The 72,089-nt window shown below is 44.9% G+C and overlaps 2 protein-coding genes and 2 pseudogenes across 2 annotated transcripts; 2 read left to right on the top strand and 2 right to left on the bottom strand.

The window, feature by feature from the left end:
- The first annotated feature begins 22,856 nt into the window (after window positions 1-22,856).
- Window positions 22,857-26,793, top strand: LOC147977505 (uncharacterized; annotated as a pseudogene).
- On the top strand, window positions 23,420-23,558 carry LOC125549711 (small nucleolar RNA Z247; annotated as a pseudogene).
- A 1,449-nt stretch (window positions 26,794-28,242) lies between the features above and the next one.
- On the bottom strand, window positions 28,243-28,824 carry LOC147977506 (uncharacterized). The gene has a single exon (XM_087545777.1). It carries the CDS (start codon window positions 28,822-28,824, stop codon window positions 28,243-28,245), a length of 582 nt encoding a protein of 193 aa, XP_087401903.1.
- A 20,538-nt stretch (window positions 28,825-49,362) lies between these two features.
- LOC125547437 (daphnetin O-methyltransferase 1-like) lies at window positions 49,363-50,966 on the bottom strand. The gene is made up of 2 exons (XM_048711301.2): window positions 50,015-50,966; window positions 49,363-49,841 (listed from the first exon to the last, which is right to left on the bottom strand). The coding sequence occupies exons 1-2, from the start codon at window positions 50,705-50,707 to the stop codon at window positions 49,542-49,544; spliced, it is 993 nt and encodes a 330-aa protein (XP_048567258.2). The 5' UTR covers window positions 50,708-50,966; the 3' UTR covers window positions 49,363-49,541.
- Window positions 50,967-72,089: the final 21,123 nt, after the last annotated feature.

Raw genomic sequence — 72,089 nt, forward strand, 5'->3', positions numbered from 1 at the left:
TGATAACATCAATATACATTGATTTAACTGTAAATACTCCATACCTAATAAGCTTCCAGCGTAATTCATCGAGTTGTTGAGAAAGCTGAACCTCCATCAGTCTACATACTAGACGGAGCCATTCTTCCCAACGATTGCCCACTAGCGCCCTTCTGAACTGAATATTAAGGGGGATAGATTGACATACCGTTGCAACGAACACCTCGCGTCGTTGAAAATACGATACAAGGACGGGTATTGAATGGCTAAGGGTGTCTCTCCGAGCCAAGTATCCTCCCAGAATCGCGTACTAGCACCGTTACCAATAATAAACTTTGTCATATTAAACAGGGATTGTTTGACTTTCATAAGTCCTTTCCAGAAAGGCGAGTCAGTCGGCCTTACTGTCACCTGAGACAAAGTTTTGGTCTGAAGATACTTGCTACGGAGGATTTGCGCCCAAGTGGTATCAGTCTCACTCGATAACTTCCACAGCCACTTACTGAGAAGGCATCTGTTCTTAACTTCAAGATTCTCAATACCAAGAACCCCTTGGTCTTTCGGTCTACAGATGATATCCCATTTAGCTAGACGGTATTTTCTTTTTAGTTCATCACCCTGCCAAAAGAATCGCGATCGATAAAAGTCCAGTCTTTTCCTGACTCCAACTGGGACTTCAAAGAACGACAAAAGAAACATAGGCATGCTCGTGAGAACCGAATTTATCAGGATTAAACGGCCTCCGTATGACATGAGCTTGCCCTTCCAGCAACTCAGTTTCTTTTCAAATAGGTCCTCGATGCATTTCCATTCTCTGTTTGTCAGCTTACGATGGTGGACTGGTATACCTAAGTAAGTGAAAGGTAAAGCCCCCAAATCGCACTGAAACAATTGCCTATATGCCTCTTGTTCGTCATTGGCTCTACCAAAGCAGAACAACCCGCTTTTGTGAAAGTTAATCTTTAACCCGGTCAATTGTTCAAAAAGGCATAATACCAGCTTCATATTTCTCGTTTTGGCCAAGTCATGCTCCATAAAGATGATTGTATCATCAGCGTACTGAAGGATGGACACACCTCCATCAACAAGATGAGGTACCAAGCCACCTACTTGACCAGCCTCCTTAGCCCTTCCTATCATAATTGCTAACATATCAACCACAATGTTAAACAGGATAGGGGACATCGGATCCCCTTGTCTCAGGCCTTTATGTGTCTGGAAGTAATGACCTATATCGTCATTCACTTTAATTCCAACACTCCCTTTTTGCGTAAACGATTCAACCTGGCGGCGCCAGGCTTCATCAAAACCTTTCATACGCAATGCCTATTGGAGGAATGGCCATTTGACTTTATCGTACGCTTTCTCGAAATCCACCTTAAAAACAACTCCATCTAATTTTTTTGAGTGGATTTCATGGAGCGTTTCATGAAGGACGACCACCCCTTCTAGGATGTTTCTGTCCGGCATGAAAGCAGTTTGGGAATGCTGCACCACATAATGCGCAATTTGTGTGAGCCGATTAGCCCCAACCTTGGTGAAGATTTTGAAACTAACATTGAAAAGGCAGATCGGCCTGAACTGCACTATTCTCACAGCATCCGTTTTCTTAGGAAGCAGTGTTATTGTTCCAAAATTTAAGAGAAATAATTGAAGATGTCCAGAGAAAAGATCATGAAACATTGGTAGCAAATCCCCCTTAATAATATGCCAACACTTTTTGTAAAACTCTACCAGGAATCCATCAGGCCCGGGAGCCTTATTGTTTTTCATCTGTGCTATAGCATCAAACACCTTCTTCTCCGAGAACGGGGCAACCAAAATATCATTATTAGTGGAAGTTAGTTGAGGCACATCCTCAGTCCTGGACTCATCGAGGGACACACAACTATCCTCCAGAGGTCCAAATAACTGCTTATAATACTCGGTTATGTAAAGTTTTAGGTTGTCCTATCCTAAAATAGTTCCTTCATCTTGTTCAAGCTGAAAGATTCTCTTCTTTCTGTGCTTACCATTAGCAATCAAGTGAAAGAATTGAGTGTTCGCGTCCCCCTGGACAACTTTGCGGACCTTAGCCCGCAATGCCCACTTCAATTCTTCTTCGCGGAGAAGTTCTTTCAACCTCATCTCCGCATCTAGTTTAACCTGAAACTCTGCGGCTTGCAAAATCAAGGATTCAGCCTTTAAGTCTAGGGTCTGAATAAGAGAAAGGAGCCTTTCCTTTTCAACCTTATAAATTCCACTAAGGTGCTTAGCCCAACCCCGTAGGAAACTTCTCAAATGCCTAATCTTATTCTGCCAACGCTCAACAGAAGTCCTACCTCCTGCATCCTTAGCCCATTCCCTGGCAATCAGATCCAAGAATCCTTCTCGTTCAAACCATGCCAGCTCAAAAGAAAAGGTGTTTTTGTTTCCCACGTGGTTTGGCTCACCTGAGTCCACGAATAAAGGTGTGTGATCTGAGATTTCGCGCGAGAGAGCCTGAACCGTTACGAGAGGGAACTTATGTTCCCACTAAACGCTCGCGAGAACTCGATCAAGCTTCTCATATGTCGGGTTTGGCAAAGCATTAGCCCAAGTAAACTTTCTACCGGAAAGCTCTATCTCTCTCAGATCCAAGCTTTCAATAATGGTATTGAACATAAAAGACCATCTGCCATCAAAATTATCATTATTATTTTCCTCTCTCCTCCTCATGATATTGAAATCACCACCAACTAAAATTGGGAGCTGCTCGGATCCACAAATTTGAACAAGGTTCGCCAAAAACTCCAGTTTAAGCTCAGGCTGTGCGGCACCATACACCGCCACCAGAGCCCAGTTAAAACCATCAGCTTTAGACCTGACTCAAAACTTAACCGCGAAGTCACCCATCACTACACTTCAGACATCCAGAGAATCGCATCTCACTCCAAGCAAGATCCCACCCGATCTTCCTCGTGGAGGAAGGCAATGCCCATCAAAATCAACACCGCCCAAAAGAGTGCTGAGAAACTGGGGTGCAAAATTATCTCTACCAGTTTCCGAGAGAGCAATAAAATCTAATCTATGCTCCAGAGACGCCTCAACAAGAAACCTTCTTTTAGCCAAGTCTTTCAGACCTCTGCTATTTCAAAATATTCCTTTCATAATTCATCATGAAATTTTTTGGTAGTCCGAATCCTAGCACTCCTACGAACCGCAGAAACGGGATACATCTTCCGCTTCCACTTGCGTTTGGGTTTACTATGATCTTCCATCCGGTCCTCATAACCGGGCTCAGCGGGTCTAACTACGGCATTCTCTAGAGTTACATCCTCTTCCTCAGACTCAGGATTGGATGGTGCAAGATCCGCACACAGATTATCGAGCACTCTGACCCCCAACGCATCAATCTCATCATCATTCATGGTTTTACCACTGCTAGATTTCGAATAGTTTCTAAAGCACGCTCCGCTTCCAAATCTAAGAGATCATTAACCGAGTCGGAAATTTCACTATCATTAGTCCCGAGCGAAACTCCTAATTGGTTTGCATTATTTATAATCTCCTCATTAGAAAAATGCAATATAGAATTAGATATGTTGACGGACATACCAGTAGTGACCTCAGCGTCACGAAGCTTGGCCGCCCTCATAGCGCACCTCTGCTGCATGTCATAAACCTCCGGGTGCTCCTGGATGCGAGCACTCATCCGTCTCCCCGCAGAGATCGGGTCAGGGATCCCACCAAAAGCAATGACCTCCTCCCGAGTAAAACCTCGCGCTGAATCCCATAAAGGGCAACCAAAGTTACCGGAGGAGGTGGCAGTAGGCTCCCAAGCCCCACGGACAAGTGTCCCAAACCAAAGCCCTGGGCCAAAGGTAAGTCAGGAGAGAGAAGTGCGGGGGCCGCCTGCCCGAGCCCTCCTCCCGCCCCAACCCTCTGACCAGAGGGTAGCACCGGTGACGTAGGAGATGCGGCCATCCTGACCACCGAAGAAGAAGGGGGGATCGAGACCACCTGCCCCAGACCCCCCCCCCCCCAGCGCAACTGGAGTAGTGGCCGGCCTAGCCGCCGCCGGAGAAGAGGGGGCCGAGGCCACCTGCCTCGGACCACCTCCCCCACAGCCAGCGGACGTCATCGTCGTCGGCGTCGCCGGCGCGAGGATAGGAGGGGAAGAGGTCGAGGTCACCTGCCCCGGACTCCCTCCCCCAAACACAACCACTGAATCAATCGTCATCTCCGTGAACTCGACCGCTGGGAGCAGGGGAAAGAGAAGCCACCACAGGCTCCACCTCCCCTCCCCCAACCAAGGTCATCGCCGAGGGCGTCCTCACCAAGCCTCCGATCATGGGCCTGTCAGCAGCATCAAACTCCAACATAGGAAGTGTGCACTCAAACACATCATCAGAATCAACCCGGTCACTCCAGAGCCTGGGAGGAGCAGAAGCTGGCTCAAAAGACCCAAATCGCAGAGAAGTCATAGGCACCGAGGGAGATGGTGCCGGCTCAACCCCGGCCCCATCCCCGGGCAACTGAGCAACAGAGCCTGATCCATTAGACCCCTCTCGTCTAGCCTCATAAGTCGGTGCCCCCTTAGCACCCGCGATGTCGTCATCCTCGTGCATATCCACATCAGTCCCATTAATCGCCTCAGCAAAAAGATCTGCATCCTCAAACTCGATCTCGAGAGGAAAAACCTCTCCCCTATAAGTCCAGTTTACCACATCAGGGACGAACTCAATGTCCAGAACGCTCACTAAAAGTCGGGCCACCCCATGAGCACGGGTACAGGCCATATCCACTTTCTCAGTTTTCCCAACCATGATGCCCATACTAGCCACAACTCGAACATCCTATAAAGGCTTAGAGGGAGCCCTGGAAAATCGCAACCAAACCTGAGTAAGGGGCTTGCCCTGTGGCTCCACCTTCTTCCACTCGTGAAATTATAGAATGCATTTAGTGTCAGGGACTCTGCATAAGCCAAAGCTCAGCAATCTCTGCAAATCATCCACAGTTGGGAATTCAACCTTAAAAACATTGGCCTCAATACTGACAAGCTCCCACTGGAAGTCACCTGGAGCCAGTTCCTGAAGCCTCCGCACAATCTGAGCCTCAGACACCTCTCCCTGGGTAGCTTTCACAATCCCAGTGGTCAAACTCTGCGTCTCCTCCGGAATCTCTCTCGCAGCCGGGGACTCAAAGAATATCAACTCAGCACAATATACTCCATACATTGTAAGAGCCGGAACCTGATCACGCAGAAACGGGCAATCCCCCGTGGAATGTGCTGGCTTACCACACGAATCGCATAGCTCCGCCACGCACTCAGCAATGAAGTGACCCTTCTCACCACATCAATAGCATAACATCTTTTCCTTCTTACGCGCCCACTTGGACGCTCTCTCTGAATCAGTCCCGTCGCCTGCCTCAGCAGTAGCCCTAGTCGCAGGAACCTCCACGTTGGCCAGTGCCGTCACAACATCCATCGCCTGGCTAGGAAGGTCAGTCGACTGAACGGGATCGGTCACCACGGCAGATGCCGCATGGTCAACAACTGCCGGTGGCGGAGGCTGTCTGCGGTACCTCTCACGACCACCACCCCGACCACCACGGTGACCATGGTAGCCACCTCTTTGCCGGTGATCTGGGCCGGAGGCTCCCTCGACAAATCCACCCGGAGGCCCGAGAAAAGGTCTCTCAGCAGACCCATCACTCTGCCAGGCATAACCACGACCGCCTCCCGTGGATGAGGAGCCACGATGTTGTTCATCTCCATAAGCATCATAACCATCGTCCCCCACTGACCTCGGGGCGGATCAAAGGATTCTCTAGCGGCCGAGTTCTACCTCGTCTGCATTGGGCCCGAGCGATTTTGCGCCGGCCTCGCGGCGTAGTGAGGCGGAGGCGCGGCATGAGGCTGACCGCCGGCAGGGGTCTGGTTGACCACAGCCGGCCTCGGGCCATTGGCTCCGCCCCGACCTGTAGCAGCAGTCGCGGAGGGCGTCGGCCCCGTCGGCCGGGGTCCAGCAAGCCCACCTCTGCCCGCTAGAACCACGGGCGGCCTAGCCGCCACGGGCACAGGGGGCCGAGCCCAACGATGCCGCCACCCCGCCCCGTAGCAGCAATAGGAGCGGCGGCGCCCCGCCCAGCGCCGACAGCACCATGGCCAGCGCCGGCAGCACCACGGCCTGCGCCCGCTGGCGGCGGCGGCTCATCCCCAGTCCGGTCCCTTGCGACGACCGCCTGGGGTTTCTTCGCAGGAGGCAAACCCGACCCTCGGACCGCCATGGCACCAAGGGGGAGAATCCGACGCGCACGACCAAGACCGACTTTGTACGTAAGGCAAGAATCGATCTCGTCCCTGCATGTATCGACAGACGCAAAACTAGTGGGATTCGGTATAGCCTGGGCCTCATACCCGGCTATCTCCGGCCCAACCAGTTGCGACTTAGAGACCGACAAAGTCGGCCCAATTCGGCCAAGAAGCAAATTCAAACGACCGTCTCGAGCCGCCCGGATCCCGATCGAAGAGATCGACGACACGGTCGCCGCAGCCGCCGTTGGCAGCGGGCCGGCCACATTCCGGCGCTCCTGCCTCTTCCTCTTAACCATTGTCCATGAATCTGGACGAATTAAATTGAAAAGTGTATGGTTCGGAAGACGTACCTTAGGTAGGGGGCCCTTCCAAGGCGTGATCGCCGTTGCCGCCGTTCTCGGTGAACAACGCGTCTAACCATCTCCTTCCTCCCGTCCGCGTGAAGCCAAACCCTCGCCGGATCATCCACCGGCAAGACCTTGTCGACTGTCGTGGCCACCTCGTCTTCGTCATAACCAGAGTTGAAGAACTCACAGATCAGATCCGATGGAGTCGGCGACGGTGGTGAGGCCCCGGGATCCTCTTCGTCCCCGTCCGCATCATCTTCATCTGATCCGACCAGTGCCCAAAAACGGCCGCCAACGCACGGGCGAGCCGCCGCAGCGGAAGGCCGCGCCCCGGCGGTCACCTCCTCGGTAGCCCGTGGAGTCGCCCGTGTGTGGACTTGACCTGCTCAATTTTTCCAGCGCTCCCGTGCGCGCAGAGCAAGTTGCTGAAATGAACAAGATCTAACAATTCTCACTATATTTGAATCTATGCCAAAAGTTTCTCCTGTTGCAATGCATGGGCATCTGTGCTAGTTTAGATAAAACAAAGAGATGAAGAAGGGCGGAGGAAATCACCATTTCCTGGCCAGCCGGGCCGCCTTGGGCTTGACCCATCCCTCCGCCGTTGCCTCTTGCTCTGACAGCTTGATGGAGAGCTGGAATGCTTGCCGCTTTTGCGGCGGAGTCTCTGGATCCACTGGCGTGCGGCCAACACCTCTCTCGTTGCCTCCCTCGTTGTCGCTCGTGGCATGCGGGCCACGCTTTGGATTCGTGCGTCCTCGTCCGCGGCGGCGCCGACAAAGGCACGAGTACCTACCGGTGGCCGGGGACGCCCTCCGGAGCTGGTAGAGCATGCGGAGAGGGCCCGCATACCAGCAGGGGCGTGAAACGGCCGGAGTTGGGTGCCGAAGCGAGGGGGCGAAGATGTCGCGCGCACTGCGTTGCGAGTCGACGGGGGCCGATATGGAACCAGGGCTTCCGCTGCTGCTGCCAAGCTCTGCGGTATGTGATGCGGAGGGCGATCTCCTCTACGTTGCCAAGCTCTGCATTGTTTTGTCCGGATGTAGGATATATGTGGCGGATCTACAACTGGAGACGGTGCTACTGCCGTCGCTCGCCATAGATCGGTATGAGATGGGACAAGGAGAGGAAGAGAGGGAGAGAGAGAGTGGAGTGTAGTGTGTTGACCTCAGTCTAGGGTCTGTTCAAATGTGCAATATATGTGTGATCCGGATGGGCCAGAATGGGCAGGTCCAACTTGGAGGACACAACCAGGTGAAGGAAATATGCCCTAGAGGCAATAATAAAGTTATTATTTTATTTCCTTATATCATGATAAATGTTTATTATTCATGCTAGAATTGTATTAACCGGAAACATAATACTTGTGTGAATACATAGACAAACTAAACGTCACTAGTATGCCTCTACTTGACTAGCTCGTTAATCGAAGATGGTTATGTTTCCTAACCATAGACATGTGTTGTCATTTGATTAACGGGATCACATCATTAGGAGAATGATGTGATTGACATGACCCATTCCATTAGCTTAGCACCCGATCGTTTAGTATGTTGCTATTGCTTTCTTCATGACTTATACATGTTCCTGTGACTATGAGATTATGCAACTCCCATTTACCGGAGGAACACTTTGTGTGCTACCAAACATCACAACGCAACTGGGTGATTATAAAGGTGCTCTACAGGTGTCTCCAAAGGTACATGTTGGGTTGGCGTATTTCGAGATTAGGATTTGTCACTCCGATTGTCCGAGAGGTATCTCTGGGCCCTCTCGGTAATGCACATCACATAAGCCTTGCAAGCATTGCAACTAATGAGTTGGTTGCGAGATGATGTATTACAGAACGAGTAAAGAGACTTGCCGGTAACGAGATTGAACTAGGTATTGAGATACCGACGATCGAATCTCGGGCAAGTAACATACCGATGACAAAGGGAACAACGTATGTTGTTATGCGGTCTAACCGATAAAGATCTTCGTAGAATATGTAGGAGCCATTATGAACATCCAGGTTCCTCTATTGGTTATTGACCGGAGACATGTCTCGGTCATGTCTACATTGCTCTCGAACCGTAGGGTCCGCACGCTTAACGTTACGATGACAGTTTCATTATGAGTTTATATATTTTGATGTACCGAAGTTTGTTCGGAGTCCCGGATGTGATCACGGACATGACGAGGAGTCTCGAAATGGTCGAGACATAAAGATTGATATATTGGACGACTATATTCGGACACCGGAAGTGTTCCGGAGAAGTTTCGAATAAAACCGGACTACCGGGGAGTTAACGGAACCCCCGAGGGTTAATGGGCCTTATGGGCCTAAAGTGGAGAAGAGGAGGGGCGGCCAGGGCAGGCCGCGCGCCCCCTCCCCCTCTAGTCCGAATTGGACAAGGAGGGGGGGGGGCGCCCCCCTTTCCTTCCTCTCCTCTCTCCCTTCCTTCCCCCTCTCCTACTTGGACAAGGAAAAGGAGGGAGTCCTACTCCCGGTAGGAGTAGGACTCCTCCCTGGCGCGCCCCTCCTGGCCGGCCGCCCCTCCCCCTTGCTCCTTTATATACGGGGGCAGGGGGGCACCTCTAGACACACAAGTTGATCTTCGTGATCGTTCTCTTAGCCGTGTGCGGTGCCCCCCTCCACCATACTCCTCGATAATATTGTAGCGGTGCTTAGGCGAAGCCCTGCGATAGTAGAACATCAAGATCGTCACCATGCCGTCGTGCTGACGGAACTCTTCCCCGACACTTTGCTGGATCAGAGTCCGGGGATCGTCATCGAGCTGAACGTGTGCTAAGAACTCGGAGGTGCCGTAGTTTCGGTGCTTGGATCGGTCGGATCGTGAAGACGTATGACTACATCAACCGCGTTGATATAACGCTTCCGTTTTCGGTCTATGAGGGTACATGGACAACACTCTCCCCTCTCGTTGGTATGCATCACCATGATCTTGCGTGTGCGTAGGAATATTTTTGAAATTACTACGTTCCCCAACAGTGGCATCCGAGCCAAGGTTTTATGTGTTGATGTTATTTGCACGAGTAGAACACAAGTGAGTTGTGGGCGATATAAGTCATACTGCTTACCAGCATGTCATACTTTGGTTCGGCGGTATTGTTGGATGAAGTGGCCCGGACCGACATTACGCGTACGCTTACGCGAGACTGGTTCTACTGATGTGCTTTGCACACAGGTGGCTGGCGGGTGTCAGTTTCTCCAACTTTAGTTGAACCGAGTGTGGCTACGCCCGGTCCTTGCGAAGGTTAAAACAGCACCAACTTGACAAACTATCGTTGTGGTTTTGATGCGTAGGTAACATTGGTTCTTGCTTAAGCCCGTAGCAGCTACGTAAAACTTGCAACAAACAAAGTAGAGGATGTCTAACTTGTTTTTGCAGGGGCATGTTGTGATGTGATATGGTCAAGACATGATGCTAAATTTTATTGTATGAGATGATCATGTTTTGTAACCGAGTTATCGGCAACTGGCAGGAGCCATATGGTTGTCGCTTTATTGTATGCAATGGAATCACCCTGTAATGCTTTACTTTATCACTAAGCGGTAGCGATAGTCGTAGAAGCATAAGATTGGCGAGACGACAATGATGCTACGATGGAGATCAAGGTGTCGCGCCAGTGACGATGGTGATCATGACGATGCTTCGGAGATGGAGATCACAAGCACAAGATGATGATGGCCATATCATATCACTTATATTGATTGCATGTGATGTTTATCTTTTATGCATCTTATCTTGCTTTGTTTGACGGTAGCATTATAAGATGATCTCTCACTAAATTTCAAGATAAAAGTGTTCTCCCTGAGTATGCACCATTGCCAAAGTTCGTCGTGCCCAGACACCACGTGATGATCGGGTGTGATAAGCTCTACGTCCATCTACAACGGGTGCAAGCCAGTTTTGCACACGCAGAATACTCAGGTTAAACTTGACGAGCCTAGCATATGCAGATATGGCCTCGGAACACTGAGACCGAAAGGTCGAGCGTGAATCATATAGTAGATATGATCAACATAGCGATGTTCACCATTGAAAACTACTCCATTTCACGTGATGATCGGTTATGGTTTAGTTGATTTGGATCATGTGATCACTTAGAAGATTAGAGGGATGTCTTTCTAAGTGGGAGTTCTTAAGTAATATGATTAATTAAACTTAAATTTATCATGAACTTAGTACCTGATAGTATCTTGCTTGTTTATGTTTGATTGTAGATAGATGGCCCGTGCTGTTGTTCCGTTGAATTTTAATGCGTTCCTTGAGAAAGCAAAGTTGAAAGATGATGGTAGCAATTACACGGACTGGGTCCGTAACTTGAGGATTATCCTCATTGCTGCACAGAAGAGTTACGTCCTGAAAGCACCACTAGGTGCCAGGCCTGCTGCTGATGAAACTGACGACGTTAAGAACGTCTGGCAGAGCAAAGCTGATGACTACTCGATAGTTCAATGTGCCATGCTTTACGGCTTAGAATCGGGACTTCAACGACGTTTTGAACGTCATGTAGCATATGAGATGTTCCAGGAGTTGAAGTTAATATTTCAAGCAAATGCCCGGATTGAGAGATATGAAGTCTCCAATAAATTCTATAGCTGCAAGATGGAGGAGAACAGTTCTGTCAGTGAGCATATACTCAAAATGTCTGGGTATAATAATCACTTGATTCAACTGGGAGTTAATCTTTCGGATGATTGCGTCATTGATAGAATTCTCCAATCACTTCCACCTAGCTACAAGAGCTTCGTGATGAACTATAATATGCAAGGGATGGACAAGACAATTCCCGAGCTCTTCGCAATGCTAAAAGCTGCGGAGGTAGAAATCAAGAAGGAGCATCAAGTGTTGATGGTCAACAAGACCACTGGTTTCAAGAAAAGGGGCAAAGGGAAGAAGAAAGGGAACTTCAAGAAGAACAGCAAGCAAGTTGCTTCTCAGGAGAAGAAACCCAAATCTGGACCTAAGCCTGAAACTGAGTGCTTCTACTGCAAGCAGACTGGTCACTGGAAGCGGAACTGCCCGAAGTATTTGGCGGATAAGAAGGATGGCAATGTGAACAAAGGTATATGTGATATACATGTTATTGATGTGTACCTTACTAGAGCTCGCAGTAGCACCTAGGTATTTGATACTGGTTCTGTTGCTAATATTTGCAACTCGAAACAGGGACTACGGATTAAGCGAACACTGCCGAAGGACGAGGTGATGATGCGCGTGGGAAATGGTTCCAAAGTCGATGTGATCGCGGTCGGCACGCTACCTCTACATCTACCATCGGGATTAGTATTAGACCTAAGTAATTGTTATTTGGTGCCAGCGTTGAGCATGAACATTATATCTGGATCTTGTTTGATGCGAGATGGTTATTCATTTAAATCAGAGAATAATGGTTGTTCTATTTATATGAGTAATATCTTTTATGGTCATGCACCCTTGAAGAGTGGTCTATTTTTGATGAATCTCGATAGTAGTGATACACATATTCATAATGTTGAAGCCAAAAGATGCAGAGTTGATAATGATAGTGCAACTTATTTGTGGCACTGCCGTTTAGGTCATATCGGTGTAAAACGCATGAAGAAACTCCATACTGATGGACTTTTGGAACCACTTGATTATGAATCACTTGGTACTTGCGAACCGTGCCTCATGGGCAAGATGACTAAAACGCCATTCTCCGGTACTATGGAGAGAGCAACAGATTTGTTGGAAATCATACATACAGATGTATGTGGTCCGATGAATGTTGAGGCTCGTGGCAGATATCGTTATTTTCTCACCTTCACAGATGATTTAAGCAGATATGGGTATATCTACTTAACGAAACATAAATCTGAAACATTTGAAAAGTTCAAAGAATTTCAGAGTGAAGTTGAAAATCATCGTAACAAGAAAATAAAGTTTCTACGATCTGATCGTGGAGGAGAATATTTGAGTTATGAGTTTGGTCTACATTTGAAACAATGCGGAATAGTTTCGCAACTCACGCCACCCGGGACACCACAACGTAATGGTGTGTCCGAACGTCGTAATCATACTTTACTTGATATGGTGCGATCTATGATGTCTCTTACAGATTTACCGCTATCGTTTTGGGGTTATGCTTTAGAGACGGCCGCATTCACGTTAAATAGGGCACCATCAAAATCCGTTGAGACGACGCCTTATGAACTGTGGTTTGGCAAGAAACCAAAGTTGTCGTTTCTGAAAGTTTGGGGCTGCGATGCTTATGTGAAAAAACTTCAACCTGATAAAGCTCGAACCCAAATCATAGAAATGTGTCTTCATAGGATACCCAGGGAGACTATTGGGTACACCTTCTATCAATGATCCGAAGGCAAGACAGTTGTCGCTAAGAATGGATCCTTTCTAGAGAAGGAGTTTCTCTCAAAAGAAGTGAGTGGGAGGAAAGTAGAACATGATGAGGTAACTGTACCTGCTCCCTTATTGGAAAGTAGTACATCGCAGAAACCGGTTTCTGTGACACCTACACCGATTAGTGAGGAAGCTAATGATAATGATCATGAAGTTTCAGAACAAGTTACTACTGAACCTCGTAGATCAACCAGAGTAAGATCCGCACCAGAGTGGTACGGTAATCCTGTTCTGGAAGTCATGCTACTAGATCATGATGAACCTACGAACTATGAAGAAGCGATGGTGAGCCCAGATTCCGCAAAATGGTTTGAAGCCATGAAATCTGAGATGGGATCCATGTATGAGAACAAAGTGTGGACTTTGGTTGACTTGCCCAATGATCGACAAGCAATTGAGAATAAATGGATCTTTAAAAAGAAGACTGACACTGACGGTAATATTACTGTCTACAAAGCTCGACTTGTTGCAAAAGGTTTTCGACAAGTTCAAGGGATTGACTACGATGAGACTTTCTCACCCGTAGCGATGCTTAAGTCTGTCCGAATCATGTTAGCGATTGCCGCATTTTATGATTATGAAATTTGGCAGATGGATGTCAAAACTGCATTCCTGAATGGATTTCTGGAAGAAGAGTTGTATATGATGCAGCCAGAAGGTTTTGTTGATCCAAAGGGAGCTAACAAAGTGTGCAAGCTCCAGCGATCCATTTATGGACTGGTGAAAGCCTCTCGGAGTTGGAATAAACGCTTTGATAGTGTGATCAAAGCATTTGGGTTTGTACAGACTTTTGGAGAAGTCTGTATTTACAAGAAAGTGAGTGGGAGCTCTGTAGCATTTCTGATATTATATGTGGATGACATATTACTAATCAGAAATGATATAGAATTTCTGGATAGCATAAAGGGATTCTTGAATAAGAGTTTTTCAATGAAAGACCTCGGTGAAGCTGCTTACATATTGGGCATTAAGATCTATAGAGATAGATCAAGACGCTTAATTGGACTTTCACAAAGCACATACCTTGACAAAGTTTTGAAGAAGTTCAAAATGGATCAGGCTAAGAAAGGATTCTTGCCTGTGTTACAAGGTGTGAAGTTGAGTAAGATTCAATGCCCGACCACTACAGAAGATAGAGAGAAAATGAAAGATGTTCCCTATGCTTCAGCCATAGGCTCTATCATGTATGCAATGCTGTGTACCAGACCTGATGTGTGTCTTGCTATAAGTCTAGCAGGGAGGTACCAAAGTAATCCAGGAGTGGATCACTGGACAGCGGTCAAGAACATCCTGAAATACCTGAATTGGACTAAGGATATGTTTCTCGTATATGGAGGTGACAAAGAGCTCATCGTAAATGGTTACGTTGATGCAAGCTTTGACACTGATCCGGACGATTCTAAATCGCAAACTGGATACGTGTTTACATTGAACGGTGGAGCTGTCAGTTGGTGCAGTTCTAAACAAAGCGTTGTGGCGGGATCTACATGTGAAGCGGAGTACATAGCTGCTTCAGAAGCAGCAAACGAAGGAGTTTGGATGAAGGAGTTCATATCCGATCTAGGTGTCATACCTAGTGCATCGGGTCCAATGAAAATCTTTTGTGACAATACTAGTGCAATTGCCTTGGCAAAGGAATCCAGATTTCACAAGAGAACCAAGCACATCAAGAGACGCTTCAATTCCATCCGGGATCTAGTCCAGGTGGGAGACATAGAAATTTGCAAGATACATACGGATCTGAATGTTGCAGACCCATTGACTAAGCCTCTTCCACGAGCAAAACATGATCAGCACCAAAGCTCCATGGGTGTCAGAATCATTACTGTGTAATCTAGATTATTGACTCTAGTGCAAGTGGGAGACTGAAGGAAACATTCCCTAGAGGCAATAATAAAGTTATTATTTTATTTCCTTATATCATGATAAATGTTTATTATTCATGCTAGAATTGTATTAACCGGAAACATAATACTTGTGTGAATACATAGACAAACTAAACATCACTAGTATGCCTCTACTTGACTAGCTCGCTAATCGAAGATGGTTATGTTTCCTAACCATAGACTTGTGTTGTCATTTGATTAACGGGATCACATCATTAGGAGAATGATGTGATTGACATGACCCATTCCATTAGCTTAGCACCCGATCGTTTAGTATGTTGCTATTGCTTTCTTCATGACTTATACATGTTCCTGTGATTATGAGATTATGCAACTCCCGTTTACCGGAGGAACACTTTGTGTGCTACCAAACGTCACAACGCAACTGGGTGATTATAAAGGTGCTCTATAGGTGTCTCCAAAGGTACATGTTGGGTTGGCGTATTTCGAGATTAGGATTTGTCACTCTGATTGTCCGAGAGGTATCTCTGGGCCCTCTCGGTAATGCACATCACATAAGCCTTGCAAGCATTGCAACTAATGAGTTGGTTGCGAGATGATGTATTACAGAACAAGTAAAGAGACTTGCCGGTAACGAGATTGAACTAGGTATTGAGATACCGACGATCGAATCTCGGGCAAGTAACATACCGATGACAAAGGGAACAACGTATGTTGTTATGCGGTCTGACCGATAAAGATCTTCGTAGAATATGTAGGAGCCAATATGAGCATCCAGGTTCCGCTATTGGTTATTGACCGGAGACATGTCTCGGTCATGTCTACATTGTTCTCGAACCGTAGGGTCCGCACGCTTAACGTTACGATGATAGTTTCATTATGAGTTTATATATTTTGATGTACCGAAGTTTGTTCGGAGTCCCGGATGTGATCACGGACATGACGAGGAGTCTCGAAATGGTCAAGACATAAAGATTGATATATTGGACGACTATATTCGGACACCGGAAGTGTTCCGGAGAAGTTTCGAATAAAACCGGAGTACCGGGGGGTTACCGGAACCCCCCTGGGGTTAATGGGCCTTATGGGCCTAAAGTGGAGAAGAGGAGGGGCGGCCAGGGCAGGCCGCGCGCCCCCTCCCCCCTAGTCCGAATTGGACAAGGAGGGGGGGGGGCGGCGCCCCCCTTTCCTTCCTTTCCTCTCTCCCTTCCTTCCCCCTCTCCTACTTGGACAAGGAAAAGGAGGGAGTCCTACTCCCGGTAGGAGTAGGACTCCTCCCTGGCGCGCCACTCCTGGCCGGCCGCCCCTCCCCCTTGCTCCTTTATATACGGGGGCAGGGGGCACCTCTAGACACACAAGTTGATCTTCGTGATCGTTCTCCTAGCCGTGTGCGGTGCCCCCCTCCACCATACTCCTCGATAATATTGTAGCGGTGCTTAGGCGAAGCCCTGCGACGGTAGAACATCAAGATCGTCACCACGCCGTCATGCCGACAGAAGTCTTCCCCGACACTTTGCTGGATCGGAGTCCGGGGATCGTCATCGAGCTGAACGTGTGCTAAGAACTCGGAGGTGCCGTAGTTTAGGTACTTGGATCGGTCGGATCGTGAAGACGTACGACTACATCAACCGCGTTGATATAACGCTTTCGCTTTCGGTCTACGAGGGTACGTGGACAACACTCTCCCCTCTCGTTGCTATGCATCACCATGATCTTGCGTGTGCGTAGGAATTTTTTTAAAATTACTACGTTCCCCAACACCAGGCACGCCTAGGCCTCCCCAAACCCGCATCAGATTTGGGCTAGTTTTGAGCGGTGCCGGTCAATCAGTTTGGAAAGCCCGATTAGATCATGTTTTGGTGACCAGACAATCTGTCCGGTGGTTTTGAGAAGCCGATTGTAGATGCTATTAGGCTCCTGTTTTGCGGTGCTTTGGTGATGAAGGTGGAGGTGGAGTTGGAGGCGAATCCATTTCAAAACACAACATCCAGCTCTTTCTCAGGAAAGGGAAAAAAGAGAGTACATGATAAATAATTAGCTAAACTTCTTTTTCGACGGCGGGGGCCACATATCGCGATCGCATCTCCTGCACATCCCCATCATCATGTGGCATGTGCCCCATTTGTCCATATATATCCATCATCCCTCCAACCAATCACATGCGAGGTGCAATCATGCATGCAACATGTCGCATTGCTATTGGCTTTTTTCTGAATAAAGGAATGATATCTTTGCTAGTATTATTATTGCACGAAAAGATCGGACCAAGATCATGAGTGACACCTGTAGATTAGCTACACCGCTCCAGTGAACCATTCCATGTGACACGGAGATTGAATCGCTTAGCCAGCATCACGGCGCTATTTGTTCAATCAAAATGCTTCGGTGATATTTGTAGTTTGTTCATTTGTCATCTTTGTAATTGTTAAAAGGAATCTTATAATAGTAAACGGAGGAAGTAGCATTTTTTGTTCTTCCTTTCTGAACAGAAGGGAACACCTTCGACATGCGCACCGACAGATGCACACAGTCATTTCGTAGCTAGCGAGTAGCGAGCCTGACAGGCATCTATATTCTACTCCCTCCTTCCCATAATATAAGAACGTTTTTGATATTAATGTAGTGTCAAAAATATTTTTATATTATGAGACGGAGGGAGTACTACATATGATTTTGTGGAGGCTGGTTTTGTTCTTTCGAGTAGTCCACCGGCCGACCGTGGCATGTTCATTCAGGTGTACGCACGTACGCTGGTTTCTGTAGATGAATATAAAGATGCGTGCTTTCTTCAAGACATGTTTCGGCAGGCTCTCGTGGCTGCATGTTTCTTCAAGACATGCACGCATGTTGAACGTGGTATCTTCATGCAATGCAAGCAGAATACGCATGTTTCTTCAAGCCAGTTGATCCGTCACGCTGCTGCATGTTACGTGTACCCTACAGTTATCCATCTCGTTGTCCGTTTCCTTAATTGCAAGGATCAGGTTACTGTCGCTCTGCTGGCCTGGGCGACGATGCACTCGGCCCCGGGGGCGGCGCGCGGGTGCGGAAGCGGCGGCGACTAGAGTTTAGGATCGACTTGCGATAGATACCATGTTAGAAGGGAGAGAGGAATTTGGTGAAATAGTTCGTTGTATTGCTTGAGCCTCGTGGGCATATATATAGGAATACAAAGATCAACTTGAAGTACAAGACAAGGAAGGACCAAATCCTAATCTATCCTATACTTCCTAATAATCCTTATACTCAACATCGCCAACGGGTGGCGAAGGTGACGGCCGCGTACAAGGAGTGCGACGAGGCAATGTTCAGAAAGACCCATGATGAGGAGGACATCGCTAAGGCCGTGCCCCGCTGCCACGACCATGAAGTCGGCACGTCTGCGTGCACCGCCGACAGCGAGGAAGATTAGTGCATGGTAGGTCGCTGATGCTTGTGTCCCAGAAAGGCCGCCGCTCCTCCCCTTCCGTTGAAGCCAAGCTTGATGGGCTCAACATCGTCGGGCCTGTTAGTCGCTTGGCGGCGACGTGGAGGCGGACAACTTTAGTTCACTGGGCTCCAGAGGCGGAGCTGGAGAGCGCGAGGCGGAACTGGAGAAGGCGAAGCTTTAGTTCTCGGGGCTCATGGTTGGACACGGGGAACGGGCGCCGGCGACCATTTAGATAAGGTATTAACTATACATCCAGAAACAGACTAGCACTGTTTAGTTGATGTAATGTAATTAAATCCATCATGTTTGTATGAAATCCGGCATGTTTATATGAAATCCAGCCGTGTTTGAATGAATTTCGTCTGGTTGGTTGGAACTGTTGTTAAAATGTATGCGGCTACGGTTTGATGATGGTCTCCCGCATCCTTATCTATGGACGGATACTGAAGGAAATTTATGGGTCGGGTTGGTGACGCCCATTTCTATGGGTAATGTGTATGTATTTATCTGTGGATAATATGCATGGTATGGTACCACTTTCAGCAGCAGCATGCATGCAGATGGAGCCCGTTTGGCCTCCTTGTGGCTTCACGGGCGGACGGGGCATATCGTTGCCATGTACGCATGCAGCACAGGTCCACAGCCAGCGGATTAAGTTAAGAGCAATTGGGTACGTACTCGTACAGTACGGCATGCACTACGTACAGAGAGAGTGGGAGGGAGAGGGAATCAATGAGGAATGAGGCGCCGGCGGACCGGCCCAAACTTTCGGCCGGTCCGCACCTAGCCGTCAGATGCGCTCGTTTTTTAACCGTCTGATTCTCTCGATGCGGGCATCTCCTTCCTTCTGCTTTGCTCTCGATGCGGGCATCTCCTTCCTCTCAATATTCCCTCGACGCAGAACGTCTCTGGCCCAGCCACCGCGTGCGCGCGCTCAGGCGGGACGCGACAGCACCCACCTCCTCTCTCGCGTTACCGCTCGTCGCCGGTCCCAGGCACCCAGGTTTCCATGATTTCATCTCGTCATGGTTGTAGCTTCTACAGGACATGGTTGTAGTTTCTACAGGACATGGTTGTAACAAAAAAGAAAAAAACATCGCCGTCGTTGCCGCCGGTTGTAGCTCGCCTCACAGGTCGTAAACACATGGTCGTCGTCATGGCACCAAATTTTATTACCGGCCGTAGCAAAAATGATATGTGGTTGCAGCAAAGACAAAATAGTCGTCGCTGCCAAGTGTAGCTCGCCGCCGGGCGCAATTGTCTCATGGTCGCAGCTTCCACTCTTGGTCGTAGTAGCAAAAACACTTGCTGGTGGAATCTTTGTGGGTTGCCGGTTGCAACAAAAAGCATGTCATCACCACAGAACAAACAAAACGGTTGCAACAAAAATAACTGCTGGTTCCAGCTCCAGCTCTGACCGTTTCCAGCAAATCCAGACACTGGTTCCAGCTCCTGACTTTAGCCGGTTGTAGCAAAATCAGTAGATGATTCCACCTTAGTCAACAGCCGGTTGCAGCAAAACAACTTAACCATTGGATCCAACTTCAGCTCTGCCTGGTTCAACCAAAAAAATCAATAACATGTCTCCGACCAGCCATGGCAGCACCGGTGCCCCCGTCGGTTGCTTCAGCACTTGGGGGCTTGGCTGTAGCACGGGGACGGGGGTGTGGCGAGGGAGACCTTTGGGATGTGCGACCGGCGTGCTGCAGAGACCGGCGTGCCAACATGTATGGCGGGGGAGCGAGAGAGAAAAAATGAAGATGCCGCGGGAGGAAGAAAGAATATGCATCGTGAGATGGGGCCCACGTCCTATGTCTCGCTAGCTGAATCCCTGGGAGGGATCTTGCGTGCGCACCAGAGTTGCACGGTTCCCTTCGATCGTACATACGCAATGCAGCAAAATAAGTTAGATGTACGATATATTGAATTGAATTGTGAAAAAAGAGGAAAATATAACTACAAAACCGGTCTTTTGAGACACCTGGCTCCTCCTACTTCAAAGTACAAACATCCCGTACAGCTCCTTGATAAATCAACAATTGTAGTGTAGGATAAAATAAGGTATTGGGATAATATACATTTTGCCCGAACTTTATTTGACCGAGAAAAAACACCGCCACTGACCATAGATAGAAGAGCAAGATTGATGGGCGGGGGCCATGTAGAGGAATAAAGGAGATTTTCGTCATCATATTTTATGGATGGTGAATTTCCTTTTTTTTAACTGTTTTTTTAACCTGCGGAGGGAGGGATGACTCTGCATAGCTAGTAAGCAATCTGAGGTCTCGTTCATTAACGGCATAAATCACTCCACCAACTAAGAACGGCCATGCACCACCACCCATAAAATCGTCTGTCAATACTCACAAGATGCCTGTGGAGTCCTATAAGCAAGCCTTTTTTCTAATTGTTTCCTGATTATTTTGGGGCAATCAATGGAGGATTTCCTTGTTCTCTTCCAATAATGTTGTACGTGCCATATGCCTTTTTCATAGTGTAATGATGGCACGGAATGCTAATTACTTTTTTTTGTAATGTGAGCTTTTTGTCATGTACGTTGCGCTCGCGAAGCCTAATTAGTGCAGCTGCACTATTGAGTATTTGGGAATTACTTTTGATGATGTGGATTAATTACACACACACACACACACAAACACACACACACACACACACACACACACACATATATATATATATATATATAGGTAAATTGTTTGGGGCACCTAGGCCCGTTATGACAGGTCATTTTCACTAGTGCATGGCATGCAATTCATTAAATACTAGTTTTTCATTTTTCGTTTGCATGCACTATATCCTCAACGGTCAATGATTGCTTTCCAAAAAAACATCATTATGTTGATTTCCTAGCAATATTTCCTTTATAAATATTATATCAATGCATTATACCTATTGAAAATATACACATAAGAGGGCTATTATATTTTATAAATTATAAACATGCCATAAGTATTATACTTAATAAAAAATATACATATACCGATGGTATTATGTGTATAAGAATATATACACATACCCGAGGTATTATACCAAATAAAAGTTATGGATATACCTCGAGTATCTCAAATACCTACTAACAAGACGTAATGAATATACCCACAAACATCATGAGTATGTGGATACCTAGAAATATTATGATTACATATGTATATCCGGTATGTATATACCAATGGTGTACCTACTCGAAATCATTGGCACATGCCCGAGGTATCAAATACCTACCAATGAGACGCAATGTATATACCCAAAAATATCATGAGTATGGAGATACCTCATAATAAATTTGCCATGCATGTCGCAAGAATTTGTCCTAGGTATCATACTCGGTACTTGTATACTCAAAATAAATATGATATACCCCAAGATGATAATAAATAGGACGTACCAAAAATAAATATGATATACCCACAATATTATATTCAGAATTTATATAATCATGATTTGTATCACACTCCTACTATAATATACCCAATGTGTCGTATACCTAATTAAAAAAAAACTACGTCCCACATAAGAGTACAACATACCTTTTATTAACATACGTATGAAAAAAATATCTCTGTATACCTATACAAATTATGACACATTAATTTTGATTTGTCTCTCTCCTATTTCTATTAATATATCTCAAATATGCACCATTACCATGTGTGGCATTCTCTTTCCTATTTAATACCACTACATAATTGTTATCATGCATGTTTCTCTCACTGCCTTAATTACGTTTCCAATTAGCGATTCTATCATAATTATTTTCAAATCAGTCATCACAACAACACACATCTAAATGCAATCGAGTGGTGCAAAGTCAAGGAGCATGGGCACCTAGGTGTCCCAAAGTGTCGTCCTATATATATATATATATAATATATATATATATAATATATAGTTTCTATTTATACACAAACTATTTCATGCAATAAAGAAACAAATACACCCAATTCTCATCTCATGAAACACGAACATCATGGCATTTATTTTCATCCAAATTATTCATCGGCACATCATGCATGCATTATATATACTTGAAAATTAAGCTATATAATTAGATTAGATAGGAGGCGATGGTGCAAGGATCGTCGCCGGCGCTGGGTCCAGGGGAGAAATCTTGGGACAGTCAGCCTTGCACTCATCAACTGAGTTGTAGCACTTATCATTTACTAAACAACAGTAGAAGCAAGTCGGTGGGTGGTCTATGCACGCATTAAGAACGCACAGTCCATTTACATGGATCTTAACCCTTTCCACCTCTTCCAATATTCTTGCTGTGGAACAGAAAATATATTAATAATCATATTAGTCTCTTCTCTGTTTAGAAACAAAGTATATAGTTGATAATGTTAAAAATAATATTGTGCAGGTTATTAGTGTGGCCTTGAGGCACACGGTAGGGTAGTTAGGAGGTTATTCATTCTATGTTTATCTCTCTCTTATCTCCTAAACCCTCCTGTAATATCTCTGGTGGTTAGCCTCGACGCTGCCGCATCCTGTACCGAACCCCCCTCAATCAATATATACATCGCGGGTCTCCATGTATGGAGATTGAGACGCTTCACAATTTCCACATGGTATACAGAGCAGGCCTCTTCCACGACATCTAGCTCATCTTCCTCCATCCGTTTCCTTCCCAGAATCATCACGCCGCAATCATGTCCACCTCCTCCGCAGTCCCCTCCTCTGGCCTCAACTACAACACCTCAGTACCCCTCAGCCGGACGAACTATGTTCTCTGGCGAGCCCAAGCACGATCCCAGATATTGGGCGCCGGCTTGTTTGGCTACATAGATCGGACTATAAAGGAGCCTCCAAAAACAATCATCAGCAAAGATAAAGATGGCAAAGATCAGGTAGTTCCCAACCCTGCTCATAATCCTTGGCTTGTTCAAGATCAGCAAATAGTAGCATATCTTCTCCGAAATCTGTCAAAAGAGGTACTCGTTCAAGTAGCCTCGCTTGAATCATCACATGCAATTTGGACCGCGCTAGCAAATATGTTTTCTGCGGTCTCTCTGTCTCGTGTCAATAACATCAGATCGGCCCTCACAAATGCCCAGAAGGGGTCACAGTCGGCCTCCACCTTCTTCGGGCAGATGCGTGCCCTCTCTGACGAGCTTGCGGCGGCAGGCAAACCGATCGGGGAGGACGAGCTTATCTCTTTCATCGTCGTTGGGCTTGATATGGAGTATCAGCCCATCATCTCTGCACTCGACGTCCGCACCGAGCCCATCACCGTCGATGCACTCTTCTCGATGGTGGCAAACTTCGATCAACGCGCTGAGATGTTCAGCAGCGCTGGTGGCTTCAAATCATCAGCGAACGCCACTTCTAGAGGTCGATCGAGTGGCGGCAGAGGCGGCTACCGCAACCAGAAGCAAGGTGGTCGCGGCGGCGGCTACTCTGGTGGTGGGGGCCAAAACGCTAGCAGCGGCTATCCTGGCACGGGTAGCGGCGGCGGCTACAACAACCACGGTGGCGGCGGCTACAACAACCATGGCAACGGCGGCGGCCAAGGCAGCGGCCATCGTGGCGGTGGTGGCGGGGGCTACTACAACAACAATGGCCCCCCACGCCACTACTACAACAACAACCAAGGGGGCCGCTTCGTCGGGTATGAGGAGTATGAAAACAAATGCCAGATCTGCAAGAAAACTAACCATATTGCCAAAGAATGTAAATGGTGCTATGCAGAGGATAACTCCAGGAAAAGGCGCGTTGCAGCTGCGGCCGATGCTTCATACGGATTTGATTCGAACTGGTATCTTGACTCTGGCTCGAATGAGAACATCACCTCCGAGCTTGAGAAGATGACCATCCATGAGAAGTATCACGGCCAAGATCACGTCCACACCGCTGAAAACGGTCCAGGTATGATGATTAGTCATGTTGGAGAGTCTATTATTAAAACCCCAAACCGTGATATTCTTGTAGATGATGTACTTCACATTCCAAATGCATCTAAAAATCTTTTGTCCGTACATCGCATCACTCTTGACAATGGTGTTTTCATCGAGTTTCATCCCTTCTTCTTTTTGATCAAGGATCAGGTCACGAGGAGGGTGCTTTATCGCGGTAGATGTGTGCAAGGCCTCTACCCATTGATCCCCAAAATTTCCAAGTTCAATAAGCAAGCCTATGGAGTCTTCAAAGTGTCTTCCGAACGATGGCATAATCATTTAGGCCACCCATCTTTTTCCATTGTTTATCAGATTCTTAGCAAAAATAAGCTCGCTTTTGTTGATGAGCATGATCGTGAAACTATTTGTGACTCTTGCCAAAGAGCAAAAAGTCACCAGTTACCATATCCTATATCTACACGTGTGTCCACAAAACCTTTGCAACTTGTGTTTTCAGACGTTTGGGGACCGGCTCCCTCCTCTGTTGGACGCCATACCTATTACGTGAGCTTCATTGATGATTTTAGCAAGTATACTTGGATATACCTCCTTAAAAAACGCTCCGGTGTTTTCCAAGTTTTCCTTAACTTTCAGGCATTGGTAGAACGACAATTTGATTGCAAAATACTTGCTATGCAGTCAGACTGGGGTGGTGAGTACGAAAAACTCAACTCCTTCTTCCAACGTATAGGAATCTCTCATCATGTTTCTTGCCCTCACGCTCACCAACAAAACGGTTCAGCAGAGCGCAAGCATAGGCACATTGTTGATATTGGCATCTTCGGTCGACACAATGTGTGTTTACAGGCTACAGTGCACAACACAAAGGCGTCAAGTGTCTTGATGTAGCCACAGGACATGTGTATATCTCTCGAGATGTCGTCTTCGATGAAACAGTTTTTCCCTTTGCCAAACTCCACCCAAATGCCGGCGCATTGCTCCGCAAAGAAATTCTTCTCTTGCCCTCATCCTTATCCGGCATTGATCATGGGGGAGAAAATAATAGTACTAATCAACTTGCATCTAATCATCAAATTATGCTTGAGATTACTGTTGCAGAAATCAGTCCAAATGGTGAAAATCCGAGGCAAAACGGGCAAGATTTCATGTGTTCCCCAGCTGGAGACACCGACGCGCATCAAGGAGGATCTGCCTCGGGATCCCCACGACAGGAGGCAGCATCCTCTCCGGGATCCGAACGGACAGGACGGGCAGCACCTGGTTGCGCCCCGGGCCTCGAGCGTGTGAGCGGTCGCGAAAGCGACGTCGCTGCCCCGCACCAATCGGCAGATGACGCGTGGCGAGAGGACACTTGCGCAGCCGGGCCTCGCTCGCCTGATTGGCCCGCGCCGGATTCGCCGAGGCCCGCCACTTCCGACCGGCTGGACTCGCCCGGGCCCGCCACCTCGCCTTGGTCGCGGTCGCCAGCAGCAGCGACAGAATCCCCCTCGGGATCTGGCTCGCCAGCGCCTGGCGCAGATGGTGGATCTCATGTGGCTCCGCCTCCTGTGGCTTCTCCTGTGGCGCTGCGCACAAGGCTACAGAAGGGAGTAACTACTCGTTTAAATTACAAAAATTTCTCTAAGATTGGTATGTCTTGTACAACTGGCGAGCCTAACAGTTTAGTAACAACACTTGATGATCCAAGGTGGAAGGCAGCCATGGAAGATGAAATCATGGCATTGCGAAAAAATAAAACGTGGCACCTAGTGCCCCCACGACTAGGCAGAAATCTGATTGATTGTAAGTGGGTCTACAGAATCAAGAAAAAATCTAATGGTACCATAGATAGATACAAGGCAAGACTTGTAGCAAAGGGATTCAAGCAAAGGTATGGCATAGATTATGAGGATACGTTTAGTCCTGTTTTTAAAGCTGCAACAATCCGTCTTGTATTATCAATAGCTGTGTCCAGGGGATGGAGTCTGAGACAGCTAGATGTTCAGAACGCGTTTCTTCATGGTGTTCTGGAAGAGGAAGTGTACATGGAACAACCTCCTGGGTTTGAGGATAAAAGTGCACCTTCATATGTCTGCAAGCTTGATAAAGCCCTGTATGGTTTGAAACAGGCACCCAGAGCATGGTATTCACGGTTAAGTATGAAACTTCAGTCACTTGGCTTTGTTCCATCAAAGTCTGACACATCTCTGTTCATTTATAACAAGCATAGAACATCCATATTTGTTTTGATATATGTTGATGATATCATTGTCACTAGTTCTTCTGATGGAGCTGTGACAGCACTGCTTAAGGATTTAGGCTCTGAGTTTGCTCTCAAGGATTTGGGAGATCTGCATTTCTTCTTGGGTATTGAAGTCAAGAAACATAGCAATGGTATTCATCTATCTCAAGCCAAGTATGCCACAGAACTGCTAAGTAGGATTGGTATGCAGAATTGTAAATCTTCACCAACACCCTTGTCTAGTTCAGAACCCTTGTCCTTGACAGAAGGAGAACCATTGCATCAAGAGGACATCACTGGTTACAGAAGTCTAGTTGGTGGACTTCAGTACTTGACTCTTACTCGACCTGACATCTCTTTTGTAGTTAATAAGGTGTGTCAGTATCTTCATGCACCCACCACAGCACACTGGACAGCTGCAAAATGAATTCTCATGTATATAAGCAACACTATACACTTGGGTCTCACACTCAGCAAGTCATCTTCCACATTTGTTAGTGCATTCTCAGATGCAGACTGGGCTGGTTGCTTGGATGATAGAAGGTCAACAGGTGGTTTTGCCATTTTCTATGGATCTAACTTAATATCATGGTGTGCAAGAAAGCAAGCCACTGTTTCCAGGTCAAGTACAGAAGCAGAATATAAAGCACTAGCAAATGCAACAGCAGAAATCATTTGGGTTCAATCCATGCTCAGAGAACTTGGAGTAATTCAGACTCAGCCGCCGTGTTTATGGTGTGATAATCTTGGTGCTACATACTTGTCTGCGAATCCAGTCTTCCATGCCAGAACAAAGCACATTGAAATAGATATTCATTTTGTGAGAGAACGTGTTACCAATAAACAGCTTGAGATCAAGATTTATACCATCCAAAAATCAGCTTGCAGATGGATTCACTAAAGGTTTGGCAGTCAATAGTTTTGAAGAGTTTAAACGTAATCTCAACTTGTCATAGTTGTGATTATGGGAGAGTGTTAAACATAATATTGTGCAGGTTATTAGCGTGGCCTTGAGGCACACGGTAGGGTAGTTAGGAGGTTATTCATTCTATGTTTATCTCTCTCTTATCTCCTAAACCCTCCTATAATATCTCTGGTGGTTAGCCTCGACGCTGCCGCATCCTGTACCGAACCCCCCTCAATCAATATAGACATCGTGGGTCTTCATGTATGAAGATTAAGACGCTTCACAATTTCCACAGATGAACAAACAAACAAATAGGCAATCACTCAGAAAAGACGTAAACGCTTGTCGGTAAATATAATAGAAATCAACTTACAGTGCACATGGGTCGTAGTGAAGCACGTGACAAGAAGCACCGACAGTATGATTGGTGCAAGGGAACGGTTCCTATACAGCTTGTCCATGGAGAAATTGTTTGCCCCTCGATCGTCTATAGCAGTAGCAGAGTAGGTTTTCTGAGAAACGATGACAGGTATCTTTGTTCGGGTGTACGTGTACTATTTATATATATATGCCCAATAATCAACATGAGGTAAAGGGCAAGGAATCACGGTTGTTTCTTTTTTTGCATGCAAAGATAACATCCCAGCTAATCTTTGTATTTATGTGATACGATTCGATATTCGTTGCAATCTCTACTCCGATTGGATACTCCTAATAACACAATCAATCCAAGGAGCACCCCCACCGATTTTTCCCTAGCATAATCCCACCAGCCTGATTTACGTCGGCGCGGACACAAGACGGACACCCACGCGCTCGCCCACTTTCCTCACCGGGCCCGCTGGTCGGTGGCACATTGCATTCACACACTCGCCCGCCTGCTACGTCGCCGATGCGGCCGGCCATTTTTTTAGATTTAAAATAAATACATAGATAGTTTTAGCGTACACAGATAAAAGAAAAAGACCACTACTCGTCGCTTTCTGACTCCGACTCGGTAATGTCCTCCTCCGACGTCTGGATGTAGGCGTCAGCAAACTGCTCGTCTTCAAAGTTCCAACCCGAGGTTTCTCGTAGCTTCAGTTTCAATTGAGCTGCCCGCTTCCGCGAACGCTTGCCCTCCCGACAGGCGCCTCGCTCCCTCCTCCTCGCGTCCCTCTCCAACCTTAATTGCCTGTAGAACTGGCGCTCGTCGACGATTTCTTGCGGGAAGCCTCCGCGCCACGCCACCATGGCTTCCACGTCCTTCTCTGCGATGGCGAGGCGACGCTGTCGCCTCCGATGGACACGACGATCCTCGTCGGTGAAAAGCCGCGGGAGAGGCGCCAGATCCTGCGCCTGCTGGCTCGACACGGTGGGAAAATTCATATCCCGACGAGGCCTCCGGAGGCGCCACGCCGCCGCGTCGTGCACGCGGGCCGCCTCCTCTGCGGTGTCGAAGGTGCCAAGGATGAGACGCTTCTCGCGAAAGTAGATCTCGGAGGAGAAGGAGCCGGAGCGGAGCTCGCGGACTCCGCGATAATCCGAAGCGCCCAGGCGGCGGATCGACATGGTGGCGCAGAGGCGGCGAGAGTGGGCGGCGGACAGAGTATGGAGGGAGCGCCTTCTTTATAATGAGGGCATGACGCGGCGCGCGCGCGCGAACCTTTCCCGCGCGCTGGAGCGCCAAAACCAGCGCGCGCTAGGCCGTTTTCCACCGCGCGCGCGAACATTCCCCACGCGCTGGAGAGCCAAAATCAAGGCGACGACATGATCTAAAACGCGCGCGGCCATGAAATGGGTCAGCCCGTTGGGTGCACTGCCGACCCAGAACTAAAAGAGGGCGGACGGCGGGCGGCCGGCCGATCCAAACGGACAAAAAGCGGACAAAAACACCGTCCGTTTGGGTCGGCCCGTTGGAGTTGCTCTAAACCTACGTAGACCAACAAAAGACATACTCCCTCCGTTCCATAATATAAAAACGTTTTTGACACTACAATACTGTAAAAAAACGCTCTTATATTAGGGACAAAGGGAGTAGTTCGGACATAATCAACATAATTCACATCGTAGTAGTCGTTGGACAACAACAGAAAAAACAAGTTTTCATCGACGGGCAGTACTAAACATAAAAAAATTTAGATAAAACAAAGAAACGAAGAAGGGCAGAAAACAAAATTACCATTTCCTAGCCAGCCGGTCGGCCTTCGCCTTGCCCTATGCCTATGCCGTTGCCTCTTGTTCCGACTGCTCGATGGCGAGCCGGAGCGTTTTTGCGGCGGAGCGTCTTCTCCGGATCCACTTATTCCCGGCCCACACCTCCCTCGCTGTCTCCCTCGCCGCCTCGGATTCATGTGTCCCCATCCGCGGCGGTGTCGGCAAGTGCACGAGTACCTACCGATGGCCGGGGACGCCCTCCGGAGCTGGTAGAGCATGCGGAGAGGGGCGGCGTACCTGCAGGGGGGGGGGGGGGGGACGGTCAGAGCTGGGCGCTGGACGCGAGGGGGCGAAGATGTCACCCACACCGCGTTGCTAGGCGATAAGGGCTGATGTGGAACCCGAGCTTCCGCTGCCGCTGCCCCAGTCTAGCCGTGATCCCCACAGTGGGATGTGGAGGGCGATCTCCTCTACGTTGCCAAGCTTAGCATTGCTCGTTCGGATGTGGGATATATGTGGCGGGATCTTCCACTGGAGACCGTGCTACTGCCGTCGCTCGCCATAGATCAGAAGAAGGGGAACGAGGAGAGGAGGAGAGGAAGAGAGAGTGGAGTGTACTGTGTCGACTTCAGTCTAGGGTTCGTCTGAATGTGAGATATATGTGGGATCCGGGTTGGCTAGGATGGGCACGTCCAAAGTGATGGACACGCCCAGGCGCTTCCTGGCCTCCCCAAACCCGCACCAGATTTGGTCTGGTTTTGAGTGGTGCCGGTCAGCTCGGATGAGTTTGGAAAATCTGATTAGATCATGTTTTTGGTACCGGACAGTCTGTCCGGTGGGTTTGAGAAGCCAACTATAGATGCTTGTGTTTTGCGGCGCTTTGGTGATGAAGGCGGAGGTGGAGTTGGAGGCGAATCTGTTTCAAAACACAACATCCAGCTCTCTCTCAGGAAAGGGAAAAAGGAGAGTACTTGATTAATAATCAGCTAAACGTCTTTTTCGACGGCGGGGGACACATATCGCGATCGCATCTCCTGCACATCCCATCGTCATGTGGCATGTGGCCCATTTGTCCATATATATCCATCATCCCTCCAACCAATCACATGCGAGGTGCAATCATGCATGCCAGATACCACATTGCTATTGGCTTTTTTCTGACAAAAAGATTGATATCTTGCTACTATTATTATTGTACGAAAAGATGGGACCAAGATCATGAGTGACACCTGTTGATTAGCTACACCGCCCTGTACTTGTAAAACTAAAACATTTCGTAGCTAGCGAGCCGACAGGCATCTATGTTCTACATGTGTTTTGTATTGCGTATGAACGTGACCGATCTTGTTCTTTTGAGTAGTCCATCGGCCGACCGTGGCATGTTCATTCAGGTGTACGCACGCACGCTGTTTTCTGTATATATGAATATAAAGATGAGTGCTTTCTTCAAGACATGTTTCGGCAGGCATGTTGAAGGTAGTATCTTCATGCAGTGCAAGCAGAATTAGCATGTTGAGACTTGAACGGACGGACATATGTTGGCCAGTTGATCTGTCAAGCTCCTGCATGTTACGTGTCCCCTAACAGTCGTTATCCATCTCGTTGTCAGTTACGATGCATTCGGCCTCTACACGTCAGACGTGTGCATGGGGATGAGATCAGACCAGATCAGCCTCCTCTCTTCTCACATCTCACAAAAAAAATGATACAATGAAGATGAAGCAATAGCTCACTGCCAGGGCCGGCCCTGTGTTTTGGGAGGCCCTAGGCGAACTCGACGACATGGGCCCCTATGTCGTAAGATCATATATATATATATATGTGTGTATATATATATATATGTATATATATATATATATATATATATATATATATATATATTGGACAATAATGAGAGTAATCTTTCAACCACACATCTTTAGTTTGAAATTTGACTATTATAATTATTGGACAATGCCATATTACGACAGAAATACTCAGAAGATAGCAAAACAAAACTAAAATGACATGATTACCTCAAAAAAGAAACAAATTCGACTCACTCCATCGACAACAATAATACTCCATTGCTTCAAAAAAGGTTTCTTCGGGCGTTTCTTGATGCAAAGTCATTAAGGGCACTATTAAGATTAACATCAGATGAGTTATCATCCGAAAAAGCTTCTTAGGCAACGTAGCATGTTGTGTCTTAAAATTATAAAAGTAAAGAGTATACAAAGAATTAGAAATTTATAGATCGGATGGAGAGCGCGGCCGCCAGGTCGGGCAGCGAGGTGACCCCGCCGAGGTTGTGCATGGCCGTCGGGATGCCGAGCTTGATGGCGCAGCGGAGCCCCATGGAGGTGAGGTAGTAGAGGGTGTGGCGCCACAGGTCGGCCTGAGCCTGCAGCAGCTCGGCATCAGTGGGAACCTCGATCGCCGGTGCCTGGGCCGCCATTGTTCTTGGTGCCTCGGATCGATCACTGGCTGTTTGTTCTCTGCTCAGCTTGACGTAATCTGATGTCCGTACTATATGATACGAACGAGAGCGGGCTTTAAATAGACCGTGCCATGGCTTAAATTGATAGTAGCATTATTTTACTTAATTGGCGTCACCCTCGCGTGGAGCGCGAGGTTGTATTTTTTTGGGTCTCTGCTCAGCTACTATGCGACCTGACTGGCTTGCCAGTCGCCACAGGTTAGCTTCTATACTGTTGGCATATATTAGCTTTATTTACTTAATTAAAATATTAATTAGCGTCACTCTCCCGTGGAACGCGAGGTGGATTTTTTTTCAGATATAAAGGCGTCAGGTCGTTCGGCAGTTATCTTCCAATTCTACCACATATCATTGATTGCCACCAAAATAATTAGCCACACACATTTTTGAGATTTCAATACAGCTAATCTACATAGTCATAATAATGTTTAGGGCCACTTTGATTCATAGCATTGTAAAAACACAGAAATAGGAAAAACACATATATAGTTGGAAACACAAATGATTCTATAAGAAAAAATCCTATGGAATTCAAGCCTCCAAATCAAATGATCAGCAAAAATCCGGAGAGGTTCTAGTCCTTCAAAATTCCTATGAAAAATCCTTTGAATTAGCGAGGCGCCTATTCGATCGACACATTGTTTGGTTACCGGGAAAACATTCATGTCCTAGGCCCTAGGTAATATGGCAAAAGTTGAGAAAATATATGGGCACTTATTAGCTTAGGTCGTTCCTGAATGTCTAAAATTGACTTGAACCAAAATCCCAGTGGTACCCACTTGAATTCCGTCGAGATCCAAACCAAACCAATGGCCAAGATAGATAGGAATCCGAGCATAGGCTTAAAAATCTCACTCTCGAAAATGTTATGCAGCTTTTAATTTAACTAGCACAACATTTGTAAGGGACTCTCTTCAATATTTTCTAATTCATTAGATCCATGATACAAAATAGTCGTGTCTTTGTGTAAAAGTACCGGATTCTACATGGACTTTTGGTTACCCTTGTGCCATTATGTCAATATTTACAATTAAATTAATGTCTAAATATGCCATGAGTTTACCAGTTAATAGCTTATTAGTACATGTAGTTGGCAAGTCATTTATGCATAGCATCGGCAAATTTGAATAACTACTCCATTATATTGGTGGTTTATATGTGGGATAGGGATATTTAGACATTACATAGCCTGTCTAAATGTGTGTCAGGATGAGATGGCGAAGGTATTCAATGATTTCACTGATCATCCAGTTGAGATGAATCCTCTATTTTAACCATGTCTAATTGAGAGAGAGAGAGAGAGAGAGAGAGAGAGTGAGAGTGTGTGTGTGTGTGAGAGAGAGAGAGAGAGGTCACATATACTTGGATGCCAGAGGCACACATAGCTTGTGTTTTTTCTTCTAATTTTCCCAACAAGTCTACGACAAGTGACTTCAAAAAACAATCTAATAAGTTGTTCACCTTCTCCGACAAGCCCAATTGGGCACAACTGAGGAAACATGATGCCTGTATATTTTATTTTGAAAATGACAGCAATCAGCTCAGATAGTGATAATGAGCTTGTTATAAACATTCAGGGAGAATACACAAAATTGAAGTACAACATTGTTCACAAACCGGAGTATCTCCTGTAAGGTTTCGTAACTTTCACTCAAAATATCCCATCTGGTACCTCACAAACCATTTAGCACTAGTTATGAAATATGTTATATTTAGCATTTTCTACAACAATATTGCATTTTAAAATGAAAAAGTAATACTAAAACCATGCATGGAGTCCTAATGTTGGTATACGTGATTGTGACAACTTTTTACGAAGGATACAAAAAACATTAAATACAGACGTGAGTTTAAACATTAGAGTTGAAACATGTTCCCATGTATGCATTGGTATGTATAATGTTGATATTATTATCACATAATTTCTCTATGGTTAGAAAGCCTTGCTTAGAAATGGATCCATTCTATTTATAGAATAATTTTCCAAATTTGACAAAAAATAAAACAATAAGAAGTTCTAAAAAGGTTCTGTAATTCTAGCGAAATGTAGGAGACGAACATAGCAATGGCCAGCTTAGTTTTCCTATTATGTTTGACTTTTGGCAGATATGTTTTTGCACAAAATGTGACAAAAAATTCCAAATTTTTGAAAAGGATAGATGTGCAATTATCCATCTATGAAATGCCAAGGTTGTGCCTAAGTTAAATGGCGTTGCCGCCCATACACCCCCCCCCCCCCCCGCCCCACCCGCAGAAACAGAAACCCACTGGGGACGTGAACTTACTCATTAATGGCCTCCTCCACATATCTCGCCCTGATATTTTTTGCTATGTTAATGCTACTTTATGCAATTATTACATAGTTTTGGCACAATTTTATATTGATTTACTAAACTAACCTATTAATCCAATGGTTATGCCCAATTGTTATTTTCTACTTGTTTTTGGACTTTGTAGGAAAAGAAAAATACTTTTTAGGTACCAAAAGAACGAAACAAAAATGTGTCGTGAAGATTGAAGATGGTTAGAATACAATGGTGTTGATAGCTACCACAAGGGGTAGGCCCCATGCTGCCTACCAACATGGCCAAGAACCTAGCAGTGCCGTCCCTAGGTCTCAATTCCATCGCCTCTTGGTCCATGTAGCTCCATATATACCTGAAACATTTGGGAATATTTATTGAGGGATATTTCTACTGCCGCGTCTTCTCTCGCGGCGACCCAATCTGGAAAAACTTGTCGGTACTATTTCAGAGCGGGAGCTCATCTACTGCCGCCACCTCGTGTTCAGTGATGATCCAATTTTGAGACTTTTTTTAGTTATCTTTTAGAGGGACAACTCGTCCACCGCCGGCACCTCGAGTTCGGCGGTGTTCCAATATGGATAAATTTTCCGGTACTCTTTTAGAGGGGAATTCACCGACACGACTATCATCATGAACCTCGCTTCTTCGATGACAATGTGTTTGTAGTTGTCCTTGGACTATGGGTCCATAAAAATAGCTATGTGGCATCCTCTTTGCCTTTTTCTTCAATATACAAATATCAGATGAGCTATCCTACATAATTGTGATCCATCTGATGTAATTCTCGGTGTGTTAGTAGCGTGTGACGAATTTTAACATTATGATCAGATTATGTCTAAATTTCTATTTGGATTTTTTTGAGCTCTTTGCTGCATGATTTACAAACATACATGCTCTTAAATATATTAGTATTTTATAGTCCATTATCAGATGAATGATCTCCAAGAGGGAGTTGTGTATGTTAGTTGGTGACGGTGTCCTGGACTAGGGGGTACTCACCATGTCATCTCCCGACCAGGTGGATCGGGCCGAGGACCCCCATGGCGGTTCACTATTGGGCCACTTTAGACAACCCATGACATATAGAACGAAGATTCCACAAGACTTGATGACAAGACAAGGACTCCTCTCCACCGACGTATTCGACTAGGACTCTTGCTATCCTAGGCCTCCGGTACATTATATAAGCCGAGGCCAGGCTAGTCGGTAGAACTTCAACACAATCGCATTCAGCTAGATCTAGAGTTAGAACATATCTCACGATCTCGAGGTAGATCAACTCTGTACTTGATGCGTTTTCATCAATATAAACAAGAGCAGAACATAGGGTTTTACCTCCATCAAGAGGGCCCGAACCTGGGTAAAACATTGTCTCTTTGTTCATGTTACCATTTGTCCGAGATCCATAGCTCGGGACCCCCGACCCCAAGGTCTTTCGGTTTTCACACCGATACTATTGCTTTTATTGAGAGTTCCATTGTGTGATCGCAAAGGATAGATGGCTCGTTTGCAGATTGACAACAATATTTTTGGACATCAGATTTATTTTTGCCGTTCCCGTCTCCCTGAGCGTCACTATGATAATTGCTTTGCTGGAATTGTGTGGAATTGAGTCTAGAACAACCATGTATAATATCTCCACTTTCTGATGGAGGAATCTCTGGCCATCTCCGATACACCGGAGCCCTGTCGAATCTGGATGGGAATCTGGATGAGTTTAGGGCCAGAGGTCCAGCTCGGACATCGGTTGGAAAATCCTACCGTTCATCGGCTACGGAATTCCCATATCGTTCACCCCTAAAAAAATTTGCTCGATTCGACCGTCCAAACTCCGGGAAACATCCGATAAGTGCATCAACTTTTGAATCTGCCTTCTGCGCAAAAAAAAAATCTGACCCGAGTTCATCTTTCTTTATGAATGGGATATTAGACATCCTTTTTGGAGGAATTGGTACACTAGATGCATGCTGGATAGCAGTCGATGTGTGGAGTAATAGTAGTAGATGCAGGCGGGAGTCGGTCTACTATTCTTGGACGTGATGCCTATATAATATCATTGCCTGGATATCGTCATGATTATTTGAAGTTCTATCAATTTCCCATCAATAATTTGTTTACCCACCGTATGCTATTTTTCTTGAGATAAGCCACTAGTGAAATCTACAGCCCCCGAGTCTATTTTCTCATCATATATTTTCATATCTATATTGCTATTTGCCATTTTATTTCTTTGCATCTTTTATTTCCAGAACTATATTATCAAAACCCAAAAATACCTCGCTGAATTTTATTTGCCATTATTTGCATCTATCAATCTACTACAATTTTCTCCCGTCCACGTGCCAATTTCCGGCGCCGTTACCCGAAAGGGATTGACAAGCCCTTTCACACGTCGGGTTGCAAGTATTTGTTCTTTGTTTACAAGGAAAAAACCGAAACTGGCACTGAGCTCTAGGTTAATAGGTTAGTCCCAAAAATCATATAAAATAGCATATAAATGCATATAAAACATCCAAGATGGATAATATAATAGCATGGAATAATCAAAAATTATAGATACGTTGGATACGTATCAAGCATCCCCAAGCTTAATTCCTGCTCCTCCTCGAGTAGGTAAATGATAAAAATAGAATTTTTGATGTGGAATGCTACCTAACATATTTATCAATCTAATCTTCTCTATTGTGGCAAGAATATTCAGATCCATAAGATTCAAAACAAAATTTTAATATTGACATAAAAAACAATAATACTTCAAGCATACTAGCGAAGCAATCATATCTTCTCAAAATAACATGGCCAAAGAAAGTTCATCCCTACAAAATCATATAGTTTGGCTATGCTTCATCTTCGTCACACAAAATATTCAAATCATGCACAACCACAGTTTCAGCCAAGCAATTGTTTCATACTTTAGTATTCTCAAACTTCTTCAACTTTCACGCAATACATGAGCGTGAGCCATGGACATAGCATTATAGGTGGAATAGAATGGTGGTTGTGGAGAAGACAAAAAGGAGGAAGATAGTCTCACATCAACTAGGCGTATCAACGGGCTATGGAGATGCCCATCAATATATATCAGTGTGAGTGAGTAGGGATTGCCATGCAACAGATGCACTAGAGCTATAAATGTATGAAAGCTCAACAAAAGAAACTAAGTGGGTGCGCATTCAGCTAGCTTGCTCATGATGACATAGGGCATTTGAGGAAGCCCATCGTTGGAATATACAAGCCAAGTTCTATAACAAAAATTCCCACTAGGAAATGACAAACTACTCCGAAAGATATAAATGAAGATCAATGAGTAGTCGAATAATTATGCAACTATGTGAAGACTCTCTAACATTTAAGAATTTCAGATCTTGGGATATTATTCAAACATCAAGCAAAATAAAATAAAAGAAAATGAATCTCCAGGCAAAACCCATATCATGTGGTGAATAAAAATATAGCTCCAAGTAAAGTTACCGATGAACAAAGACGAAAGAGGGGATGCCTTCCGGGGCATCCCCAAGCTTAGGCTCTTGGTTGTCCTTGAATATTAGCTTGGAATGCCTTGGGCAACCCCCAAGCTTAGGCTCTTGCACTCCTTATTCCATAGTCCATCGAATCTTTACCCAAAACTTGAAAACTTCACAACACAAAACTCAACAGAAAACTCGTAAGCTCCGTTAGTATAAGAAAATAAAACCACCACTTAGGTACTGTTGCGAACTCATTCTAAATTCATATTGGTGTAATATCTACTCTATTCCAACTTCTCTATGGTTCATACCCTCCGATACTACTCATAGATTCATCAATATAAGCAAACAACACACAAAAAATAGAATCTGTCAAAAACAGAACAGTCCGTAGCAATCTGTAACTTTCGAATACTTCTGTAACTCCAAAAATCCTGAGAAACTAGGAAGTCCGAAGCAATTTATTTATTAATCTTCTGAAAAAAGTATCAACTGAAAAGCATGTTCCTGTGATTTATGAAAATTGTTTTCGTGCATGCAAAAGTTTGTGTATTTCAGCAAGATTAAATTAACTATCATCGTAGGATATCCTAAAAGTATTACTTGACACTTTATTGGAAAAAAGCTATAAAACATGATTACTACGGTATCTTAATCATGTGGACACACAATAACAGTAAGGGTAAATATTGGGTTGTCACCCAACAAGCGCTTTTCTTTAATGCCTTTTTAGCTAGGCATAATGATTTCAATGATGCTCACATAAAAGATAAGAAATGAAACATAACGGGAGCATCATGAAGAATATGACTAGCACATTCAAGTCTAACCCACTTCCTATGCATAGGGATTTTGTGAGCTAACAACTTATGGGAACAAGAATCAACTAGCATAGGAAAGAAAAACAAGCATAACTTCAAGATTTTCAACACATAGAGAGGAAACTTGATATTATTGCAATATGTAGAAGCATATTATCCTCTCTCATAATAATTTTCAGTAGCAACATGAATAAATTCAACCATATAACCAACATATAAAGCATTCTTTTCATGATATACTTGCATAGAAATTTTACTACTCTCCACATAAGCAAATTTATTCTCAATAATAGTAGTGGGAGCAAACTCAACAAATAACTATCATGTGAAGCATAATCCAATTGAAAATTAAAATCATGATGACACGTTTCATGGTTATCTTTATTCTTTATAGCATATGTGTTATCACAATAATCATCATAAATAGGAGGCATGCATTCATCATAATATATTTGCTCATCAAAACTTGGGGGACAAAAAATATCATCTTCATCAAACATAGCATCCCCAAGCTTGTGGCTTTGCATATCATTAGCATCAAGTATATTCAAAGAATTCATACTAACAACATTGCAATCATGCTCATCATTCAAATATTTAGTGCAAACATTCTAATCCATTCTTCCTCTAGCAATTGAGCACAATTATTGGAATCCTTTTCATGGAAGACATTAAAAAGATGAAGCATATGAGGCACCCTCAATTCCATTTTATTTGTCTTTTTCTTCTATAAACTAAACTAGTGATAAAACAAGACACTAAAAGATTCAATTGCAAGATCTAAAGATATACCTTCAAGCACTCACCTCCCCGGCAACGGCACCACAAAAGAGCTTAGTTGATGGGGTGTTAGTGCCGCTTACCTAGCCTCCCCGGCAACGGCGCCAAAAAAGAGCTTGATATCTACTACACAACCTTCTTCTTGTAGACGTTGTTGGGCCTCCAAGTGCAGAGGTTTGTAGGACAGTAGCAAATTTCCCTCAAGTGGATGACCTATGGTTTGTCAATCCGTGGGAGGCGTAGGATGAAGATTGTCTCTCTCAAACAACCCTGCAACCAAATAACAAAGAGTCTCTTGTGTCCCCAACACACCCAATACAATGGAAAATTTCAATCTAATGAGGGTTTGTCTATGTACGTTGAGTGGTTTTTGTCTATGTCAAATAACATATTATTTTCTAGATAGTTTTGGGGTTTTGCCAATGTATGTTTGGGTGGTTTGTCTAAGGTAACATCATTTATCTAGATAGTTTTGGGGGTTTCTCCATGTAGCACTCTCTTACTATGAGAGGAATTTAGGGTCAGAGCATTTCAGCTGTAAAAATTGTATATCTTACTAATGTAAATCAATTGCTGATTTACACGGTAAACTCCACTGTAAAGCTGTAAATATACCTAGTGTAATTCAACTTACTAACGTAAATCTTACTAATGTAAATCAATTGCCCTTGTCTCTCTTCCCTTTCTGTTTCCTATGATGAGAGATCGGTGAGATAGAGAGGGAGAGGCACCAAAATTTACACTATAATAAATATTGTATATGCACTATAATTTACGCTATAATTTTGGTGTAATTACAAATTACAAACACAAAACAGTGTAAATTTTTCTTTTATTTTTCTCGTAGCGGCCCTTGTCTCTCTTCCCTTTCCATTTCCTCCGATGAGACATCAGTGAGATAGACAGGGAGAGGCATCGCGATTTCAATTTGGATCTCTCTTTGCTGCTGGCTTGAGGGATTGGTGGTCGGACATCTGGAGCTCATCATGTCATTGTGGTTGGTTTCATTTTCTCCCCGTTCCTTTATATGTATGCTCTGTTCCTGATTCCTTTTTGTTTTTCCATTGCTCAGATATGCTGGTTCCTTGTGTGCTGTAATGTGTAGGTTTAGTTGAAACTCCCTCGTTAGATGCTTGGGTTAGTTTGTCCGCTTGCGTTTGCCTGATTATGTTCTTTGTAGCTAGATGTTTGTGTCCTAGGGTTTCTTCAGCTAGACCATTTGGATCTGAGGTTTAGCTGCTAGAGCATAGTGTTTAGTTTGTGGAGATTTATGCTAATTTTCTACCCAGTAGCTATTGATTTTTAGATCTAGTATCCTGTGAGAGAGAGAGGGAGGGATTTCGTGCATTTTGTGATGTGGCTGTGCATGCATGGCATGGCATGGCCTTTGATCTCTACTATAGTTCTCAGCCCTGAATCATGGGAGCATCTTGGAATCTTTGCTTTATTGATGTTTGGTTGCGCCCTCGAAAGCATTGGCTTCAGCACTCAAAAGGAAAGCCAGCAAAGCAGCAACCATGCCATACACATTGCATTGCATGCATAACCTGGGAAACCATGCAGAAGCTGCAACTTTTTTCAATCCATGCAGAAGATTATAAAAGTTCAAACACGTGCACGGGATGAGAGAGGGAGGGAGAGGGAGAGAGAGAGAGCTAGGTGTTAAGTGCAAAACTCTAGAAGTGCTTAATGTGGTTCGGGGGGATTTTGTGGTTAAGTTTCGGGTGAGATCGAAGTTAGACGGGTTCCGGTGGTCTTTGGTGGCTGTGTATGGAGCGGCCAAACCCGAACTAAAACCTGACTTTCTAACTGATCTGTTTCGGATTTGTGGGGATGAAAGTCTTCCTATCCTAGTTCAGAAGCTGCATCTTTTTTCAATCCATGCAGAAGATTATAGAAGTTCAAACACGGGCATGGGATGAGAGAGGGAGGGAGAGGGAGAGAGAGAGAGGGAGGGAGAGAGAGCTAGGGGTTAAGTGCGAAACTCTAGAAGTGCTGAATGTGGTTCGGGGGGATTTTGCGGTTAAGTTTCGGGTGAGATCAAAGTTAGACGGGTTCCGATGGTCTTTGGTGGCTGTGTATGGAGCAGCCAAACCCGAACTAAAACCTGACTTTTCTAACTGATCTGTTTCGGATTTGTGGGGATGAAAGTCTTCCTATCCTAGTTCAGAAGCTGCATCTTTTTTCAATCCATGCAGAAGATTATAAAAGTTCAAACACGTGCATGGGATGAGAGAGGGAGGGAGAGGGAGAGAGAGAGAGGGAGGGAGAGAGAGCTAGGGGTTAAGTGCGAAACTCTAGAAGTGCTTAATGTGGTTCGGGGGGATTTTGCGGTTAAGTTTCGGGTGAGATCGAAGTTAGACGGGTTCCGATGGTCTTTGGTGGCTGTGTATGGAGCGGCCAAACCCGAACTAAAACCCGACTTTCTAACTGATCTGTTTCGGATTTGTGGGGATGAAAGTCTTCCTATCCTAGTTCAGAAGCTGCATCTTTTTTCAATCCATGCAGAAGATTATAAAAGTTCAAACACGTGAATGGGATGAGAGAGGGAGGGAGAGGGAGAGAGAGAGAGAGAGGGAGGGAGAGAGAGCTAGGGGTTAAGTGCGAAACTCTAGAAGTGCTTAATGTGGTTCGGGGGGATTTTGCGGTTAAGTTTCGGGTGAGATCGAAGTTAGACGGGTTCCGGTGGTCTTTGGTGGCTGTGTATGGAGCGGCCAAACCCAAACTAAAACCTGACTTTCTAACTGATCTGTTTCGGATTTGTGGGGATGAAAGTCTTCCTATCCTAGTTGGAGGGGTTTTTAATATTATCCGAAGACGAGAAGAGAAGAACTATGATAATATTGATGGGCGTTGGTCCCTAATTTTGATGACATATGATACAAAACCTAGCCCATTTGCTTAGACCTTCATCCGATGCTTTCTCATGACTATTTGTTGGCCTGCCCCTTTGCTTGTCCGGAGGTGCTAGCCCCTGAAGTGCATTCACACTCACGGAACCACCCAAATTATGTTCCTGGGTTGCACCACCACTTGACAGGACTGCAAGGTTGCCATTCCCAATTAACCTGCCTGCAGCGATCACAACCTGATGGTCTTCAAATCCGAGACCATCCCTCTTCTCTGTCAGTGGTGCACAACTCACCATTACTTTAAGGCCAGCCTACATGTGCTCCAACGCTTCAGCGGCAGCGTTCACCATTAGAGCTTTCAAGCCAACGGACATGTGCAAATGCTACAGTGCTAGCGTCCCACATCCTAACAACATCCATAGCCTGCACGTATAGAGTCGAATGCCTGCATGTGAAATACTTATGCATGTCTTAAAGAGGGTACACCAACTATCTGAACATATCAAGCTATAATTGAAACAAAAATACTCGCACTGTACACAAACCGCAGATAGTTAAAAGGCATATATATTACCCTTAGGACATGTAGCAAAGCATCCCTAATGCTCGAACTGTCCGCACTCGCACACGAATTCCGAACCTTATCCTTGATTGTTACCTCATAAACAACTGTACTCCATTTCTCACGTTTCACCGCATTGTTGTGCATTGTCACATACTTCTTCATCTTCTCAACCTTTGTAACATTGTATGCAGTAACTTTGATTAGGATTCGTCTGAACTGCTCGAACATAGCTCTAGTATACACTTTGCTTGCGTGACACTATCGCCATATTGGTTGTCCACGCAACACGGCCTGTCAATACCAATGAACATTCTGTTCTAGTTTGCGCACGGTGAGATAACAAGATTGAGTTGTAAGCAGTGCAAATATTCTGATTATGAACTGCAAATTAAATACACTAGCCAAACCTGCGAGGATAGTTTTCGGGGCGGTTCTTCCCATCATCTAGAATCGGGATTACCACTGATCCGCCCACATGACGTACCAGGAGCATACACCCAATGCAGCAAACCCAAAGCGTACACCACATGCACATGCTTTAGCAGCCGCCGCCACCATCGAACGTTGACCCATCTGCAGGAAAGAAATTCGTACCATCCTTGCCAGGCCAGCCATCCGTTGACGCCGCCTCGGTGCCTAACAATGCCACTATCTTGCACATGTCCATCATCATGCTTCATTCGTCCAGCTCCCACACCGCTCCACCGTGGACATGATATCGTGCAAGTCTCGTTTCCAGGAAAGCACCCAAGGTAACACAAACTTCAAGATGACACACTCGGAAGGGGAAGCGATGCAAGATCAATGCCATCGTCCGACCTTGCACTATAAGGTCTAGGCCTTGAGCTGAAGATGTGACCCGAGAGTTGAGGATGTCGAAGAGCGCCACGAGGACACCACGACATGAGAGAGAGAGAGAGAGAAGGTTCTCAATGAAATTTGGTTGGAAAACTCAAAACACATTTTGCAAACTTATCAATAATTAGTCAGTTGGTTATTTCTACCTTACAATGTTCACCGTTTGATTGAAGGTTGTTCTGACGAATGATATGAACACTTCTTTCAAGAGGATACACTGATAAGCGATGAAACCTGATTTTTCATATTTGTGGAGGATCCTTCCCGATGAGCTGGTATGATTAGTGGATATCTGAAATTAATGGATCATTTATGAGTCGTCATATCTGAATTTGCATGCACGTGCACTGTCAACAGCATGGCCACAAATGATGCAGTGGCCTGGAGGCGACCCTTGTCTGAATTGTTGTGGATATGCTGCACTTCACAGTGTTTTCTTCTACCACAGTAACATGAATGTATGATCAATGTATCCATGAGGAATTGCAGGTTTTCGTCGCCACAAAGGCGCACACATATTATAAAGGCATTGATAGTTTTGTAGCTTCAGGTATAAAACGACTAAGACAATTCTCAACTTTTATCTTAATTGTAGTTGATCGGTACCACATATTTGTTTGGACAGATGGTGACACTTTTCTACATTTTACACTACATTCATACTCACGTAGATGGACATAAAAAATGTGCCTGGTGAAAATGTGCCTTTTAGTGGAGTGAATTTTGCCAGATATGTGTTCTTGTTGTATGGTAAACTAAACTTTTATTGTAACTTCTACCTATCCTTGACAATTGCAGAATATTTCCATTGGGAAAAACCTTGATATGTTTCACATTAGCGCAAAGTTATTGTCGGCAGCACCGTAAACCTACATCCGATTAATGACATACCTTATTTGATTATTGTTGTTGGACAATTTTTCTTATTTTGATAGGATGCTCATGCTTATAGTTAGGTGGCGGCAAAGATTTTTTAGTTCAGATAATAAGCTATCACATTATGTCCCTGTTATAACTACTAATCCATGTGTTGAATGGAGGCATCTTTTTACCACTCACATATTATACTCTGTCGTACGTATACCTCACTCCGTTTGTGAATTTTTACCACGCCTCACATAGTTTACAATCTTAACCCATTTCATTAGCGATTTTCAAAAGTTCTCATCATTGTTAGGATATTCATTTTGTGTACCTCATTTAGCAGGCAGAGTGCATATTGCTCTCCATGTTCAGTACTCTGACCGGAACAACGATGTGGTTTCAGGCGCGCACATGCAATTTCCTAATAGTGGTTTGATTTGTTTTTTCTTTATTTCTGTTTCATAACTCAGTTTTGGTATGCTCTCTGAACCTGACGATAGTTTTCTTATGGTGATGGTACTAGAGAATAGATTAGTACAGGCGCGTTCTGGTAGTGCAACTACATGTTGCCCGTCGGCTCCGGCGGCGGCAGGTCATGTTTGGCATCACTAGGATCTTCATTAGCCTATCCCCGTGGGTAGTCCATGGTAAGATGCGGCGAGGGTGCGTGTGGCAGAGCAGACGAGTAATTTGATTTTCAGTTCAAAGTCAATAAGAAGAGGTATGAGAATAACTTGTTGTACAACTTCGATCATTTGAAAAAGTTAATTTACGGTTGGTTGCAGATTGTACAGAGGTATGAGAATAACTTGTTGTACAACTTCATTTGTATTAAATGGACCTCCCATCCCATTTTTTAGACATGGAGCTGTTTGTAGTTTATTTTTTCAAAGGAGGGTAAACCTACTTGCAAGGAAAATTTTCTTGTTATGTTTTCGAGTCAAACAATAGAACAATTGCTAACTTTTTTTATACACATTTTGTGTAGCTAAGTTGTTGATCGAGGGATGCTGATGGTGATGCTGGAACATGTTTCATTTTTAGGAATGCATCCATGGTCAAGTTTCCATAGACTTGCTAAAGTTAAAGAAAGATTTCCAAACGATGGTGAACTTCATATAATGTTGTTTATTTGCCTTTGAACTTATCAAGTTTCTGTGTATGTTTTTCTGCTACTTTGCTTGACCTTAACATAAAATATCTTTCAATAGGGCAATGGTGACTCCTAATTGTTGTAGTTTCTCACTCGTCACGAAGGTGGTCCATTTTTGTTGTTGTTGTTGTTGTTGTGCTAGGCATTATGGAAGGTGATGTTGAGACACACTTGTCGAGCTAGAGTAGGAGGAAATGATGGTAGCGAGCTAGGGGATACGAATGATAGACAGCGATGGAGATGATGCAACAAGTGAAGGAGAAAGGTGGGGGAATGTGGAAGGAGGGAGGGAAGCGATGAAGCTGAGAGAAAGGAGGGAGACACCAAAGGAGTTGGCATAGGATGAAAGTGAAGTTGCGACCCAAGGTTAGATCACCATCGTGTTGCAACTATTCCCTTTCCATCAATGCTCATGCCATTGTAATTTTTAAGTCCGTAACTTTGGCAGCTCCACACAATTGTTGTCGAGGAAGATGGTAAACTCATTTAGGATGATTGTTGGGGTTATTGTGAAGCTCAATGTTTGGTGTAGTCTGGTGTCAAAGAGGACTAGCCACTAGACACGAGTAACTGATAAATTTGTACAATCACTTCCATTTTTTGTAGGAACATGGGATGTAATTGATTTGGTAAAGAAAATGATAGAAGAGACTGTGCTTCATGTGGACCTTCAGGTGAAGGACAAATTACATCATTGTGACATCAAATAATTGTTCATCGATTCGTCACTTATGATGATAAATTTGCAACGCGAAGTACGTATCTGAAAGTATCGTTATTTGCTTTATCGGGTTTGCAAAATCTCACAAGCCCTTTTTTTGCGTTACTCACTTTTTGCTTTGCATGAGGCCGAAGGTGGGGACAGCGATGCTGATCCGTGTACGAGTGGGAGCCAGTGAGAGTGAGTCTGAAACTTAATAGGGGGGGCAAGATGACGATGGGGGAGGTCAATGGGAGGGAAGCGAAGCAATAGCATGCGACCGCGGAGGGTGGAGGCAGGGGGTTAGGCCTGCATAGGCCACGGGAAAGGAGGAAGAGACGTCATGGGAGAGGAGGAAGATGGTGTGGGAGGAAGATGAACATTTGGTGGCATACTCCTAAACGTTGGATATTGATATGCTAGTAAAAATAAAAGTGGTGGGCACAAGAAACTATTTTTAGGTATAGTTGCCCCTTAATTTATTTACCATCATTTGCTCGTAACAACGCATGGGCATTCTACTAGTCATCATTGGTAGTATGGATATTCATAGAAACCATACTAACAACATTTCAATCATTCTTGTTATTCAAGGATTTTATGCCAAACATTTTGATGAATTCTTCTTCTTCTACTACTCGCACAATTTTTTGATCCATCATCTTCTAGAAAGACTTTATAAAGATAAGCAAATTGGCACAACTTCATTTCCATTTTTTGTACTTTTCTTTTATAGACCAAACTAGTGAAAAAAAGAAACTAAAAGATTCAATTGCAAGATCTAAAGATATACCTTCAAGCACTCACCTCCCCGACAAGGGCGCCAGAAATAGCTTGATGTCTACTATGCAACTTTTCTTCTTGTAGACTCTGTTGGGCCTCCAAACGCAGAGTTTTGTAGGACAGCGACAAATTTTCCTCAAGTGGATGACCTAAGGTTTATCAATCCGTGGGAGGTGTAGGATGAAGATGATCTCTCTCAAACAACCCCGCAATCTTTTGTGTCCCCAACACTCCCAATACAATGGTAAATTGTATAGGTGCACTAGTTCGGCGAAGAGACGGTGATACATATTTTCTTCTAATGTCACCTAGATACTCCAATGTCACCACAAGTATCCGTGAGTCAATTATTCGATATGCATCAAATAGTTCCAGATTCATAATATTCAATCGAACACAAAGAACTTCAAAGAGTACCCCAAAGTTTCTACTAGAGAATGTAGGATGAAAACGTGTATCAACCTATGTGCCTAGATAACCCCAATGTCACCACAGGAATCCGCAAGTTGATACCAAAACATATATCAAGTGACTTAATAGAATACCCCATTGTCACCACTGGTATCCACATGCAAGACATATATCAAGTGATCTCAAATTCAAAATATTTAATCCAATAATAGTGAAACCTCAAAGGGCAAGACTCAATTCATCACAACAAAGATAGAGAGGGAAGAATACCATATGATTCAACTATATTAACAAAGCTCATGGTACATCAAGATCGTACCCTATCAATATGACGAGAGAGAGAGAGATCAAACACATAGCTACTAGTACATACCCTCAACCCCGAGGTAACTACTCCCTCCTCGTCATGGAGGCCAACGGGATGATGAAGATGGCCTCCGGTGATGATTTCCCCCTCCGACAGGGTGCCGGAAAAGGTCTCCAGATGAGATCAGTTCGGTACAGAGGCTTGCAGCGGCAGCGTGGAAGTTCTAGGTTTCTTTCTGGGGTTTCCCGATTTTATAAGAATTTTTGGCGTTGGTTTCATGTCAGGGGGGTGTCTTGTGGGACCCATCAGCTCAGATGGCGCGTGGTGGTGGTGGGGGGGGGGGGGGTTACCAAGTGAGCTGTGACTCCCCTGAACTCTGTATGGTCCTCCTTCGATGCTTCGTGGGTCTCTTGTTGTCCATAAAAAATCACAGTAAATTTTTATCGCGTTTAGACTTTGTTTGGTATGGATTTTCCGCGAAAGAAAAAATAGCCGAAAAGCAGAACAAAATGACACTGGACACTAGGTCAATAGGTTAGTTACCAAAATTATATAAAAGTGCACCAAAACCATACAAAATTATTGTAGACAGGGCAGGAGTACTTCATAAATTATAGATACGTTGGAGACATATCACTCATGAAGCACCGCTGGTGGATGCAGAAGAAAGACTGCACGAATTTCTCGGAGGACTTATGTAATTTCATATTTTTGTAAGGGCTGAGTCTAGTAAGTATATGACCATGGAAACTTTCCGCAAAAAGAAGGATAATATCACTAAAATGTCACATATGTACTAATGCACCTGAAAAGGTAACGGAACTCAACCAGTGCAATTAAACGAAAGCATTAAATATCAGATTTAAAACTTGAAGACAAACACATTCGTCACCATAGTGTCTCTCTAAACAACTCTTATCATTTTTTTGGTTACATCATTGCCTTCCCATGTTACTGGTTGATGAATACAAGGGAAGGACTCCAGTAGCCATAATGAACTTCGTGGATCTTTGTGATATGAGTAGCCTTTTCCCAATATTCTTCTCATATTTTTGTGAACAAAAGTAAAATATATTTCTCTTTCGAGAGTATGTGGCCATTGGACTTTCTCTTATATCAAACATCAATTTAGGTCCTGGTAGAGCATACACAATAATGCATACACAAACCGACCGATCATATAGTGCTTCTAGAAAGAAATGATGCACAGATACTAAAAACAATCCAAGCTTGTCAACTAAGAAGTTATATGATGATAACCTCACGAGTATAAGGCACTCCATTTAACTTTCTTCATCAGATCACATCATCCATATATAAACAAAGGAAAACTTCAAAGGTTTCTAAGAGTACGTCTTGCTGGACAAACTTCATAAGCTTTTGTGAAACCATTCATTGATAGACATGGAAGACATCTCATGCTCCCACTTGATAATATTGTAGTCAATATTGTACCCTGCTTTCTTGAAGAGCTCATGCCGGTCATACTTATTCCGTCAACGGCTCGTATTTGGAAGCATAATTAGCATGTACCCGAGAAAGAAACACACTCATTATATCAACATACATACACAAACAGACTTATTATTTAATACTTCAAAGAGGGAAAGATACAAATTAAAGATAATAGAAATTACAAGCTTGTCACTGTTACATGATAATATCCTTGCAAACATAAGGAACTCCCTTTATTTTTATTCACTGGAGTTCATCATCCACACATAAACAAAGCACACTGCAAGGGTACTTCAGAGTACGCCTTTTGGATAAACTTTCGAGAAAGGCTTCACTTGTAGACCTCAATGACACCTCGTGCACCGGGTTTCTTGATAATTTTATAGTCGGTGAACCCTGCTTTCATGAAGAGCTCACGCCAGTCATTTTCGCTACGTTGACGGCCTCTAGTGAACACAAGCATGAGCAAGTCCATGAGAGTCTGGGCCTCAAACATGACAGGCCCTAGTGATGGTTCGACCACAATATCAATGACAATCACCTTCCCTCCCTCCTCACGGGAAGGAATGGCATTCTTACACTGGGTAAGGATCTTCACACAATCGTCGTCACTCCAGTGGTGCAGCACAAGCTACGTCCAAAGAGTATATATATAGCCCAGTTATCCTCTCAATCAGTTGACTATGTAATTCTATCATTTCTATACCACAAGTTTTTAAATTTATTTGGTCATTGTTTTCAGTAGTAAAATAGTACTATGAAAATTAAGTCACCGTTCCCATCCAAGAAAAAATAAATACGTACCTTGAGCATCACGGCCTGAGCCTTTGGGACGGTGTGGAAGAGGTCACCGGCGACATAGTTGACCACACAGTCAGATGGAGTCTTTTCGATCACCTTGGGGAGATCCAGCACGGTGCACTTGACGTGCGGGTGGGCCTTGGTGATGGCCCTCGCCGTCTTTCCATCGCCACCGCAGCAGTCTGTCAGAGACTCGAGCCCCTTAAAGAGGTCATGGCACTCACGCATGATGGTGCCGATCCCCAGGTTGTCGTGGGCTTCCAGACCTTCGGTGACCAGCGCGTCGAGCTCCGGGTCCAAGGCCGCCGTGGTCTCGTCGAAGAGCGACGCGCTATGCACGTCCTCGAACACCGACGGCACCGGTCCGGTGACGTCCTTCTTGAACCAGTCGGCCATCCCCAGCGCGGCCTCCATGTAGTGCGGCGACGTGCCGGCGAGCACGAAGGATGTCTGGCTGTGGTGTTCGTCCGCAACGACATCGTCCACCAGGACGCGGGACAATGGGTTGAGGCGGAAGAGCTCCGCCCCCGAATCGTCCTTGCCGCCGGCGGCGAAGACGCCTGAGGTGACCAGCGCGCGCATCAGGCGGCCGAGGAACGGCTGCTTGCTTGCGGGGATGATCGAAACTCTAGATATGGACATAGAATGATTAAAGATTAGGATGGTTGAATGTATACTATGTAGAAGAGTATACATAAAAAATTTGAAACTTCAGATGGATAGTTGAATACCTAGTAAAGAAACTACTGAAATTGAGGGATCGATGAATGGATCAGGAGTCGTGGATACGTACTGTCCTGACGCTCACATACACGTATTAACCTATTGCCGGATGGCCGGGTTGCCGGCACGGCCGCACAGCGCAACAACAGTCTACCGAACTGCCGCGCGCAGCAGCGACAACAAGCGGCCAAGGTGCTTAGCGGCGGAGCGACGGGCCGACGATACGACGAAAGACGAACCGACGATTGAAGGCACAAGCCAGATCTTCAAATTAATTTGTTTCATATGTATACGCGTGCGCTGTGCGGCCGTCGTGGCTGATGCTTCGCTAATCTCTACCTAGCTACCTTTTTTTTGACTTTCTACCTAGCTACCTGATCGGGCCAAGCACATCTCATTTATTTTCCACACAATTTTTTCGTTATCTATTTTTTACTTATACTCTATATGTATACACATCATGGGCCCCCCTTCGGCCTGGGCCCTGGGCCGCCGCCCCTCTGCCCATGCCCCAGGGCCGGCCCTGCTCACTGCAAACTGAAAGGAGATCAAAAATTAGTTCCGTCGCCAGGACTTGGACTACGACGGATTTGTGTGCTATTTACAATGAGAACAGGGCTAGTTCGACAAATGTAGTTGTGATGGTTCACTGTGACGCCAACCACAACACCTTAGGCTCAGTCTGCAGTTCATGTGCTAGACTGAAATCTAGTTAATTACTATGGATATCTTGGCGCTTCTAGTGATACCAAAAACAAAAAAAAAATCTTCCCACACACCTGAAAGAATTACATCTAGCTAAAAACTTAGTTTGCAAGCACGAGACACTGTTGAGGCAATAATGCCAGGACCAATAATTAGATCATCAGTAGTTAACCGCCTCTGCACATGTCAACGGTCAACTGTCATATAATCAGGAGCACAACTCTTTTTTCCTTTTCAAGGCATACAAGGATATCTTGCAGTCATCGTTTAGAAGAAAATCTAGCCATGCCAGACAACCGAGTGTATAGGCCTATATACCTTTAGAAGAAAATCTAGCAACGCATGCGTTGATGTCTAGCTGGAGTGAAGGGTCTGGGCATGCCACAGAGCAAGGGGGCAATAGCCTGCAGAGTTGGACATGGTATCATTTATGTGCTTCCATTGGCTATGAGTGATCCTAGAACATGGTGGTGGGCGCAGGTCGCAACATTGACAACACCCGTACCAGCAACCTGCCTTTCTCCTGCCTTAGTCGGTTGCATTAGGGTGCACCCTAAAATTCCTGATGCCTCCAAAGCCTAGATGACCCATGACCAAGGACATGTGTGTCCACTTTTTTCTATTTTACGTAAGTGCAACTATGTATATCTATGCTATGTTAGGCCAGCGCGTCATAAGCTAAGGTCTCCACACGTGTATCTTGCGTGCTAGCTTCATAGGGTTCTAATGAGAGAAACAAGAGAAGCAAGCGGGGATATATATTGAGTCATATGAGTGTGATCTTGCTTGTTGCACTAGTAGAAAACGGGCCTTTTGTCCCGGTTCGTAAGGGTCTTTTGTCCTGGTTCCAGAACCGGGACTAAAGGGTCGTTACTAATGCCCTGACCCTTTAGTCCCGGTTCTAACCAGAACCGGGACAGATGGGCCTCCACGTGGCCTGCGCGCTGAGCCCAGGCAGGAGGGCCTTTGGTCCCGGTTGGTGGCACCAACCGGGACCAATAGGCATCCACGCGTCAGCACTTCTGTAGCTGGGGTTTTTTTGTTTTTTTTGAAGGGGGGGGGGTTGGGGGTTTTGGGGGGTTAATTTAGGTATTTCATATATTGTGTTAGATAGCTAATTAATAGAGAGAAGTGTCCTCTCTTATGTCCGTGCTTGGTCGTCCCTACGTACTATACATACGTATAGAGAGGACTAGACACGCTAGCTAGCTAGTAAGCAAACGAAGGAAACAGAAGATCGTCATGAACATATATGCATACAGAGAGAAGTGATATTGACCACCTCTCCTTCTCCGAGAGATTGGTCGAACAACAAGTTCTCGTATATCTATCGTCCGACACTACCGGCTACATATATACAATAATTATCTCTTACAAATATAATCTCCTAAATTATGGACGCATGGTCCACATAGTATTCTCCGTCTTCAGCGATCACGTGGTCAAGAAAGAATGCCGCCAATTCCTCTTGAATTGCTCGCATGCGATCTGGTGCTAGGAGTTCATTCCGCATCCGAAACATCTAATTTGAAGAAGGGGGTCAATACATATATATATATGAATGAATGGAAACTCAACACAAATGATGGTAATAAAATAAAATTGTGAATATTGTTATTTACGCACTTCATATTGTTCGGCAGAGTATCCGCCCCGCTCACAGGTCGTGTGGCGCATGGACTGGCAGACGTAGTATCCACAGAAATCATTCCCTTGTTCCTGCCACAACCACTTTACAAGAAATAGAGGTCAATCAAACTGATAAGCAAGAATGCCAAATGGTATTGATGAAACTAGCGCTTGAATCACTAGTAGATGCGTGGAACATGCTACTATAGTACTTACTTTCGGGTGTCTAAATTGCAGCTCCTTCGGCAGTCCCGGAGCTTTTCTGGTGAATTTTCTACAAACCCTGCCGGACAAAGAAAACAATTACTTGATATCAGGAAATGAACAAAGTTGCTGATATGGTGGATAATGATCGATTTAACTTACTTCTGGAGGATTTCAGTCATGTCCGGATACTCCTGGGGATCTTTTCGTCTAGAGTCCAAGACAGTTACTACTCCCTGCTCAAGTCTAATCTCTAGGAGAATATAGTGGTAACTGCGCACGCATGCATAACTCATCAATCACATTACTATAAGCTGGACCAATATATAAGGGAAACCGAATATGCACAAGACAGTAACACTCACTTGAAGTTGTAAGGAAAGAGTATTATATCTTTGTTTTCATTTATTTTGAATGATCGTAGCAAGTTGGCCTCGGTATCTTCGGGCCTTTTTTCAACCTCAGTTGCATCTATGAGATATGTGTTAACGAACCCAATATCACCGATTTGTCTTTTCTTCAATTCGGCGATCTTCAATCTGCATAATATAGTGAGGATAATTATAAATACATGCAATCAAAGAGCTGAGCTATATAGAGAGACTTAATGACAGAAGTAGTAGTACTTACAGACAGTAGCAGGTGACCGTTGCTTTATCGAGGGCCAATTGATTGAAAAACTGATAGAACTCCTCAAATGGAATAGAAAACAGTTCAATTCCAACGAGGTCATGCTCCGGCTTAACTCTCGCATACAAAGTACTCCTCCCCCCAGACTCTCTGCAGATTTTCAAGTACCAGTCATGCAATCTTCGCATCATCGTTGATAGAGATTTTTCATCTTTGACGAGAGGCTTCCCGTACTCGTATCTGTGTATCTGCACCTCCATGGGATCATAATGTACATCGTCGGGCAGGTAATCGTCAAGATTGCTACAACCGGGCACCATCCTCGGATCGACGATGTCGCTAGGCACCTTGAGCGGGGGGCACGATTGCTTCGCTTGTTCGCCGAGCTGGGAAATTTGTTTCCCAGCTGCTCGTCGTTCTTTCAGCCTTTGATCACTGACTGTACTTCTCGACCGCTCCGCTTCGGCCCATGTCTTTGCAATAATGCGCTCATAGTTGCCTTTCGGCGGAGACTTGGGTGGTTTTGCCAGGGCAGCCAGAGTGCGCTTCACTTTCACCGGATCTACCTTCTCCTCCAGAGGTGGATGTCTCTGTGCTTTCAACCCTTGAAACCAGCCCTTCACTTCGGTTCGCGCTATCTTCGCGTTCTCCTCCGGGGTCATCTCGTATGGTAACTTCTCTGGAGTCTTCAGAGAAGGACCGAATCTGTATGTCCTCCCGCCTCTGGCTGTACTGCTAGACGCCGGCAGAGCAGACGGAGCGACAGTCTTCTTTACTTGCTTACGAGGCGGAGGAGAAGGACTATGACGTGCCGGAGCAGCTACCGGAGCGGCGGCGGGTCTCTTCCGCCCTTGCTGACGAGGCGGAGAAGGAGGAGGCTGGCTGCTCGCGCGCGCCGGCGCAGGTGGAGTGCCGCCACGCACCGGAGAAGGAGCCGGCCGAGGGCCCTGATCGTCACTCGCCGGAGGAGGAGGCGGTGGAGGAGGCGGAGTGCCCTGACTCGCCGAAGGAGGAGGAGGAGGCGGAGGCGTCCAGTTCGGAAGGTTGATGAGCTCCTTCTGCCATAGGCATGGAGTCTTCAGAGAAGAACCCAGCCGAGTCTCCCCTTCTCCGGTAGGGTGGTCAAGCGGGAGGTCCTCAAATCCCTCCGTTATTTCATCCACCATCACCTTAGCATATCCTTCTGGAATCGGCCAGTAGTGAAAAGTTGCGCCGGGTTCATTAGGAAAAACAGAGCCAACAGCCGCCTTGACCTTCATATTAATCCATTGCGTCATAAGGTGGCAATTTTGAGCCTCCGTGATAGCATCCACGGGATAGCTGGCAGGAGCCGTCAAGACAAGATCCGGCTGAAGCAGCTCGGTGGAAGCCACGCTGCTTCTCCGCTGAGATGGCGGGGTAGCTTCAGGGGAAGCTTCGGCAAGTCGTTTGCTGCGATTTGCTTCTCATTCCTCTATCGCTTGTACCCTTGCGTGCAGCGCCTGCAGTTCGGTCTGCTGCACTTTTTTCCTCCTCTCGTGGCTTTTGTAACTGCCTGCGTCCGGAAACCCAGCCTTCCACAGAATGGAGCCTGGCGTGCCTCGTGTCCGTCCAGGGTGCTTAGGATTTCCGAGGGCCTTTGTGAGCTCGTCGTTCTCTCTGTCTGGAAGGAACGTCCCTTTCTACGCTGCAGCAATATAGTACCGAAGCTTCTTCAAGGGTATGTCAAGTTGCTCGCTCGTCCAAATGCACTTCCCTGTTACAGGGTCCAAGGTTCCGCCAGCCCCGAAGAACCAAGTCCGGCAACGGTCTGGCCAGTTCATTGTCTCTGGTTCGATCCATTTTTCAACCAGATCATTCTCAGCCTTGGCCCACTTAGGCCGGGCTACGAGGTAGCCACCTGACCCCGTGCGATGGTGATGCTTCTTCTTCGCAGCATTTTTCTTGTTTGTCGCCGACATCTTCTTACTCTTTTCCGATGTCTTGTTGGCCACAAATGCGGGCCAGTGATCTCTGATCTTCTCATATCTGCCCTTGAATTCTGGTGTCTCTTTTTTATCGACAAACCTATTTAGCTCTTTCTTCCACCTCCTGAATAGGTCTGCCATCCTCTTAAGAGCAAAAGACTTGATTAATTGCTCTTTAACTGGCTTCTCCGTATCATCCTCTGGCGGTAGGTGAAATTTGACTTCAGCTCAGTCCAAAGATCATTTTTCTGCATATCATTGACGTAAGACACCTCAGGGTCTTCTGTAGCCGGCTTTAACCATTGCTGGATGCTGATCGGGATCTTGTCCCTAACCAGAACCCCGCACTGAGCAACAAATGCGTTCTTTATTCGGATGGGTTCAATCGGTTGGCCATCGGGCGCGATTGCTATGATCTCAAACCTTTCATCCGAGCTCAACTTTTTCTTCGGGCCTCATCTCTTTACCTCAGTTGTACTCGATCCGGAGGGCTAGAAAAAAGAACAAAGACTTAATTAATATGTGTACATACCAAAACAATGAATGCATAAATTAGCTAGTCAGCACAGGCTTAACTAATATATATACCTGGCCGGACTCGGTTCGGTCACCGGAGCCGTCATCACGGTCTCCTTCTTGCACCGGCATTGGGTCACCGGAGCCGTCCTCACGTTCTCCTTCTTGCACCGGCATTAGGTCACCGGAGCCAGCTTCTTCACCCTCTCCTTCCAGACCATCGGTGTCATTGAGAAACAACGAGACGACATCACTTCCTTCTGCGATTATGTCCCTCAACAACGCTTCTTTTGCTTCGTCTCGGGCGGTGTCCATAGTTTCTACAAATATTTACAACATGGCAATTATTATTCAAACATGACAGATGGATATATTAGTGGCAAACGTAGATCTAGCTAGCTAATCACAATAAGGAATCATATTAATTAGTGGCCTCGACGCTGCTTCTCTAGGGTTTCGGGTGGCCTCGACAACGCTTCAAGGGTTAGGGGTGGCCTCGAGAACGCTTCAAGGAGGGGGTAATATCGACCCCCCCTACGTGTTGAAGCTATCGGGAGGGGGTATATCGACAACGACGACACTACATCTATGTCCCTCGACGACCCTCGTTCCCGATAAAAAAAGAGGAAGAAGAAGAAAAAAAAGAGGAGAAGAAAGAATAGAGGAGTAGAACTCCTCTATTCTTTCTTCTCCTCTTTTTTTTTCTTATTCCTCTTCTTTTTTTAGCCTCTTCTTCCTCTCATGTTTGAGAGGATCGCCGAGGGGTCGGGAGGTTGCCTAGTGTCAAAGGATTCAACAAAACCATGTCTTCATCATTAGGCGAAAGTAACAGGTGCATGATGGTACGAAGTTCTCCAAACTTATTTTGGAACGGAGTCCCAGATAGGATAATTCGCTTTTTGGTACAAAGTTCAGCAAGAACCTTCCAAATATCGTTATTTGGAAGGCCTTTGCTGAAATTCGTACAAAAATGCAAATTATCCTATCCAGGACTCCATTCCAGAATAACTTTGGAGGACTTCGTACCATCATGCCCTGGTTACTTCCGGCTAATGATGAAGCCATGGATTTCTTCAATACTTTGACACTAGGAAACCTCTCTCGACCCCTCGGCGATCCTCGACCCCTCAAACCCTCGACGACCCTGGAACCCTCGACCCCTAGACGACCCTTGAACCCTCGACCCTCGATCCCTAGACCCTATAGAACCCTCGAACCCTCGACCCTGAAACCCTCGACCCTTGACCCCTTAATGACCCTCGACCCTCTACCCTAGTTCCCGACCCTCGACCCCTTGGCAATCCTCGACACCCTCGTTCCCGATAAAAATTAAGAAGAAGAAGAAGAAGAAGAAGAAGAAAGAGGAGAAGAAGAAAGGAATAGCTAGAGGAGAAGATCGAAGAAAAAAAAGAAGAAAAAAAAGAGGAGAAGAAGAAAGGAATAGTGGAGAATAAGAGAAAATAGTATATTCTATTTTCTCTTCCTCTCCACTATTCCTTTCTTCTTCTCCTCTTCTTTTTCTTCTTTTTTCTTCTTCTTATTTATTTCTCCTCTTCTTTTTCTCTCCTCTTCTTCTTTCTTTCCTCTTCTTATTTTCTTCTTTCCTATCCTTCTTTTTCTAAAATTGTAACTTTTGCATATATAAAACTTTTCTAAAATTGTAACTTTCTATATATGAACAAAAAACTTTCTATGAACAAAAAAACATTTTTAACATATATATATTTAGCAAATTCTAGCCACATACATCACATACACATATACATTATAGCCACATACACATATACATCACATATGAACAAAAAAAAACTAATAAAACTAAAAAAACATATTGCAACATATGAACACAAACATATAGCCACATACATACACATACATTATATATATATATGAAAAAAAATTAAACTAATAAAAAAAGTGGTGGCGCCGGTGGGGCAGAGGGGCATGGCGGCAGCGGTGGCGTCGGCGGGGCAGGGCAGGGCAGGGGCGCGGGAGCGAGGCAAGGCAGGGGCGCGAGGCAGGTGCTCACAGAGGGGTGGCGGAGCACGGCGGGCGGCGTCGGGGCGCGGGGAGCGGCGCCGGCGTCGGGGCAGATGGCGTCGAGGGCGGCGGCGAAGGCAAAGTTGAGCAGCCTGACGGTGAGGTGGACCAGCCTGACGGCATCGGAGGCGGCGGCGACGACGAGGTGGAGCAGCCTGATGGCTCGACAATGAGGTGGAGCAGCCTGACGGCTCGGCGGCGACGGCGACGAGGCAGAGCAGTGGGCGTCGGGCGGAGAAGAAAGGGATGGATTTTGGAGAAACTGCTAAGTGCTGCTTATATAGCAAAGCCTTTAGTCCCGGTTCGTGGCACAAACCGGGACTAATGCCCCCGTTTAGTCCCGGTTGGTGCCACCAACCGGGACCAAAGGCCTCTTTTCAGCAGCCCAAAGGGCGGGAAGCGGCGGCCTTTGGTCCCGGTTGGTGGCACCAACCGGGACTAAAGGGGGGCATTAGTCCTGGTTCGTGCCACGAACCGGGACCAATGCCCCCCTTTAGTCCCGGTTGGTGCCACCAACCGGGACCAAAGGCCTTGTGCTGCCCCGCGCCCAAATGTTTAGTCCCACCTCGCTAGTTGAGAGGGAGCCGCACCTGTTTATAAGGTGCGGTGCGCCTTCCCTCTCGAGCTCCTCTCTAAAGCAGGCTTTCGGGCCTAACCGTGCAATGTGTGCTTGTGGGCCTACTGGGCCTCCGGCGGGCCTGAATCCTGGCCCATGGTAGGGTTTCTAGTCGTATTCAGGCCGTGGGTGCCCAGTAGGTGGCACTTTTTTTGTTTCTACTTACAACAAAATACTTATTGTTGCTATATTTAATTTTTTTCCAGTTTTTTTGTTTTGTTTTCTGCATTATTTATTTTCTTTTGTTTTTTGCTTTATTTTTTAATTCTTTTTGCTTTCTGTTAGTGCCATTAGTTTTAAAATTTGAATAGTTTAAATTTGAATTTTTTAAAATTTGTGTGAATCACTAGTTTATGAATAAGTTTACTATTAAAATTGATTTTTGAGTCAATCTTTTTCCTGCTATTTAATATTACTGTGTTTTATCATTATACTCAATTTGGTAATTTTAGTTAGTCATAACAAATATTATAGGCATTTTTTTCCTTTTTGCTATTTATTTTTTCATTTCTACTTAGAACTAAATACTTATAGTTTTTTAGTGATTTCTTTTTTATTTTAGGTCACAAATATTATAAACTTCTCTGTTAGTGAACATAGATGCACTTATAGAGAAAATTAAACCTAAATTCATAATTAATTTCAGAGAAATTCCTTATGAATTTAGGTCCAATTTTCTCTATAGGTGCATCTATTTTCACTTTGAGAGGAGCTCAACAACGCAGAGAGGGACGGGCTTATAAACAGGTGTGGGCGCCCTTCGGTTGGCGAGGTGGGACTACACTCCAGGTGCAACGAGGGCCAACCCTTTAGTCCCGGTTTGTGGCACAAACCGGGACTAATGGTCATGGGCCAGGGGCGAGCCCTATTTTTTTTTCCAGTTTTTTTGTTTTGTTTTCTGCATTATTTATTTCCTTTTGTTTTTTGCTTTATTTCTTAATTCTTTTTGCTTTTAGTTTTAGAAAAATTATAAACTTTCTGTTAGTGCCATTAGTTGTCAAATTTGAAAACACTTTTTTAGTTTTTTTGTTTTCTTTGTTGCTTTATTTATTTTATTTTGTTTCTACATACAACAAAATACTTATTGTTGCTATTTTTATTTTTTTCCAGTATTTTCGTTTTGTTTTCTATATTATTTATTTTCTTTTGTTTCTTGCTTTATTTTTTAATTCTTTTTGCTTTTAGGTCAGCAAAATTATAAACTTTCTGTTAGTGCCATTAGTTTTAGAAAAAATGTAAACTTTCTGTTAGTGCCATTAGTTTTCAAATTTGAATAGTTAAAATTTGAATTCTTTGAAATTTGTGTGAATCACAAGTTTGTGATTAACTTTACTAAAAAAATGAACATAGATGCACCTATAGAGAAATTTCGACCTAAATTCATAGTTTTCAAATAGACTCTGAAAAAGTTGGCATAGCATACTCGTGTGTTACAAATTTGGCATGGTATCATCATAATAGTTGCGGGAAAAAGTCTTCACTTTTTCTTCGCTTGTGTCATTTGCTTATTGCGCCGTAACCATGGATAATCTTCATCGTTTATCAGGATGCTTGGGTCAGCCTTGACATTGAAGGGAGGAATTTCATGAAACTTTTCATAATCTTCAGACATGTCTGTCTTGCCCTCCACTCCCAAGATGTCCCTTTTTCCTGAAATAACTATGTGGCACTTTGGCTCATCGTATGATGTATTCGTTTCCTTATCTTTTCTTTTTCTCGGTCTGGTAGACATGTCCTTCATATAGATAACCTGTGCCACATCATTGGCTAGGACGAACGGTTCGTCAGTGTACCCAAGATCAGATCGACTGTTGTCATTCCGTACTGTGGGTGTACATGTACCCCGCCTCCTGACAGATTGACCCATTTGCACTTAAACAAAGGGACCTTAAAATCTTGTCCGTAGTCAAGTTCCCATATGTCCACTATGTAACCATAATATGTGTCCTTTCCCTTCTCGGTTGTTGCATCAAGGCGGACACCGCTGTTTTGGTTGGTGCTCTTTTGATCTTGGTCAATCGTGTAAAATGTATTCCCATTTATCTCGTATCCTTTGTAAATCAATACAGTCATAGATGGTCCCCTGGACAACAAGTACAACTCATCATAAACAGTGTTGTCACCTCTGAGACGTGCTTCCAACGAACTGCTGAAAGTCCTAATGTGTTCACATGTAATCCAGTCGTCGCACTGCTCCGGGTGTTTGGAGCGCAGACTGTTCTTGTGTTCATCGACATACGGGGTCACCAAGGTAGAGTTCTGTAGAACTGTGTTGTGTGCTTGAGACCAAGAATGCCCGTCCCTGCATATTATTGAGTCCGCTCCTAGCGTGCCTTTTCCAGTCAGTCTCCCCTCATACCGCGATTTAGGGAGACCTATCTTCTTAAGGCCAGGAATGAAGTCAACACAAAACCCGATGACATCCTCTGTTTGATGGCCCATGGAGATGCTTCCTTCTGGACTAGCGCGGTTACGGACATATTTCTTTAGGACTCCCATGAACCTCTCAAAGGGGAACATATTGTGTAGAAATACGGGCCCCAAAATGACAATCTCGTCGACTAGATGAACTAGGACATGCGTCATGATATTGAAGAAGGATGGTGGGAACACCAGCTCGAAACTGACAAGACATTGCGCCACATCACTCCTTAGCCTTGGTATGATTTCTGGATCGATCACCTTCTGAGAGATTGCATTGATGAATGCACATAGCTTCACAACGGCTAATCGGACGTTTTCCGGTAGAAGCCCCCTCAATGCAACTGGAAGCAGTTGCGTCATAATCACGTGGCAGTCATGAGACTTTAGGTTCTGCAACTTTTTCTCTGGAATATTTATTATTCCCTTTATATTCGACGAGAAGCCAGTCGGGACCTTCATACTGAGCAGGCATTCAAAGAAGATTTCTTTCTCTTCTTTCGTAAGAGCGTAGCTGGCAGGACCTTCATACTGCTTTGGAGGCATGCCGTCTTTTCCGTGCAAACGTTGCAGGTCCTCCCGTGCCTCAGGTGTATCTTTTGTCTTTCCATACACGCCCAAGAAGCCTAGCAGGTTCACGCAAAGGTTCTTCATCATGTGCATCACATCAATTGAAGAGCGGACCTCTAGGTCTTTCCAGTAGGGTAGGTCCCAAAATATAGATTTCTTCTTCCACATGGGTGTGTGTCCCTCAGCGTCATTCGGAACAGCTAGTGCGCCGGGACCCTTTCCAAAGATTACGTGTAAATCATTGACCATAGCAAGTACGTGATCACCGGTACGCATGGCGGGCTTCTTCCGGTGATCTGCCTCGCCTTTGAAATGCTTGCCTTTCTTTCGACATTGATGGTTGGTCGGAAGAAATCAACGATGGCCCAGGTACACATTCTTCCTGCATTTGTCCAGGTATATACTTTCAGTGTCATCTAAACAGTGTGTGCATGCGTGGTATCCTTTGTTTGTCTGTCCTGAAAGGTTACTGAGAGCGGGTCAATCGTTGATGGTCACGAACAGCAACACCTTTAGGTTAAATTCCTCTTGTCTGTGCTCATCCTACGTACGTACACCGTTTCCGTTCCACAGCTGTAAAAGTTCTTCAACTAATGGCCTTAGGTACACATCAATGTCGTTGCCGGGTTGCTTAGGGACTTGGATGAGAACTGGCATCATAATGAACTTCCGCTTCATGCACATCCAAGGAGGAAGGTTATACATACATAGAGTCATATGCCAGGTGCTGTGATTGCTGCTCTGCTCCCCGAAAGGATTAATGCCATATGCGCTTAAAGCAAACCATACGTTCCTTGGGTCCTTTGCAAACTCATCCCAGTACTTTCTCACGATTTTTCTCCACTTCGACCCGTCAACGGGTGCTCTCAACTTCCCGTCTTTCTTACGGTCCTCACTGTGCCATCACATCGACTTGGCATGCTTTCCGTTTCTGAACAGACGTTTCAACCGTGGTATTATAGGAGCATACCACATCACCTTCGCAGGAACCCTCTTCCTGTGGGGCTCGCCGTGAACATCACCAGGGTCATCTCGTCTGATCTTATACCGCAATGCACCGCATACCGGGCATGCGCTCAGATCCTTGTATGCACCGCGGTATAGGATGCAGTCATTAGGGCATGCATGTATCTTCTCCACCTCCAATCCTAGAGGGCATACGACCTTCTTTGCTGCGTATGTCCTGTCGGGCAATTCGTTATCCTTTGGAAGCTTCTTCTTCAATATTTTCAGTAGCTTCTCAAATCCTTTGTCAGGCACAGCATTCTCTGCCTTCCACTGCAGCAATTCCAGTACGGTACCGAGCTTTGTGTTGCCATATTCGCAATTGGGGTACAACCCTTTTTTGTGATCCTCTAACATGCGATCGAACTTCAGCTTCTCCTTTTGACTTTCGCATTGCGTCCTTGCATCGACAATGACCCGGCGGAGATCATCATCATCGAGCACATCGTCTGGTTCCTCTTGATCTTCAGCAGCTTCACCCGTTGCAACATCATTGGGCACATCGTCTGGTTCCTCTTGATCTACACCAGCTCCCCCCGTTGCAGCATCACCGTATTCAGCGGGCACATAGTTGTCATCGTACTCTTCTTCTTCGCCGTCTTCCATCATAACCCCTATTTCTCCGTGCCTTGTCCAAACATTATAGTGTGGCATGAAACCATTGTAAAGCAGGTGGGTGTGAAGGATTTTTCGGTCAGAGTAAGACTTCGTATTCCCACAATTAGGGCATGGACAACACATAAAACCATTCTGCTTGTTTGCCTCAGCCGCATCGAGAAACTCATGCACGCCCTTAATGTACTCGGAGGTGTGTCTGTCACCGTACATCCATTGCCGGTTCATCTGCGTGCATTATATATAATTAAGTGTCCAAATTAATAGAAGTTCATCATCACATTAAAACCAAAGTACATACATAGTTCCCATCTAACAACATATAGCTCTCCAGAGCATCTAATTAATTAAACCATACATTGAAACTATGTAAAACATTTTAATGCGAAAACAAAGGCGATCATAATCGCAACCAAGGTAACAATTGATCCAACGGCATAATGATACCAAGCCTTGGTATGAATGGCATATTTTCTAATCTTTCTAATCTTCAAGCGCATTGCATCCATCTTGATCTTGTGATCATCGACGACATCCGCAACATGCAACTCCAATATCTCTTCTCCTCCTCAAATTTTTTATTTTTTCCTTTAAGAAATTGTTTTCTTCTTCAACTAAATTTAACCTCTCGACAATAGGGTCAGTTGGAATTTCCGGTTCACAAACATCCTAGATAAATAAAATCTATGTCACGTTGGTCCGCATAATTTTCATAAACAATAAATGAACCAATAGTTATAAAGATAAATATATACCACATCCGAATCATAGACAGGACGAGGGCCGACGGGGGCGAATACCAAAACCATCGCACTATATAAGATGCAATAATAAAAGTAAGAAAATTATACAAGTATCTATCTAAACATACAAGTAAGAATATTTTTCCTTTTAGAAAGAAGATAAGAACAAGAGGCTCACCACGGTGGTGTCGGTGATGAGATCGGCGCGGGTGATCGACGGCGGTGAAGACGGGGGTGGGGCGTGACGGACCGCTAAATCTAGACAAATCTCGAGGAAAATGGAGCTTTGAGGTCGAGCTTTGAGAGGAGAAAGCTTAACTACTGTGGCTCGGGCATTTCATCGAACACCTCATGCGCATAGGAGGTGAGCTAGAGCACCACAAACCCCTCCCCTCGCCGGCCAGAGAAAAACAGAGCACTGGAGTGCTCTGCTCGCGGGCGAGGGTATATATAGGCACCTCATTGGTCCCGGTTCGTGGCATGAACCGGGACTAAAGGGCAGCCTTTGGTCCCGGTTCAGGCCACCAACCGGGACCAATGGTGGTGGGCCAGGAGCCAGGCCCATTGGTCCCGGTTCGTCCCACCAACCGGGACCAAAAGGTCCAGACGAACCGGGACCAATGGCCCACGTGGCCCGGCCGGCCCCCTGGGCTCACGAACCGGGTCCAATGCCCCCATCTGTCCCGGTTCTAGACTGAACCGGGACTAATGGGCTGACCCGGCCTGGACCATTGCCCCCTTTTCTACTAGTGTTGGTAAAAGAAACTCATGAACAATTATTGCTCTCATTACTTTCTCCCACTATGGAATACCTATCCACTTTCTAAGTATTCCTAGAGCATGTGAGAAGGGGGGGATGAAGTAGCCCTTAGCGTTGGTATGTCCTAACAAGAGGACCGAGAACTTATGGTAGTGGGTAGTGTTGAGTTTGTATCGAATAATTGAGTAAACGCACAAACTTAATGGGTGGCAAACTGATTACTACATGCCCTCATTCCGTGACTATACATTGACTTGAAAGCCAAGAACAAAATAATTAGTTGATGAATTGACATTGTGGATCATTAGTTCAATTTTAAGGTTCGTGTGCATCACCATGGTGCAGAGGAGCATCCCCTCTTCGGATGAAAACATCAATCTTACAATGTTTGTGCATGTATGCATCAAAAGAACTATTTCCTTTGAATTTCGGTTTGCCTGCTAACTCCTCTGAATGTACGGCCGTTTGGTTGATGTCTTGGCCAAATTCGCCAAGCAGCAATCTCGGGCTTCCGATATGAGGGTTGCATGTGACTTTGTGTGAGCTCCCAATCCATAATACGAACCAAACAAACTCGTCTTTTGCCAGCTCAGGCTATGGCGACCCTGCAAGAATCCTCGCCCCCATCGACCAATTTTGTGGAACATGACTAGACTAGCAAACTCTTGGTTTAGGTGATATCCATGGAGTCATGTCACGGGGGTCTCTGACAGCTGCACCACCAGTAAAGTATGGCAACCCCTCTTCTGGGCCCCACTTACTTGTGGCGTGCTTTGTCGATTGCATGCCACCAGTAAGGTCTTTACTTGTGGCTTGTACCTTTTGTTCACACTCCACTAGTGTGAGGTGACGGTGTCATACATTGGGGGTGGCTCACTCGGGGAGCCCGGCCTCTACCTTGACCATGGCCAAGAAGGTGCAGGTTTAGCCAGAACCCTAAGGATGGTGCTGGAAGCGTTCTTGCCCTCAAAGATAAGGTAGGCGGCAAATTAGATATCATCTACCCCTCTGTAAACCCTAGACCTCCTCTGCCTATTTAAGGGGAGGCTAGGGAACTCTCAATCCTATCTAATCTTAGATAGCAACTCACGGTAGCAAACTCATACACCATTGTAAGCTCTCGCACGAGGTATCTCTCCATCATGAATAAGAAAGACAAGCAGGATGTAGGGTATTACTCTCGGGAGGCTCGAACCTAGGTAAAACCCTCGTGTGATCTCCGATCAAAGACTTCCAACTGCACTTGGACCCTTACCGAGGGATCTGACGGTGTTTCGCACCATCATGTGGGACCCAAGCATAAACTACTAACAATGTGGTCAAGATAAGGCACGCTACCACTTTGTTACTCATTTTTGGTGTTTGGATAACGTGTTGCACCACTAATGGCTTTGAAGCCTCGCTCATCAGCAAACACATTCCTCCTTGCAAAGCAGCACTGTCTCCTTCCCCGGGTAGTCCTGCTGAGAATAACATGAAAGAAGCACAAGTGGTGAAGATCATCTCAATTGGAGACCACGCCACATGTCCAACATAAATTACTTTATTACGTGTAGTTAGAAAACACAGATCCCCAAGCACACAGCTGAAATATCAATCTTATACTAGAACTTATCGCCTTAGGTAAAAAAACATTTAACCAAAATAGAGATTGCTAAAGTGAAATAGAGCAGCATGAATTAAAACATTAACTGAAAATCGAGAGCAAGCAGAGCGCCGAAATTTGCATCCCATATCTCTACTACTTAAAAAGAACGCAAGGTTCCCATTTCACCTCTCTTTCGTTCCACTATTTCCTTCTCCTCTTAGATTTTTTTCCTTCCATCCATTCTCCCTAAAATAGAATCAATTGTCTCATGTTTTACTAACTTACCACAATAAAAACGTATTTTGTTTGGTAAGTCATTAAATTCTTACCAAGTAAGTGCTTAACAATAAAATCTGAGGTAAGTAATGGCGATTGCATATAAGAACTTGTTAAGACTTTAGCGCATCAATATAATAATGGATGTGCGGTCACGGAATAATCTATTAGAATGTTTATACTCCCATTGCAACGCAGGGCAATTGTCTAGTAATACACTAATATTCATATACGATCTTGATTACGGAATGGATGAGATCATGCATGCAAGCAGATGGAGCCAGCTTGTGGGGTGTTTGTTTTCAGGGACTTTTTGGTGTAGGGACTAGAAAAAATCCCTAGCAAACCAAACAGGATGGGGCTTTTTTGGGACTTTTTGCTAAAAGTCCTTAGAAGCACCTCCTTGAGAGTCTTTTTAAAAAGTCCCCGGGACTAGAAAAAGTCCTAGGACTAGAAAACCAAACACCACCTTGGCTTTACGGGTAGGGCCCATCTTAGCCATGCATCTGCATGTATGTACCACTGGTCCACAGACAGCGAATTAAGGTCAGTTTGGTACGTACTCGTACAGCCGTACAGGTACAGCACGTACGTACGTACAGGTTAGTTAAGGCTAGTGATGATACAATTACGTCCAACGTACTTTGCGGTACGATACAACTTGCAGCAGCTGGTTGCTGCAAATAATGACGGATTAATTATTTGGAGATGATGATATGAGGCGAGATGCTCGATCCACTAATTGCTGGCTGTTTGTTTGTTCGCTAGTAGTAGTAAGTATATCGGCTAAGATATTTTTCTGAAAAACTTTTAATCCAGATCAGTAGAACGCGATAAAGAAAACACTACCTAAATACTCTCAATTCTCTCAACATCCACACATGCCATCTCATCCCACATGCCATCTCAACAGCCAAGAAATTATTTATCTTAACATGCATGGGAAATGTCATCTACAGTATATTCTTTCTCAACATGCACACATTTCAACTGACCACACATGCCACCTCATCAATCACACTAATAATATCTATCTTAACATGCATGAAAATACTCCTCCGTTTCTTTATATAAGATGTATCTGTTTTTTGATAAAATTTCACAATATAAGGTGCATTTGTTCTAATTCCTCCTAATTTCGTTCTTAGTCACCCAAGAAAAATGAAAGTATCTCTATCATGATTGCATGTATCTCTCCTTGTAGCAAAAGAAGAAAAGTATTTCTCTCTCTCGATTGCGTGTATCTCTTTCTTTCCTGGATCAACTGATTTACTTGGTAGTAACCAATAATTTACCAAGGGTAATTTTGTGCTAAGTTATCTATAACTTTGTGCCTTGATTACCATGCCGAAAATAATAAACCTTACATAAAGGGACGGAGGGAGTAATAATTTACACACACACACAAATAATAACTAACATCAAGGAACCGAGGGAGTAATAGACACACACACACACACAACTATATGGTAATCAAATATGATATATTATACTTATTTCAGTTTTTATTCAAATATCATCAAAAAATATTAGAATCAATCCCCGCAGCAATGCACAGGGTATCATCTAGTTAAACCAAGATGAGCTATATACTAGTGTAGCGAAGGTGGTCCAAATCATTTTTTTTTGCATGTGCACATGTGCATACTTGGGGGGCCTAACTCTTCTACTTTACTGTTTTCTTTTAGGTGGCGAAAGGTCAATATGGCTGTACCACATCGTACACACTCTTTAAAATAGGAGATAGTTTTTTTAACACAGTACATACGCAAGCGCTCATACATACGCGCATACACTCACCTTATGAACACACACGCACACCCTACCCCTATGAGCACCTTTGACAGACTGAGCCGACATATTATCTTGATATTTATGAAGTCATCCTAGGTGCCTCGTCGTCGACGAGAACGTCTCCTCCCACTGAAAGCGTATCGCCGGAAATCCTGAAATAAATCCAGAAATAATGCAAGCACCAGGACATGAACCCTGTTGGGCTGAGGATACCACTGTCCCTCTAACCATCTAAGGTTGGTTCGCAAATAGGAGAGAGTTAATTATAGTACTACCACACTAGCACGACAACGTCTTTCTCCTGGACTCGGTTTTTGGAAGAGTTGCCAAAGCCTTCTAGTCTCACCGCCGGCCAAGCCACCATCTCCGATGATGTCTTTTGAATCCGAGTGTCACGGTCCAAAGAGTTTTAAGGTGGCCTTCATCGTCTCATCCAGCATCGTCTTCTTCTCTAGATCAATATCAGCGTGCCATCACCATGTGCATGTCGGGGAAGGCAGAGGAACCTCCAAGGGCCGGGATGCATTTTACTCCATAGCTCTAGGGGCGTGCTACGTGTCGGCCGGAAGATCTTTTTAAAAGATCAGCCAGGTTCGAAGCCGTCAGATTTGACACGATGCCGCGTCCGAGCGTCATCCTCACTTTTGCAACATGAGTCGTGTTGCGAGAACTCATTTGCAACACAGGTCTTATTGCAGAAACATTTGCAACACGGGTTGTGTTGCAGATTTTTTTTGCAACACAGGTTCCATTACTGAATTATTTTCCAACACATGTCCTATTATGATTTTTTTTTTGCAAAAAAGGAATCATTGCAGATTTGTTTTTGCAACATAGGTCTTGTTGCGTAAACGTCACCGCGTGACGCAGCAGATGAGATGAGGTGGCTGGTTGGGGCTAGCAAAAACAGGTGCGAACTTGTGCCGTTGGATCACATAGGATCCAACGGCTGTGTGGGCGGCGGAACGCTGTGCGTGATCGGTCGGCTGAACAGAATGAGTTCCCGTAGATCTATCACAGAAAATATATAAAGCAGTTAGGATTGATTAGCTAAACGTCTTGTCGATGACATCCCCATCGTCATGTGGCATGAGCCCCATTTGGCCGTATCAATAGACACTCCAACCAATCACATGGGAGCTGCAATCATGCATTATTATTGCTACTGCCATTTTTCTGACTATAAAAGATCGATATCGTGCTCGTATTATTATTGTACGGAAAGATAGGACCAAGATCATAACACCTGTTGATAAGCCACACCTCTACAGTGAACCATGCCTTGTGCTCCCTGATCATGCATGACTAGCTTCCGCGTCAACAAAGTGTATCCTTTTTCCTAGCCTCTGGCTTCCCCGATGATGCATCTCATAGGCGCACAAAACCACTTAACCATCACCATGATGCTTTTTATCTCTTGACTTTGTTTGTTCATGCAAGTTAATTACTACCCCCTCTGTTTCGAAGTATAAGCCCAGACGATCAGCTCAAAAATCAAGCAAAGAAATGTAGAGCAGGCAGAGTGCCAAAACCTTTGTCTCATTAATATTCACAAGATGTGATGCAACATGGTCGTCTAGGCAGATCGACTATTCCTGGTACAGATGAGATGCATCAATCTCTTTCGTCCAATTGCACCATGCAAACAAGAGAGCGGGATCAAAGTTAAAGTTGGTACATCTCTGGACTCTGTATGTAAGCCACTATAGGGAAAGAACCAGCTTGTAGGATTATCATAGGTCGGATCATTCCAAGGGCTCACTGGAGCGGTTGTGTGCTGGTTTGGGTGAAAGCTTTGTAGTTGATGGGGGTCGTTCGATGCCGGTGAAGATGGCGTTCACGGGCATTGCTTTATTTCTTGAAGGTGTTTTCGAATTCCTTGCTTACAATCACTCTAGAATGTGGTTGTGTTAGGTGGAAGTGGTCTGTTTAGTTTATGGCCACTGGTTGTTTTTCTTCTTCTTCTTTTGTTCTTGTTTTTTGTGGGTTTCGGTCTAGTTTCACTTATAAAATGGGCCTCTCTATAATTTGTTTTTCGACTCTTAATGAAATCGGGAAAACACCTGCCTTGGAAGCTAATTTTTTTTACTGCATACCTACATCGGTCTCAAAAGTGAACTGTCAAGCAGGTCAATTCCTTTATAACTGTGGACCCGTAATTCACATCCACATTCCCTCTTTTGTGCCCGGACCCTTGGATGCAGGCATACAACACAGGGTGTATCGGAATGGGCCAGGTATGCTTACTAGCTTGCATTGTGCCAAGAGCATCAAATGTCATCTCGGCAAAACTCCTCTGGAAGAGTTCTTACTAGCTTGCATTATTAGCTCGTAGCATGTAATTCTCAATGCCTCCCAAACCTACATTACTCATGACCATTGATATATGTGGCATCCCTTTTCTTTTCCTCCGCGTGTGAACGTACAACTATATAAATGTATCACCTATATATATATTTGGTGGGCTCACCATTAGCTAAGGTCTGAAAACGGGTATATATTGAGTCAGATCGGAGTGTGATCTTAATTGTGAGAGGGAAAAAGCTTCTGAACAATGATAACTCACAATTTTCGGCACACCTACAAGATGTGCAATTAATCATAGAGCATGTGAAATAAGAGAGATGAAGTGGTCGGGAGTTGTTTTGGCGACTTCATTGCAAGAGGATCAAGAACTTATTGCCGCGGGTAGTGTTGAGCAAGGTTTTAAATGTCACAAACAGATATTTTACATTCCTCACCGAAATGTGTGAAACTTCATATATTCTTTTGGTTTTTCATCTATCAAATATTACTTTTTTTAACTAATCTTGATGGAGTTAACTTTTCTGGAGTTAGTTTCAATCTGGCTGGAATTATCAGGCCTAAAAATATTTAGATACACACAAACAATAATATTTCATTGAATTTTCTAAACCTGATGTTTGTTTTGTATCGGGTCATTGTAGAAATCAACAAATTTTAATGGATGGCAAACTGATTATGTCCACTTTAAAGCCGGCTATGAAAAGTAATGCGTTGATTAATTAACATTGTCGATGCACATACCAGAACAACCATCTCCTTTGAAATTCATTTTGCTTAGCAATCTGCTTCAGATGACATCTACCAACTCGGATCGTGATGAGTATCCTCCTGACTGAGATACTTGGGGTTGGGGGAGCCATTCACTGGGTGAGTTCAAGCAAACTTCATCCGAACCACGTTGGTTAGTTTCCAATCACACACCACAAACTCTGCTATTACTACATATCTTCTACAATTAGTGCAACATGCAATTCTCGATGTCTCCCAATC

This window comes from Triticum urartu, chromosome 3A, assembly GCF_056163025.1.
Source record: "Triticum urartu cultivar PI428250 chromosome 3A, HENAU_Tu73, whole genome shotgun sequence".
In the NCBI taxonomy this organism is placed as follows: Eukaryota; Viridiplantae; Streptophyta; class Magnoliopsida; order Poales; family Poaceae; genus Triticum; species Triticum urartu.

Bases quoted from the DNA above. Each gene is read 5' to 3' on its own strand.
- LOC125547437 (XM_048711301.2), bottom strand. From the start codon at position 50,707: ATGTATACTCTTCTACATAGTATACATTCAACCATCCTAATCTTTAAT. The intron at 49,842-50,014 runs GTACGTATTTAT...CTTTGGACGTAG, and splicing joins CTCAGGCCGTGATGCTCAAG to CTTGTGCTGCACCACTGGAG.
- LOC147977506 (XM_087545777.1), bottom strand. From the start codon at position 28,824: ATGTCGATCCGCCGCCTGGGCGCTTCGGATTATCGCGGAGTCCGCGAG.